Source organism: Engystomops pustulosus, chromosome 7, assembly GCF_040894005.1.
Source record: "Engystomops pustulosus chromosome 7, aEngPut4.maternal, whole genome shotgun sequence".
Classification (NCBI taxonomy): Eukaryota; Metazoa; Chordata; class Amphibia; order Anura; family Leptodactylidae; genus Engystomops; species Engystomops pustulosus.
Window position 1 is genome coordinate 27314926 of NC_092417.1, and position 72089 is coordinate 27387014.

Genomic DNA, 72089 nt, shown 5'->3' on the forward strand with positions numbered 1-72089 from the left:
TAAGTTGATTAAGAGAAAAATGTAAATTTGCCAGTAAGGAAACATGTGCAGGATTTGTTTTTCCAGATCTTCAAGACATTAGGGGACTTTTATCGGTGCTTCTGTACCAGTTTCTGGCATAGTACTGAATTTATCTAAATTTCTTGCACAATACAAGAAATTGTGATTATTTTTGCGGCTACACCACCTCCATGCCATGTGGGCATGTGGGGCCAAGGCTGCCGGGGGTAAGGACCGGCGAGGGACATTCCTGCCTCGCACCTGCGTACTTTATAAAAACCTGTGAACATTCATTTTTAGGTTTTTACGCAAAACTATGTCAGGTCGGACCTAGCATAGTTTTGCTGGTGGTGTGCCCAGCCAACAGATACTCTTGATGTATCAATAGCAATAGGGGACCAGGCCTTTATAGTATGTAGGCACTCGTAAATTCCCCACCATTATTTTTATACAATAATGGTTTATATTGATAATTTTGAAGGTCCTGAAAAACAACAAACACCATACAGCAGGACTAGAAAGCTAGGAACGTTTGCTCAGGCGCGGAGAACAGAGCATGCTGTTCGGCTGGGACAGCCTAGCTGGGAAACACCCTGCTCCTTTGAGAAGAAGAGAGAGACACCTAAACGTTCAAAGTGCAATGCTCTTCATGGCACAGGGCACTACAATAGATACAGTTGCCGGAGTGCCAGTGGGGACATGTATGTGATGCAAGTTAAAAGTGCAACATCCCCCACCGGGGCGTAGCCTTTTCTTGGGGCCTGGAGACAGCCGGGGCCCAGAATACCTGAGTGGCTGGCGGTTGCGGCCTAGGCACGCTAGTGTCACGGTGCTTGGTATGGGGAACCGGAGGGCTGTCTTACAGCCTGGCAGGTCTCCAGCAGGGTGGTGTTGGCAAGAAATAATAAGGGAGAGGCTGCTATAGCGGTTCTCCCTGGGGCAACCATTTGGTGTCAGGGGGATGAGTCTCTGTGTGGTGGATAGGGTGCCCGTGATGGTGACAGCCGTGATAGCAGGGACCAGACGGAGGCAGACGTTGAACAAAAATAACTTACAGTTCTTTATTGGAACCGACAGGAACAGTAGCAACGTGCCTTGACAAATGGTAGAATGCTGGGGCTGCAGTTGGAGAGGAACCACAGGAATGGATCATCAGCCTGGATGCGATGGCAGGCTGGGAGATGTGTCCTAGTAGGATGCTTCAGCTTGTCCTGGGTTGCTTCAGATATCAACCTTGAAGGTAGGATCATACCACTTTCACTCACTAACTAGCTCTGCAGAGCTGCTCAGGCAGTGAGCTGAGCTCTGGCTGCACTCTGACCAACTGGTCTGATCTGGTCTGTCTGACTGAACTTGTCTCAGCTAACTGAACTCTAGAACTTTCCTGACCAGGGGTTTTATTATTCCCACTAGTCAGGTGGTGGTTCCTCCTCCAATTGCATCCCAGCTTACAGATACAATAGGATAACACATGTGATTGGTTGACACATATTACATCACATTTAACACTTAACTCCTGCTTTTACCAGGCAGACTCTACCGCTGCAGTGTTCCCCTGTGTTATGTAGTGACCTGCTGTGGGGTTGATCAGACCCTACACAGGCTGCAAGCTACATGGTGGGAGGTATTCGCAACAACCCCTCTGCCTTGCATCGGCAGGGGTGTTGCTAAAGCACTTGCTCATTCATCATCGGCGGCATGTTCCTGGAGAAGGATCTCTTTCCCCTTCTCCAACATGTTCACAGTGCACAGTCTACACAGCCTGTGTATAAGGTATCTGTCTCCAGTCACTTGTACAGATTTTTAATACACAGATAGCACCCTGCCTGATTTGTGAGGACATGACTAAGCAGTGAGAACGAATATGGAAGGGTGAATTAGTTGCACTGACAGGACAATGGACAGACGTAAGATGTAAAACAGCAGGATATGTCTGCAGGTTCATGGGACAGTTAGAGGACAGGTTTGAAAATGAACATACTCTTGGGTAGACATTGAGAGATTCAACACAATTTACCAAACTAAATTAACTGTTATGTTATGAATGACCTATATTTGAAATTTATATAGGTTTTATTTGGTTTCAATAGGTTTTTTAAAAAAACATTTTGTTCAAAAATAAAATGTGAATATTTTGCCATATTCTGAGGCAAATAATGTTTCATACTTTGGCATATGGAGCTGTGTCATGTTTTGCAGGATATCAAGACATTTTCATTGCTATCATGTTGTGGACTGCACAACATTTTGATCACTTTTTATAAAAAATGTTATGTGTTGAAAATTACAAAAAAGTAGTGTTTCAACATTTGGGTGCTATTTTCCATTATGGGGTTCCTGCCAGGAATAACTGTTCTTATATGTTAATAGATATGGGACATGGTGATACCAAACATGTTTAGGCTACATTCACACGGACGTATGAAAACGGCCATATCCGTACCGTACCGTTTTTTTACGGATTACATACGGCCACATTCATTTCAATGGACAATACGTCTGACCATTTATATTGCTGTTATTAACTCCGTTCCGTACCGTTCCATACAGTAGCCGTATAAAAATATAGAGCATCTCCTATTATCTCCCGTATTTCAGTTCCGTATGCCCTAGAAGTCTATGGGGAAGTAAAAAATACGGGTTACATACGTGCTGCATACGGATGAAAAACGTCACGTATATACGGCCCGTAAATACGGGACTGGAGAAATCATACGTCCGTGTGAATGTAGCCTAAGGATTTTATATCAGTTCTAGGAAAAAAGAGGTGATCTGAGCTTTTAGGGGTTTTTTTTTGTTTTATTTTATTCCTAGACTCCCGAAAGAAGTTTAACCCTAGGGAGTCTGATCACTTATACAATGTACTGAAACACTACAGTATTACAGTATATTGAGAATTCACTGGATCTTTTTTTTTAAAATCAGATGGTCTTTATTAAAGCATATAAATTTACATCCATTTTGAAGAAAAGACATAAATATATTAGTACAGACTTCAATATACAAATTACAGCTCATGACCATAACCATAAACCAACCCCTCCCCTCCCTTCCTTAACCCCTTAAGGACGCAGGGTTTTTTCGCTCATTTCTCGCTCTCCACCTTCAAAAATCCATAACTTTTTCATTTTTATGTGTACAGACCTGTGTGAGGGCTTATTTTGTGCGTAACAAATTTTACTTTCCTGTAATGTTATTTATTTTAACATGCCGTGTACTGCGAAGCTGCAAAAAAATTCCAAATGTCGAAAAATTGAAAAAAAACCGTCACGTTCTTGTGGGCTCAGTTTTTTCGACTTTGACTGTGCACTCAAAATAACACCTCAGCTTTATTCTTTGGTTCGGTGCGATCGCGGTGATACCAAATTTATATATGTTTTATTGTGTTTTAATACATTTTCAAAAATTAAACGAATGTGTACAAAAAAGAAAGAAAAAATTTGCCATTTTCTGAAGCTAATAACTTTTTCATACTTTGGCGCACGGAACTGTATGAGGTGTCATTTTTTGCGAAATGAGCCGCCGTTTTCATTGCTACCATTTTGGGGTCTGTGCAACATATTTATCATTTTTTATTCCATTTTTTATGTGATGTAAAAAAGTGTAAAAGTCGCATTTCGGACATTTGGGCGCCATTTCTCGTCTCGGAGGTCACCGCCAGCCATAGCCGTTTTTATATTTTGATAGATCGGGCATTTTGGGACGCGGCGATACCTAATGTGTCTGTGATTTTTACTGTTTATTATGTTTTATATCAGTTCTAGGGAAAGGGGGGTGATTTGAATTTTTAATATTTTATAAATTTTTTTAATTTTTTAAACTTTTTTTTTTATTTTTTTTTCTCAACTTTTTAGACCATCTAGGGTACATTAACCCTAGATGGTCAGATCGTTCCTACCATATACTGCATTACTTCTGTATTGCAGTATATGGCATTTCTGCAGCACATTCATTACAATGAGCCTCAGGCTCATTGTAATGGATATGCAGAAGCCATGTATCCTCGGGTCAAACGAAGACCCGAGGTTACCATGGCAACCGATCGCCGGCCCCCGATGACGTTCAGGGGCGCGGCGATCGTAACAGAGATGGCGGCGCCGGTGCAAGCACCGACCGCTGTTATTAGCGGTGGGGGTTTTCTGCAATATGCAAAAACCCCCACCTTTGTATAAAGAGGACTCAGCCCGTGAGCCCTCTTCATACACTCCTTATACCTCTGCGCCGTAGCTCTACCCCCCCCCCCCCCCCCCCGCCCAGCGATCTGGTCCCTCCTAGTCTAAAATTAAAGTCCCTTTTTGCTGTACCACGCAACCCGCCCCTGCGTTATTCCAGTTCCTACCTGCCCCCTGGCAATCCCTCTGGGCACACCTGTCTCCACTTTCTGAGCAGCTCCTCTGACCCTAGTCTTGGGCAATCCAACCATTTACTCCACTGCTTTTCGAACTTCCCCAATGCGTTACGTTTGAGGTAAACCCCCATTTCCATACGAAGTGGGACATTTACCATTCTTTTAACTTCTGATATACCAGGAGGCGCAGCATCCAGCCAATGTATAGCTATTGTCTTCCGCACTTGATATAGGATTTTGGCTATCGCCTGCTGTTCTGCCCTGGTACCCTCCAGTTTCCCCACACAGCCCAGTACACACACCTTCGGGTCAGACCTTACTGTCACACCAAACACTCTTTCCAGCAGTTTACTAGCCCTGTCCCATAGGTCTATCAACGCCGGACATGACCAGAACATGTGCATGATGTCAGCCTCATCCATTAAACATCGCGGACACCTAGCCTGGACTGGAGTATGATAGGCTCTATGGATCAAGAATAACTGCGACAGCCTCTGCGCCACGTTCAGCGATAATTTACAGGGGGACTCTAGTGCCTCCTCCCACTCCTCCTCTTCCAACTCACTCACATCTCTTTCCCACCTTTGCCGCGTCCCATTCATCTGGTCCCCCAGCACCCTGTCCAATATTTCTCCATACAGCAAAGAAATTAGCCCTCTCATGGATTTAGCCTGAACCACCCCAGTCATCACTCCTAGTTCCCCTGACTCAAACAGCGACAAGCTGTGCCTTAATTGTAGATATTGGTAAAACATCTGTCTGGGAACCTCAAACTCCTCCTCCAGCTGCTGAAACGATTTCAATATGGAGTCCACATATAATTGGTGTAAGTATTTAACCCCTTTCTGCTCCCACCGTCTTGTGTTGTCTAACATGAATACCTCTCCCAAATACGGATTATTCCACAGAGGCGTATACTTGGTCCAGGGCCCCACCCCCACTAATTGTTTATACGTCCGCCACACCTTGTTCATTAATGAGTCGGATATTACCTCGCACTGTTCCCTAAGTTCCCTGTCTCCAGTAGCGACACCGGTGACAATTTCCCCCCAAAGTGTCTCACCACCAACGGGCACCCTGAATCTCTCCCCTCCAGCGCCCATCCCCAAAAGTGCTGACATTGGGCTGCTAAATAATATGACCATGCATCCGGCACAACTAATCCCCCTTTAAATTTAGGTAACTGCAGTTTTGTAAGTTTGATACAAGGAGCCCCTTGTTTCCAGATCAATTCCCTGAATTGCCCGTGAATTCTCTGGAACCAATATTTTGGTATCCATACTGGGGAATTGTGCAGTACGTATAGTAATTGTGGCATTAAAGTCATTTTGATAAGATTAGCCCGCTTTAACTGACACAATGGGGCAGATTTACTTACCCGGTCCGTTCGCGATCCAGCGGCGCGTTCTCTGCGGTGGATTCGGGTCCGGCCGGGATTCATCAAGGCAGTTCCTCCAACGTCCACCAGGTGGCGCTGCTGCGCTGAAGTTCCCTGAAATGCACTGAAGATTGCATAATTCAAATGAAAGGTATAGGGGCACATTAACTAAGGGCTTTGTGCCATTTTGAGACACACTTTTTTGGACTGTGCCCGTTCTTCAATGTTATAACGGCTTGTACAGGTGTTTAAGTAGTGGATGCATTGTGATTGTTTGGCACACAACCCTTTTTGAGGAGCAGCTGCGCTGTCTTTCATGCAAAACAATTTAGGGGGCATGCCATCGGATGATCCGACTGATTCAGACTCAGCGAGGGATTTAACTTTCAAATTGTGCCACAAGTACTAGCACTTAGATGCATCACTAAAAGGATGGTGAACGCGCACCTGAGCGCAGGCCTCATTCATGATATTGGGCGCACGGTCTTAGTGAATATAGTCGGACAATGCACTTTCTGTGAACTCCGGTGACCTGGTAAGTAAATGTGCCCCAGTGTGTATAAAGTTACTTATTATATGGAACATGGTTATATATTTACATATGTATAATGTTTAGTCAATTGGGATGCCATGATAGGACACACTTTTTTATAACCTGCAGCACAAGTCATTTATTGGGTTTTATAGGTGTAGCACCAGTAAGTGATTAGAATATTGGAAATCTTGATACAGTACACATAGATTCCTAATAGATCTAGAGAAATATGATGGTGCTGTCTTCCAAATTTTAAAAACATTACTGTCAAAATGGAGAGAGGAGTGAAGGTCCTAAGCTCATCCACAATCCCTGTCTCCCACCTTACAAGCCCTGCAAACCATCGTGGTCAAGGACTTCTGGTTGACAATCCCTGTGTCAGGATCGGAGATAGTGGACCCCCTGAACCACCTCGGACGATGACACAAGCCAACACCTGGGACAACAGTCTAAGTGCCTCCCAATCTTCACCAGAGCCCGACGCAAAGCAAGTTGGCATGGTGCCACCAAGTCGTTCCACAGGTGTGACTTGTCCGCGGTGGCAGCTAAGGTCGAGGTACAGCAATGGCAGGTAATATCGTAGTCGGGGACAGGCAGGAGGTCAGGGCGGGCAGCACGGCATCAGAGTCAGGTACATAGCAATAGGTCAAGGCAGGCAGCGGAGGAGCATAGTCAGGAATGGAACCAGGGTCACAACGGGAAATCACAATCATAGGGCAAGGCATCAGACAAAGGATGACTTGGACAAACTGAGTGTTTGGTCATCCGCTTGGCAAATGAGGTTCAATGGGGATAAATGTAAGGTTATGCACCTGGGGGTTAATAATCCAAAGGAAAAATATGTCCTTGGGGGAGTAAATCTGGGAGAGTCCCTTGTTGAGAAGGACCTGGGGGTACTAGTATATCATAAATTGAATAACAGCATGCCATGTCAATCAGCTGCCTCTAAAGCCAGTAGGATCTTGTCATGTATCAAAAGTGTTCTGGACTCTCGTGATAGGGATGTAATATTACCACTGTACAAGGCATTGGTTCGGCCTCACCTGGAATGTGCTGTCCAGTTCTGGGCACCGGTCCATAAAAAGGATGCCCTGGATATGGAGAGGGTTCAACGTAGAGCCACAAAAATGATAAGGGGTATGGAGGGTCTTAGTTATGAGGAAAGATTAAAACAACTAGATTTATTTAGTCAGGAAAAGAGACGACTATGAGGGGACAGGATTAATTTATATAAATATATGAATGGTCCATACAAAAAATATGGTGGTAAGTTGTTTCATATTAAATCAAAAGACGAGGGGACACTGTCTCCATTTGGAGAAATCAAGGTTTAATCACTGGAGGCGACAGGGCTTTTTTACTATGAGAACTGTCAATCTGTGGAATAGCCTGCCTCAGGCGCTGGTCACAGCAGGGACAGCAGAGAGCTTCAAGAAGGGTCTAGATGCCTTTTTACACCTAAATAACATTGATGGTTATGTTATACAGAATTGTTTTCCCTAAATCCCTTCCTCATCCAATCCCTTCCCTTCCTTGGTTGAACTTTATGGACAAGTGTCTTTTTTCAACTGTGTAAACTATGATACTATGAAAGCATGTAGATCCTGTGGGGAATGCTAAAATCAGTTTCCTGGGAATGGCCAGCACCAATTAATGGTCCTAGAGTGCGGGCGCGTGTGTGCGCCCTAGGAAGCGGGGATGCGCGGCTGGCTGCCAGAGTGGGAACGTGGACAGGTAATGTATTGCGGAGAGCTGGGGGCGTCCTTGGCACTTGAGTCAAAAATTGGCCTAGTTAGACACCTTATTCTGAACCAAAGAACAGGTGACTTCATCTAAGCTTCCAGAAATGCCTGGGCATCTAAATGACCTCCTCGATTATCACAGTAGAAGCACAGGGTGTTTCTCTTACGGTGATATGTGCTTTGCTGTGGTGACATGACTCCCTCTTCCTCTTGCATGGGTTCATATGACTCCTCTTTTCTCATAAGAGGAGTAGAAAGTGCGGAACAAGATAGAGGAGACTGAGGAGGAGTTGGATAAGAGTATACTCTTTTGCATTCCCTGCTAGTCAACTATGGCTAAGCAATTTGGGCTTGGGAAGCAAGCAGATTAACTATGAAGTACAGTAAACATAAGCAAAAGGTTTTTAAATTTTTCACGAACATCAGAGAAAAGATTAGGCAGCAGCATCTTTTACTGTTGATCGGCAAGAGGTGCTGTAAAAGCTTTTGCCTGATGTCGAGAGAGAGCATGGACATGGTTAGCTAAATCAGATAACACACCTGCTAGATCCCCCATGTGAGTCACAAGATCTGCAATGAAATCTATATAAAACAGGTTCAGGAAGTCCTAAGAGCAATAGTTTTTTTTCTAAGAGAGAAGAGTTTAGGACCTAAATTCACCTACAATCTCCTACCAGAACTGGGTCCAATCCAGGATGGCAGCAAGGCAGAGAATTGAATAGCAAGAGAATAGTCAAATAACATAGCAAGGGTTAAATATACAGAAGAGCAAAAGGAAAGAGGAGCAGACAACAAATGTCAGAGGACTGAATTATCCAGCAACCATTGAACAGAACTGGGCAGATATATAAAGGTGCTCCTGGATGCGGCCCCAGCAGCTGATTGGTTCCGCTCTTCATTACTCAGGTCACAGCTGAACCCAACTGAATTCAAAATGATACCCATCTTTCCCCAAGGAACAGATTCTGAAAGGCAACTGTCAATCAAAGCAGCACAGTGAGTGGTTTTCAATTAGAAAAGCCTGAAACATGATCTGATTAAGAGGGTTCTGACAGGTACTCGAGTGCAAAATGTTTTATTAGTATTACGATTAATTTTATTTTTTAATAAATGCAAATGCCAATATCTCTTGTAGGTGCACTGGGTCTTTCATGACTGGAATTTATATTTTGGGTTACTATTTAAAGAAATCAGCCAGTTGAAAAAACACAAAAACACCAAGAAATACTCACATCTGCTCTGCTTCATCTTGATCCCGGCGGTGTTCTTCACTAGTCTTAACATTCCTTGATCACCTAGAAAAGAAACTTATAATTAGCATGCCGGAGTGCGGGGACAAGATGTCCTGTGCTCCGGGCTGTTAATTATTCATGCCCTTATCAACCCCTTCTTCCATGCTGGCCAAAGAAGAAGAAGTTACACATGGGGCGTGAATTCACACCTCTCACGTGATGTTACCTCGCTCTTTAATGCTCCGGGCTGCTAATTAGGCATGATCCCGTACCTCCTTGGAGTCACATGAGAGGTGTGAATTCATGTCTCTTGTCTGAGGTACCCTGGCTCTCCTATGCTCACAGGGTGGTGCATAATTAGCATCTGGGAGCATCGGACATGTTGTCTCCATGCTCCATTCTGCTAATTATAAGGTTTTTTTAGGTGTTCCCGGTGTGTCCAGATGAGCGAAAAACACAGCCAGGATCAAGGTGAAGAGGAGGTGAGTATTTCTAGTTTTCGTGTTTTTGGTTGATTTCCTTTAATGCTACACCTTTAATAGTTGATGTTATGTATGTTTCTTGTGGGCATTTACTATCCATTTATTGGTTAGTGAGGGTTTCCCATGGGTGGAGTCACCAGTCTATTTTTTGAACTAATGTGTCATAAGTGTGTACTTTCACTGGGAAAAAGTTTCTATACACATTTTATTTTTTATTTTAAGTTTATTCCTCCTTATGAATGAATTTTTAAAAAAAAATTGTGAATGAAATTTAGCAAAAAAATAAAAATGTAAGAACTTAATTACTACAGGATACCGTACATCTTTTTTCTTCTGAATTCAGGCTGTTTTATAAATGTTCCTCTTACAGTACTTGATAATAATGTAAATTGGTGTGCCATGTCAAATGTGCTATGGGAACATGAGATATGAGACATGATACTTGTGCTTTGCAAGTATAAAGTGTCAGTGAATGGAAAATCTCCCTTAAATGAGTTCATGGCAAGTTGTTATCTCCATTTCATTACCCAACATATATTTACGTCTTTTGAACTTTGAAAGTGAAAACTAGATATTTTTAAAATATTGATATGTTTTAATATTCATACAAATATTGCCTCCCTTCTGGTAATGTGCAATTCTTTTTTTATGCACTTATTTATTTATTTTTTTTTGCAATATCTACATTTCATATTCTCAGTTAACTTTTTAAAGTACAAAAACAAGTTTATCAATTATTATGCAAAGTTATTTTGCTACTGACAACAATTAAGAAAACAATGTGAATCGCATACATAGTTATCATCTGTTCCAATACACAGGCTACGAAGAAAGGCCACCATGCGTTGTCATTGTCCATTTCCGATATACTGTACTATATATATATATATATATATATATATATATATATATATATATGTTCCATTGTCATCAGTTTGTTACCCTTATGTTATGACTGTTATTTTGGTGGAAATACAAGTATTGCAATGCTTAAAATTATTTTCTATTAGTTATGGAAATTTCAATAAATTCCCATAATGGCCTGAGCAAGGGTATAAGAACAGAATAAACTTACGTACTTTGTTCTGATATACTGTTCTTATGGTGGGGTCCTGTACACTTCTTTCTACAATCCCAGTTGAACTAATATTATTTGCAGTTACATAACCCCTGAGGCCAAGAGTGACTTCACTGTTCTGCATCCTGTAAACACAGAGGCCAAAGAAAACGGTGGTTATCTGGTCATAACAAAATTTATTCAGTTGTGCATCACATTTATTATTTTTGGAAATATATATTTCCAATAAAAGCATTTTACTTTATATCTGTTCTCCTATCTAAAATCTAAAAAGTCCTCATATAATTAAAATTGGCATATAAATAGAGATGAGCGAGCACTAAAATGCTTGGCCAAAAACCTGGAAACCTCAGAAAATTATGGAAACACCAAGGAAATGGACAGGAAACAGCAGGGGCAGCATGCATGGATGTCTCTGAGGCTGCCTAATCACACCATTATGCCAAAATTATGGGCAACAGCATGGCGGTTGTATGTGGCAGTCCAAAAAAGTTTTCAAAACAGAGGACCGGGTAGGTGGCCCGCCAGAAAAATTAAATAGATAGAGTACCTGTATGTGGCACTCCCAAAAATTTTTTAAAACAGAGGACTGGGTAGGTGGCCCTCCAGAATAATTAAATAGATAGAGCACCTGTATGCGGCACTCCCAAAAATTATATAAAACAGAGGACCGGGTAGGTGGCCCTCCAGAAAAATTAAATACAAAGAGTACCTGTATGTGGCACTCCCAAAAATTATTTAAAACAGAGGACCGAGTAGGTGGCCCTCCAGAAAAATTAAATACATAGAGCACCTGTATGTGGCACTCACAAAAATTATTTAAAATAGAGGACCGGGTGGGTGGCCCTCCAGAAAAATTTAATAGATAGGGTACTATAGCTGGAGCCTGTTGGCCCTGACAAAAAATATCCAGTTGCCTCTGCTTTAGTGTACAAAGAGGAGGAGAAGGAGGAGGAATGCATACATGAGAATTATTCAGGTTGAGCTGCTTTCACCTGGTGGAGAATGGAAATCCTGAGAAATCCAGGCTTGATTCATCTTGATAAGCGTCAGCTTGTCAGCGCTGTCAGTCGACAGGCGTGTACGCTTATCGGTGATTATACCACCAACTGCACTAAAAACCCGCTCAGACAACACGCTAGCGGCAGGGCAGGCAAGAACCTCCAAGGCGTACAGAGTTCGGGCCAGATGTCCAGCATTGAAACCCAGTAGTTGTAGGGAGCTATGTGATCATTTAAGACGATGGTATGGTCAGCTACGTACTCCCTCACCATCTTTCTGTAAAGATCACCCTACTCTACCGAGACTGAGGACAGGTGACAGTGTCTTGCTGGGGTTACAAAAAACTGGCAAAGGCCTTGTAAAGCGTACCCCTGCCAGTGCTGGACAAGCTGCCTGCTCGCCTACTCTCCCTCGCTACTTGTCCCGCAGAAGTATGCCCTCTGCCGCTAGCGCTGTCAGATAAGAAAGACTGTTTCAGCTTGTGCACCAGGACCTGCTGGTTTTCATGCACTCTCACACTCCTTTCCTCTACAGGGATGAGAGTGGAAAGATTTTGCTTGTACCGTGGGTCCAGGAGAGTGAATAGCCAGTAATTGGTGCTGGAATAAATTCTTTGAACGCGAGGGTCACGGGATAGGCAGCCCAGCATAAAATCTGCCATATGCGCCAGAGTCTCAACGCACAACAATTCACTCCCCTCACTGGACTGACTCTCCATTTCCTCCTCCTCCTCCAACTCCTCTTCTTCTGCCCATACACGCTGGACAGTTAAGGACTGAGCAAAGGTCCCCTCTCCTGTCTCGCTGACATTCTCCTCCTCTTCCTCCTCATCCTCCTCCACCTCCTCCGATACGTGCTGAGAAACAGACCGGAGGGTGCTCTGGCTATCAACAAGGGAATCTTCTTCCCCCGTCTCTTGTGGCGAGCGCAAAGCTTCCGACTTCATGCTGACCAGAGAGTTTTTCAACAGGCCAAGCAGCGGGATGGTGAGGCTGATGATGGCGGCATCGCCACTGACCATCTGTGTTGACTCCTAAAAGTTACTCAGCACCTGACAGATATCAGACATCCACGTCCACTCCTCATTGTAGACTTGAGGAAGCTGACTCACCTGACTACCAGTTCTGGTGGAAGTTCTGTCAGTCTACAATCGCTTTGCGCTGCTGCTATACTCTGGATAACATGGTTAATGTGGAATTCCACCTCATGGGCACGTCGCACAATAGTGGTTGAGCGGGCAGTTGCAGGCGGAGCTGCGCTGCCCTGAGAGTGGCAGCATCTGTGGTCGACTTTCTGAAATGCGCACAGATGCGGCGCACCTTCGTAAGCAAATCAGACAGATTGGGGTATGTCTTGAGGAACCGCTGAACTATGAGATTTAACACATGGGCCAGGCATGGCACATGTGTCAGTCTGCCGAGTTGCAGAGCCACCACCAGGTTAAGGCCATTGTCACACACAACCATGCCTGGCTTCAGGTTCAGCGGTGCCAGCCACAGATCGGTCTGTGCCGTGATGCCCTGTAATAGCTCTTGGGGAGCTACCGACTGATAGCACCATGCCCACGGATGGTAATTCGGAGGAGGAGGTGGAGGATGGGTGGGAGGAGGAGTTAGCATAGTAGGCCTGAGTAGGTGTTGGTCAGGGCACGGATGATGTTGTCTGACACGTGCTTGTGCAGGGCTGGGACGGCACATCGGGAAAAGTAGTGGCGGCTGGAGACCGAATTCCGAGGGGCGGCCGCTGCCATGAAGTTGAGAAAGGTCTCGGTTTCTACCAGCCTATAGTGCAGCATCTCCAGGCTGAGTAATTTGGAGATGTGGACGTTGAGGGCTTGGGCGTGTAGGTGGGTGGAACTGTATTTCCTCTTGCACTCCAGCGTCTGGGGTATAGACAGCTGAACGCTGCGCATGGAGACATTGGTGGACGCTTTGGAGGATCGTGAAGGCGAAGGTGTGGTTTTCGAGCGGGAGGTGTTTGTGCCGGGGTCCTGGGCAGGGGTATGACTAGCAGAGGCAGCAAATGACACAGGGGAAGGAGCAGTGGTGGACCCGGCCGGAGGTGAACGGCCTTGGTTCCATTGAGTGGGGTGTTTAGCACTCATATGCCGGCGCATACTGGTGGTTAAGCTAGTAGTGGTGGAACCCCTGCTGATCCTGGTGTGGCACAGGTTGCACACCACAGTCCGTCCGTCATCCACTGTTTCTTTAAAAAACCTCCAGACTTCAGAAAATCTAGCCCTCGCCACGGGAGCTTCACTACGTGAAACATTTGGCACTGATGCACCAGCTCTGGCCCTGCCTCTGCGTCTGGCCCCACTACTGCCTCTTCCAACCTGTTCTGGTCAAGGACTCGCCTCCATCTCACAAGCACTGTCTTCAACTAGCCTATCAACCCAGCTTGGGTCTGTCACCTCATCATCCTCCGATCCCTCAGTCTGCTCCCCCCTCGGACTTCCTGCCCTAACAACAACTTCACCACTGTCTGACAACCGGGTCTCCTCATCGTCCGACACCTCTTTACACACTTCTTCCACTACGTCAACAATGTCAACCTCCCCCACAGACTGCGACCGTTGGAAAACCAGGGCATCGGGTAAGAGCTCAGCAGCAACCTGACAAGTGGTTTGTGACTCTGGAAAATTCCAAATTTTCCTGGTAGGGTGCAGACGGGGGGAAGGAGGTTGAGTTGGAGGAGCTGGAGGAGTGCGCACTTGGGTAACATAGGTGGACTGCGTGGAAGACTGACTGGTGGACAAATGGCTAGAAGCATTGTCCGCAATCCATGACATCACCTGTTCGTACTGTTGTGGCCTCAACAGTGCTCTACCACGAGTCCCAGTAAGTTGAGACATGAAGCTAGGGAGTGTAGCTCTGCAGCGTTCCCCTGCTCCCTCATCAGCAGGTAGTGTCTAACCCCGCCCAGGACCACGGCCTCTGACCCCTGCAGTAATTGGATGGCCACGCCCATGCCTTCGTCCTCTACCCTTAGCCCTCTGGTTCAACATTTCCCAAATAAAGGTCTCTTTTATAGAGAAAAGAGAAATATAAACAAAATTTTGGGGTTCTTTTGGGGTTTTTTTTGGTTTTATAGAACAAAAAGTGCAGAAGAAATCAGACAGCAACCTCAGAAGATGATTGCTATGGCTAGTTTCTAACCAACACTGAAAGCACACAAAAGGATTTTGTGCTGTCACTTTAACTTTAGAAAAACGCTAATATAGCCCTAACAAGGGCTGTTGGGTTCTTGGAGAATCACTCCTGCCTAACAGTAAGGTTCTTGGAGAATCACTCCTGCCTACCAGTAATCTTCTAGAACACTCTAACGCTATCCCTGACCAGCAGCAGCTCTATCCCTAACGGCATCCAGACAAAGAATGATTCGAGTAGCGCGGGTAGGGGCTAGTATATTCCAGGGTTACCTGATCAGGCCAGCCAACCACTGCTTTCGACGTGTAAGGGTACCGCGTCATGCTGGGTGGAGTGCTCCTGGCTTGTGATTGGCTCTTTTTCTGGCCGCCAAAAATCAGAACCCGGGAGATGCTATTTTCTCGAGCTGGCGAAATACTCGTCCGAACAACGAGCTGTTGCGAGTACGCTAATGCTCGAACGAGCATCAAGCTCGGACGAGTATGCTCGCTCATCTTTACATATAAAGGAAAAAATGTTAAAAAAATTTATTGTTACATAACTTACATATTGTAACACCAATGCCATTTCAGGCTTCAGCATCATCCTCTACCTGTAAAGTATGTCAGACGATGCACTGCTGACTGTATCTTGTATCAAGTTTGCAATTCTGTTCTTGACTTGTTTGAATTCGGCCTTATTTTACCACACCTGTCTCCTGTTGACTATATTCTGAGCTGCAGACAGTTGACATACTGGGGGTCATTTACTAAGGGCCCAATTCGCATTTTCCCGACGTGTTACCCGAATATTTCCGATTTGCGCCGATTTCCCCTGAATTGCCCTGGCACGCGATCGGATTGTGGCGCATCGGCGCTGGCATGCATGCGGCGGAAATCGGGGGGCGAGGCCGAACGAAAACCCGACGGATTCGGAAAAAACGCCGCATTTTTTTAAAAAAAATGTGTCGCGGAGCTTGCACTTACCTTCACTCAGCCCGGCTCGGTGTATTCCAATGCGTTCCGGGGAACTTCAGCGCAGCAGCACCACCTGGTGGATGGCGGAGGAACTACCTTAATGAATCCCGGCCGGACCCGAGTCCACCGCAGAGAACGCGCCGCTGGATCGCGAATGGACCGGGTAAGTAAATCTGCCCCACTGTGATGTCAAATCACCTTCTAGAAGCTCTCGTATGAGGTTTGTCTGGCCTGTTGCCAGTGATGACACTAAGTCTTATTTGGAGCTTGCTAGTGTTTTTTGGACTTCTGTATTTTGGATTCATTGATCCCTGCCTGTTTTCTGTTTGTTTGCCTTTTGATTCTCTATTGCATTGTCCTGTTGGTTTTGACCTGTATCTGTAAGACTATTCTTCTGTAATTGTACTGTCCTGTCTGTGTCTCTGTGTTTTCACTTAGGTGCAGGAAGAGATTGTTGACCAGTTGCCATCTACCATTTAGGGTAGGATGGAGAAATAGTTAGGGACAGCTGGGAGGGAGGTCTAGCTTTAGGGATTACTGTTCTACCTTTCTACTTCCGTCTATTTCCTTATCATAACACACATGTTATAATATGGATGACAGTTGAACAATTGCACATGGACAAAGTTCTATATGAGAGGAGGTAAGATTCTCTTCCAATTCTCAATTTACTAAACTTTACTTCTGCCACTTTATGAGCAATTATATTTTATTGGGTGGAATGCAATTATGTCCTGTTCTTTTGATACATACAAGCCACCTCTCATTATTATTTCTATACTGAATCATCTTCTTTATGGCATTGTCATATATCTGTATATATATTCTAATGGTTGGTAATTGGCCCTATTATGTTTCACAAGTGGCCGGTTTAAATGCGACAATTCCAAAATATCCTGTTATGGATGAGTGGGTTAAATTCCTACCATGTTTTTAACCCTCATGGATTACCGACTTGAACTTACAATGGGGGAGAGGAGGCGAGAGATATCCCACTGTATGCATGTTGCATATTGTATACCAAACTTTATTTTTACAAGATCCATGCAAAATACAACTATTTATATTATACATATCAGAACCCTGTCCACCAACCGCACAACCACAACCAGGCTTGGTGCTAGTTGTCAGACTGGGTGAGTGTTGGCGATTTACCCTGTGATGGCCCTGCAGCTAAGGCCCTGCTTACAGCAGACAAACTGCCCTGACAAGGGTGAACCCGCTATTAGGAACATAACTGACGATCCTTGAGTGACCCTACAAGATGACAAGGAAGACTTGCTTCATCTGGCAGCTGCTGGATGGTGGAGTGGACATGTGACAGGAATACACACTGTTGCACAGAAATCTAACACAAGTCAGAGACAGGGAAAGCAGGATAACACTGGGAGAGACACAACACTGAGGGACAAACAACAAGTGGAGTCTGACGGTACCAGTTCAAACCAAGATGGCGGTAGAGGTACAGAATTGAATAGAAAAGCAAATAGAATCATCGGAAGGCAAAGCAGAAGTCAATACACAGAATAGCAAACAACAAGCAACAACACTAGATACAGAGATCAGACTGAATAACTAGCAAGGTCTGATGGAAGCAGGCAGGTTTATAAGGCAGTTCCTGGACACGCCTCCAGCACAAGACTGGGGGGAGTGTCCAATGTAACCTCAGCATGTGATCAAGCCTGAAGCCTTTGGAATGCATCAAAAACGCATCAAAAAACGTGACGCAACACATCGTGTGAATGCGCCCTGAGGGTGATGCCACCCATTAGCATTAGACTGATATTCTTCAAAAGGTAAAGGGATTGGACTGCTGAGGACCGGGGTAAAGTCATTGGGGGTCATTTACTAAGGGGCCGATTCGCGTTTTCCCGATGTGTTACCCGAATATTTCCGATTTGCGCCGATTTCCCCTGAATTGCCCTGGGATTTTGGCGCACGCGATCGGATTGTGGCGCATCAGCGCTGGCATGCATGCGATGGAAATCGGGGGGTATGGCCGAACGAAAACCCGACGGATTAAGAAAAACCGCCGAATTTAAAAAAAAAAATCTGTTGCGGAGCTTGCACTTACCTTCACTCAGCCCGGCTCGGTGAACTCCAGCGCGTTCCGATGCTCTTCAGCGCAGCAGCGCCACCTGGTGGACGGCGGAGGAACTACCTTAATGAATCCCGGCCGGACCCGAATCCAGCGGAGAGAACGCGCCGCTGGATCGCGAATGGACCGGGTAAGTAAATCTGCCCCATTTTCTCTGATGAATCCCCTTTCCGATTGTTTGGAACATCTGGAAAACAGCTTGTTGGGAGAAGACAAGGTGAGCGATACCCCCAGTCTTGTCTCATGCCAACTGTATAGCATCCTGCAACCATTCATGTGTGGGGCGGCTTCTCAGCCAAGGGAATCGGCTCTCTCACAGTCTTACCTAAAAACACATCCATTACTAAAGAATGGCACCAGAATGTCCTCCAAGAGCAACTTCTCCCAACAGTCCAAGAGCAGATGGTGATCAACAATGCCTTTTCCAGCATGATGGAGCACCTGCCATAAAGCAAAGGTGAGAACTAAATGGCTCAGGGAACAAAACATAAAGATTTTGGGTCCATGGCCTGGAAACACCTCAGATCTTAATCCCATTGAGAACTTGTGGTCAATCATCAAGAGACGGGTGGACAAACAGAAACCAACAAATTGTGACAAAATGCAAGCATTGATTGTGCAGGAATGGACGGCTATCAGTCAGGATTTGGTCCAGAAGGTGATTGAGAGCTGCCAGGGAGAATTGCAGAGGTCCTGAAGAAGAAGGGTCAACGCTGCAAATACTGACTCTCTGCATTAACTCCTTCTAACTGTCCATAAAAGCTTTTGTGACATAATATGATTGCACTTGTATTTCTGTATGTGAGAAAAACATCTGACAAACACACATAAAAACCAGAGGGCAACAGATCTAATTATAGAAAAAGTTCCAGAATTAACAGTCTATGCACAAGAATGACAGTAAAATAAATTACATTATTTAAATCAGATTTCACAATCAAATTAAATAAAACCACATTAAATAGAGAACATAAATTAAACATATTATACTTAAAAATATATATGTCGAACAGAATATTGGAAAATGCTGATTTACCTTTTTACGAGAATGTGGCATGAATTATAACTTACCTGGGATTTCATTTTCTGAAATCAATGATAGATGCAAACAAATGTGAGTTCAGAAAAACTTGAAAATTTAGTCCGAAATTTGCTTATTATTTTTAGTGCCAGTTTAACTCTTTAACCCCTTATCACTGACACTAGTTTTCAGCTCAATGACCAGACTCGATTTTTCAAATCTGACATGTCTCACGATAATTGGTTATAACTTCGGAACGCTTTAACATATCCGGGTGATTTTGAGAATGTTTTCTCGTGACACATTGTACCTCATGTTAGTTATAAAATTTTAGTGATAAGTTTTGCGATTCGTTCTGAAAAAAAGTGAAAATTTGGCAAAAGTTTGCAAAAATTCTTCATTTTCCAAGTTTGAAATGTTCTGCTTTCCAGACAGGAAGTAAAACTACCCAAAAAGCTTGATAATTAACATTTACGGAATGTCTGCTTTATGTTGAGATGATATTTTATGCATCCTCTCACTTTTCTAGTATGTTATGAGGTGCAGAACTTTAGGTGCGATTTTTCTCATTTTCATGAAAATTGCCAAAACTCACATTTTGAGGGACAACTCAGCTTCCAAGTGACTTTGTAAGGCCTAAATAATAGTAAAACCCCATAAATTACCCCACTATAGAAACTTCACCCCTCAATGTGTGTAAAACAACTTCTATTAAGTCCATTAACCCTTTAAGTGTTTCACATGGGTTAAAACAATATGGACCTGCGATTTAGAAACTATGGAATTTTTTTAGAAAATACATTCATTTAGGCCAAACTGACAGTTTCAGAATAAATTAAATGATGAAACGCACTGCAACATTTGATGCCCAATTCCTCCAGAGTGTACTGATACCACATATGTGGTGGTAAACTTTTGTACGGGCGCACGGCCAAGTATAGAATGAATGGAGGCGCCATTCACAGCAGATTTGTATTGTCACATTGTACAACCTATACATTTTAATTTTTTTGGTAATGCAAACATATGAGGGCTTATTATGTACGGGATGAGATACAATGTATAGATAATTCATTTTGGGGATCTATAGCTTATTCATGAGATTTTATTAACTATTTCAAGGGGGACACAAACAAAATCATCAATTTTTATTTTGGATTTTGAGAATTTTTTCCCCCGCTCACCGTAACATAAAAATAATATTTTATCTTTATTCTCTGGTTCACTACGATTGCGGTGATACCTCATTTATATAGTTTTTCTTATCTTTGCTCAATTTTCCTGAGCAAAACCAATATTGGAGAATATCGTATTGTTTTTACTATTGACAAATTTTTAGGGCCATAACTTCTGTATTTTTCTGTTGTCAGATCTGGTTGAGGGCTTATTTTTTGCGAAAAGAGTTGTTCTTTTCAGTAGTATCATATTAGGGAACGTAACTTTTTTTGATCAGTTTTTAGAACATTTTTTGTGATGGTGTTTGATGAAAAATTGTATATTACGGGAAGTTTTTCGAGTTTTTTTTTTACGTCGTTCACCGAGCGGGTTCAATAATGATTTAGATTTATTGTACAGATTGATACGGACGCGGTGATACCAAATATGTATGTGTTTTTGTGTTTTATATACTTTATTTGCATTTCATGTGTAACTGGGGAGATTATGGGACTTTTATTTTATTTATTTATTTAATTATATAATAAAATGATTTCACCTTTTTTTAAAAATGTTTTTTACATTTTCTACTTCTTGGCTTGAACAAGCGATCGTCCGATTGCTTGCTCAAGCCTTTACACTGCATACACTTGTATTGCAGTGTATAGACAAAGTAACTGAGCATGCTGCGCATGCTCAGTTACACACAGCCGGGTCCTGCCAGGAAGGCAGAACCCAGCGAGAAAAGGAGCAGGAAGCCCCGGGTCACTCGTTGGAACCCGGGGCTGCGGCAGGAGGAATCGGATCCCCCGGTAAGCACACCGGTGGGGTCCGATCTACGGGGGACACACTTGCACAGTAAGTGTAAGGGGTTAAACACCCGGGGTCAGAGTTTTTCCGATCCCGGGTGTTAGTGCCGGGTCTGGGCTGTAAGATCACAGCCCAACACCGGCACCAGCGAGACCCAGTGTCTTCTTCTGACGCGCCCCCGTAGAAAGGTGTACGCGTCAGAAGTACCCCTAATGACCGCCGTAAAAAGCCGATACGGCGGTCATTAAGGGATCAAGGACCAAGCTCATGTTCACCTTGAGGACCAAGCCAGTTTATTTTTTGCAAATCTGCCCGTATCATTATAAGGTGGTAATAACTTGGGTGCTCTAACTTTACCCAAGTAAATTTGAGATATTTATAACATGTTGTACTACATGTTAGTGGGAAATATTGGTTGATAAATTTTGCATTTATTTATGAAAATATTGGAAATTAGGTGAAATATTGGGAAAATTCCCCATTTGCAGAATTCGGAAATGTTATTCTTTTCAGCATCAGTAACTAAATCATTTACCATATGTCTGCTATATGTTGGTGTCATTTGTTCATGATATTTTATAAGGAAGTTAGAAGGCTTACAATTTGAACAGCAATTTTCAAGGAAAATTCAGAATGAAATGTTTAAGCAATTTATTTTTTATTATTAGGAATTTAGCAATTTATTTTATTATCTTTATTTTTAAAGTAGTTTTTTAAAGTTTTATTTATTGGAAACCCTGACAAAGCATCCTAATTCTAAATCCACACTCCATAAATGATTTAAAACAAAATGGAGGTTTTATTTGGAATGTTCAAAATTGGACATTAAAGCATTTATTTGGACTTAAAATTATCATGCCAGATTAAAAGGGAGAAAAAATCAAAACTTCCTGATCAGTTTCTCTCGAGTGTAGCAATAGCCCACCTGTGGGTGTTACCTATTGTATGGGTTTACAGCAGGGCATAGAAGGGAAGTAGCACCACTGATGTTTTGGACTGTAGATTTTGATGGAAATGTTTGTAGCTGCAATGACATATTTGAAAAATTACTGAGACAACAGAACAGTGGAAACCCCCTCAAATTACACCATTTTGGAAATTACACCCCTCGAATAATCTAAAAAGGGACACAGTGAGCATTTTAACATCACTGCTGTTTTATGGAACTTCATTGACATTGACTGTACGTGAAAAATTATTTTCAAAAGAATGTTGTAAGAAGAAGAAAATACACCCTGTATTTTATTACTTTATTCTTCCTAAATACGGAAATTCCTGATAATGTGGTCTTAACTGTTGTAGAGGCAGAGAATGGGGCTCGGAAGCAATGAACACCAATTGGCTTTTGGATTTTGCAGGAATGGATTTTGGGTGTTATGTCTCATTTGCGGAGACCCTGTGATACCAGAACAATAGAAACTCCCAAAGAGTGACATGTAAACCCTCCAGGAATTTATCAATTGTTATAGTGAACATTTTAGCCTAAAAATGTTCCATTCAGAGGAGGATAAGTAAAGAGACATTCTAAAAGCTGTGCAGAGTATTTTGGGTGCACCACATCCTGGATTTCTCTCTACTAACCTTTGGTTGGCAGGAGAGCAGCATAAATAACTTATAGTTTTTGTTTCTTTTTTGGTCCAGTGTGATGGAATCATCTAGAAACTCAACTTTGAAGTGAAATATTAATTGGTTGTATCAGGTCAAGGAGGCGGAGAGTTTTACACTGAAGTCAAGGGCTTTGAACACCTCCTTCTCTGTGACTGAGGTTTATTCAGGAGTTCTGGTTAGTGATATCTCTAGATGCAGAATCATCAATAAAAGTGAAGGGGACTTTCTGAGGAAGAGAGAGCTTGACTTCAGTGTTAAAGTCTCTGCCTCTTTCATTTTATACAAACAGTTTAAATCTCACTTTAAGTGATGCCATCACACTGGGTCATGAAAGAAACATGATCTGGAAGGTGTTAAGCTGCTTGACAACATACTGGTAGTGGTTTATTAGGTCAATTTCTGCTGACAGGTTCTCTTTAAGGAAGTTACAATTTCTGGGGGTTTTCATAGGTGCAACTACAAACAATAGCATTTTTATTATTTTGTGAATATTATCAAATAAGAGCATGAACATAAGAGTGATACCATTTTGGATGCTAATACCTTTTTAATGCAACTGACAGAGAAAGCCACATCAGTTTTTATTTTCATCCATACATCTTGGATTGGACTTGGATTGCTGTCTTACTATTCTTTAATACCTTTTTAATGAAAATGCACTAACCATTTTGTGGGGGGGGGGGGTGTAAAAAATGAATTCTGAAATAGATTTTTATTAGTCTGATTTTTGCTTTTCACTGTATAGCACAGATAACATCTTAAATATATTATTTGGCTTAGGACGATTATGATGATATCCATTAACTTAGCTTTTTTTATGTTTGAGTAATTTTGCAGAAAAAAAGCATTTGAGGAAAAAAAATCTATTGATTTTGTATCTCCATCTTCTAAGAGGTATACATTTTTAATTTTTTTTATACGCATGCTAGAAGCTCTATTTATTTTGTATATATATTATATGTTTTAGAATAGTATAAATATTGAATGGTATGATAAAATGAGAATAAAAATTAAAATTGAAGCAAAATGATGATCTGTGCAGGGCACATTTACTAAGGATCCGTCGGACGCATTTTCCATCGGGTTTCCCAAATTTTTCCATTTTGCACCGAATTGCCCTGGGTTTTTGGCGCACACGATCGGATTTTGGAGCATCCGGCTTTCATGCGACACAAATAGGGATGTGTGGCCATCGGACAACCCAACTGATTTGGACAAACCGCGGAATTTAAAAATCAAATTGTGTCGCAAGATCAGCACTCACACACACCGGGAAGAAAATGGTGCACTCCGATGAACATCAACGGGGAAGCGACACATGCAGGAAATTGGATGCATGATCTTAGTGATCGCGGCAGCTCCGAATCCTCGTCGGACATTCCGGATCGGCGGCGTCAACGGGACAGGTAAGTAAATGTGCCCCTGTGTGTCAATAAGGCAATAAATAGTATATGAACAAATATGCTTTTTATTAGAGTAAAAAAAATAATTCTGAGAAGATAAAGTGGACATGTTAAAACCATAATCAACAACACACCTCCTCTATTAATAAATATATGCTACACTACCCTTCCTGCTAGGAAGCATATAAACAAGTATCAAGATAAACGCCGATCATCTAAAGTAGGTATACAAGCCTTACAGGTCTCTTTAGAAGGCATAGTCATACATGTATATCCTAAGAACAGTCCGTCCAAACAATCCTAAAGTCACGCTTGGGAATGAAATAACCATCATACATTACTAGTTTGGACAAATCTGATGGCAGGAAAACAGATAAAAATCTGTGTATCAGGTCATTGGGGTAGAAGGTAGGTAAAGAGAAGGTGGAGGTCTGTCGGAGAGTTCCTCAGGGGTAAGAAAACATTTTTTCTATTTTTGGATTTTTTGCTTATCCCCACTCAGCACCAACAGTGGATAGGGCACCTTTAAAGTGAGAAAACCCCTTTAAAGGTGCACCACAAAAAAGATGGTGAACTCTCTCAGGCCAGTGCAGGGAGCTCCAGTAAAGTCAGGTCACAGAGGGGCTAGGGTATCTTAATGGGAGGCAAAACTGCAAAAAGGGTCAATTTGGTCAATTTGGTTGCTTTTCTTCCAGAAAAAAATCATTTTAATATTTTGATTATGGAACATTTTGAAATGTTGGGATATCTAACATGTTTTTTGTTTTATTTATTTTTATATGCATTTTAGGGAAAAGTGGGTGATTTTAATTTTGTTTAACTATTATTTAAAGTCCCCTAGGGTACTGAACATAAATAATAAAACTTCCTATGGATTACTATATCAGGCTCCCAACTGTCATGGCAACTGATCGACGCCCTCTGATGTTGATAATTTAAAGATGGTAGTGTCCATGAACAGCACTGTTAGGTGCCTGTGGTTTGGACGCAGCATGTTACAGATTAACTACCATGCTCGGTGCCAGTACCAAATATGGCAGTTACCAGTAGGTCAAAAAAAATCAATGACACCAAAACCACCTAAAAATAGTGAACGTTAAAATGTTTAGTATGCAAACTCATTAAGTAACTTATGATCTTAGAATATTTGTCCACATAAAAAACATGGTTAGAAAAAATTGCAAAAAGCTTTGTGAACATTCTAGAATCTGCTACCACTTCTGGAAGAAAAAAGTTGTTTGTTCCATGCTATCAAATTTCGTAATGTATAACTTTTACTGATTATTACCCCTAATCCAAGAAAACATGTTCAGGATTTCTGCCAGTGTTTTATCCAATTTTTTTGTTCCCTTAATTAAAAAGTAGGAACTTAATATATGACAGAAAGAAATCAAGATACCTAAAAGATATCTCCACGGCACAGCTGTTTTATCTAAAACCAATATTGATACAGAAATAAAAATCAGAATATTTGTAGCCAGTAAAGTGCCGATTGTCTTAATTGCTCGAATATGAGAATCCATGTTAGGAGATCTGGATCCCTCAGTATTCTGTTGGACTCTTCTCATATGTTTCAACAGGGAGGAGGCAATGGTCAACGCTGATACTGAGCAGAAGAAAGTGCACAAGACACAAGTTATTGTGAAGATGAATAAGGACCAAGAACATCTTGTAGACTCCTCAGCAGATAAATTTTGGGACGTTGTGTTTTGTAGACACTCCCGTTCTCTCCACAGTACAGAATAAAGCCCTAGGAAGAAGTATCCAATGGGTGATGCAATGATAACCCAAGGAAATAATGTAGGAAATCTTCTCTGGAGACCAACGTAGAACCTGTTGTTGATATTGACAATCTTCAGACAGAAATGTAAACTTAGGAGAGAAGGGAACCATAAGGTGCACGAGTTCACGTACATGAAGAAATGTTTCTCTATATTAAAATACTCACTACTATAAAATTGTGTTAGATCAATGATCAGTATATACCCTTCATTAAGACCATAGAGAAGACTGAAGACACTGAAGCCGAGAATGAGCTGATCACTTATTGGAAGTCTCCTGTTCTTATAGAAATCCAGAAGATTCACAGAAACAATAAAGATATTTCCTGAAAATGATATAATTATAGTCACAAAATGAATATATATAAGGATGAAAATGACAGCATCCATCGCTCTGCTTCTGCTTCTATGTTTTGGAAATGTTGCAGCTCTTATGACTGGTGTAAACTGGTGTCTGACATCACATATTTCACTGGGAACACGATACACTTGCAAATATACTTTGAAAGGTGAACTCCTCTTTTAACTAGTTCATGACTAGGCTTCTTTTTAATTTCCAGGGATACGGGCAGTGTTTTTGAACTTACTGCTTTAAACAGTTTTTAAATAGTTTTTCGCAGACCATTATGTATCATTTTCCATGGCTACTAAGAGAAGAATAAAAGGGGTTGTCCAATATCAGCAAATAAATGTTATTGCTTTTGAAATGAAAAGTTATAACATTTTCCAATATACTTTTTGTATCAATTCTCTACTCTCTCTTTCTATCATTCTATAGAAAGCTTCAATGTTTTCTTCCAATGGGTAGAAATCTGTCCCTGTTATGTGATGTTACACAGGTGCACAGCTCGTTGTATCCCTGGTCATGTGATGTCACACAGATGCACCGTTTGTATATCCCTGGTCATGTGATGTCACACAGGTGCACGGCTTGTTACACCCCTGTTCATGTGATGTTAGACAGTTGCACAGCCCGTTATATCCCTGATTATGTGATGTCACACAGGTACACGGCTCGTTATATCCCTGGTCATGTGATGTCATACAGTTGCACAGCTCTTTATATCCCTGATTATGTGATGTCACACAGGTACACGGCTCGTTATATCCCTGGTCATGTGATGTCACACAGGTACTCAGCTCATAACACCCCCGGTCATGTGATGTCACACAGTTGCACGGTTCCTTATGTCCCAGAGAGTAATCAGAGGTGTGTTATTTAACCCCTTTAGGATGCAGTCAGTTTGTACATTAAATCTCTGCCTTTTAAAAAAAAAAAAAATCTGACCTATGTCTCTTCCTTTGGTAATAACTTTTCAACACTTTACATATCTAAGTGATTTTGAGACTTTTTACATGTGACACATTGAAGTTAATGTTAGTAGTATGATGTTGCTGATTCATTATTTTTTGGGGGTACAAAAATGAAACAATTTAGTAAAATTTTGAAAAAATGTACAGTTATTAAAGTAAAAACATTTTTTTGACGAAAAGTCATACCACAATTTTTTTTGTAGAAGACATTTTTGCCATTTGTCTTCTTTTTCTTTGCATAATTTGTTTTATATTTGGTTAATTTTTTTACACATGTTAGAATGTTTAGTTTTAGCAGCAAATTCTCAGATTTTGAGAGATTTGCAAAAAGCTATATTTTTGGTGACAATATAGTTTTGAAGTTGAAAGTAAAACCATTTTATGAACTTAACACATCAAACTATTCAATCAACATTTGAGAAGTCTGTTAAACCTTTCTTTGTTTCTCAGGAATCAAATAAAAATAGTGTGGAAATTATAACATTACAATTTTTTATAAGAATATTCTCATTTAGCCCTAAAATATACACATTCAGAGGATGGTAGATGTAAAAGTACATCTCAAAATTGTTGGGCTATTTCTCCCGGGGACGGCAATACCGCTATTTTGGCGCACCGTGATGTGCAGAAGGGAATTAGTGCTATTGGGTTTTTGGTGGACCGATTTGGCTACAATTGTTTTCAGGTGCCACAATGCACTTGAGGGGCCAGTACAATAGAAACCTCCGAAGAGCCCCATTTTAGAAACTACACTCCTCAAAGAATTTATCTAAGGTTGCAGTGAACATATTAGTCTTTGAGTTACTGAGTTTTTTCTCAAATATGCCATTTTAGTCCATGATATATTTTGCCCAACTTATGTCACTGGAGACAAACATGCCAAAGATCACTATGCAGGTTCCCCTGGGTACAGCAATGTGCCATATGTGGCAATAATCTACAAGCTAGGCACACGGCAGGGCTCAGAAGGGAAGTACTGAAATGAAGCTGTTGGAGCACCGTTTTCACTAGACTTATTTTGGGGTGCTGTGTGGTGTTAGCAGAGCCCCTGAGGTGCCAATACAACAGAAACCACTGAGAAGTGCCCTTTTGAAACCCACACCCCCTCAAAGAATTTTATCTAGGTTTGTAGTGAGCATTTTAACCCCCAAGATAATGGCCCAAATGTAATACAAAGTGAATGGTATTTAATTAATTTCTTTTTTCAAATATGCAATTTTAGTGCCAAATATATTTTGTCCAACTCATGACATGGGGGACAAACCTGTCAAAAATAAATATGCAGATTCTCCTGGGTAAGGCAATATCCAATATGTAGCAAGAATCTACTGTCAAGGTGGGGCTCAGAAGGAAAGGTGTGGCATGTGGAATTATGTAAAAGCTGTGCAGAGTACATCTGGGTAAATCCTCCAGTAAATTTTAAAAAAATATTCAGGGAGGTGTGATAAAGCTTAAAACAGTTCTTTATGCAGGGGTGTTGCTAGGGTACCTGGCGAGATATGTATCAAATTTGCAATAGTATCCACTCCTGTACATAACACCCTTCACATGTGGTTGTGCCAATAAAAACTGTACCTAACGTATACAGCTACAGAAAACAAAGGGTGTTGTGTCCTGTGACATATAGTTGTTCTCTATCTTCTCCTTTAGGCCTGGCATCACCATGTCTCCTCTTCAGCCTCATATCCTCCCTGTGGAGTTCAGCACACAGACATCTTATGTTCTCCATTGTTCCTACATCTTGGTCACAGTGTTACCCAGCTGCTACCCCTAACTTTCTCTCCTTTACCGTAAGGCCCCATTCACACACAAATGTATGCTATGCCTGGCTAGACTGCTGGAGAAGGCTTCTCACTCCTCCCCTCTCCATCAGAAGCCATGCAGCCAAGCCATTCTTACTGGAAAGATATTTTTTCCACTGGCGACACGGTGACTCAAAAATGGGCAAGGATAGAGCATTTAATAGGGTCAGAATGGGATTGCCCTTGCAAGGGTGGAAGCATAAAATTTGGGGGTGCCAGGTCGCAATAGGGTATGTTTAGGTTCTACTTTCATCTGCGTGACCTGATCTTATCCGATTGCACGAGGGGGGACTCATACCCCTTGATCCACTGGAACTCGATCTAAATATCCTGGCACACAGACAGCAATGGTAAGCATCCCATACTGTTTTTGCTTGATTGATCAACCATTATTCTCTGTAACTTCTCCTGTGAGCAGGCAAACCATGTTTTCAGAGATATGTATTTATGTCATGATAATCTACATCAGGATTAAGGAATCCATAGAAAGTGTATGGAGTATTTGTCTGGCTAAATTCTGCAATTCCTTATGTCACCGACATGACAGGCTTTACAAGTGAGCTGTTACTAGTGTAATGAAATATTTGTGATATGTTTGTCTTTTGATGGAGCACAATTTCTTTTATAAATTGATCTTATAATAAAAGTTAAGTTTTATATATTAATTTCCCCGGTGCTGCAGTTGTGTTTTGCATCTTGAATTTTTCGATGTCCTTAAATAGGACGTAGAAGATTTTTTTCTGCATTGTGGTTATGCTCTCCTTCTGACCTGGCATGCAATCCTCTCACCTCCAAACACGGAAGGCCCTCCTCTCAACTCCTAACACGGAAGGCCCTCCTCTCACCTCCTAATACGGAAGGCCCTCCTCTCACCTCCTAAAATGGCAGGCCCTCCTCCCGCCTTCAAACACGGCAGGCACTTTCTCCTCCTAACACGAAGTGCCCTACTTCTACTCTCCTACTGCTCTTTCTATTACTACTCCTACAATCACAGAGTACTACGTATACGGTGCACTTAAAAGTGCGTTGTGCAAGATGGTACTAGAACAGCACACTTATAACTGTGATTTGGAGGAAGGGAAAACCAGATGATGGGGGGATAATACACAAGATGATGGGGGGATAATACACAAGATGATGGGTGCGATCACTCACATGAAGAGAGATCACACAATGTGGGAATACACAGTCATAGATTGCACTCTGAATTCACTGGCCAATGGCAGCGATCGCCAGGGCAGGACCAATCAGATTGGTCCTGTGATGTCAGAGATCCCCTCTCAATCCCAGCATCCACCTGGAGACTTGATGACATAATTAATGCGTGTTGTTAAGTCAGTTAACCAGACGTGCACCTGTGTAAAATCACATGACCATGGAGTGATTTTTAGCCAGTGGAAGTAAATATTGAAGTTTCATTTTGAATGACAGCAAGCAGTGATCTAGAATTCTGCGGATTGATACATTAATTTTTTGGGAAAATTGTTTAATTTTTCATTTTACAAACATTCACTTTTATTTGCTGAACTGGGACCCCTTTTTAAAAATCATTCAGAGCAAAAATAGCAGTAACTATAGTAACTACAAGCTATGGACGAAATAATGTATATGATAAGGGCACATCTATTGTTTTCTGTTGCTGAAACAGATTGGACCAGATGTTTCTTTTATATAATAAAAAAATAACATATTCCTGTATAAAAATAAGATACAAAGTGTAATGTAATTTGCAGACTTTTGATTATATTCCTGTTTATCTTTCTGACAGTGATACCAGACATTTGGCCTTTCCTTCTCCTCCTCAATCATAGGGGTTGATTATCTTGTCACGCCGATTTGGGACACTAATAGAGATGAGCGAACATACTCGTCCGAGCTTGATGCTCGTTCGAGCATTAGCGTACTCGAAACTGCTCGTTGCTCGGACGAATACTTCGCCCGCTCGAGAAAATGGCAGCTCCCGCCGTTTTGCTTTTTGGCGGCCAGAAACAGAGCCAATCACAAGCCAGGAGACTCTGCACTCCACCCAGCATGACGTGGTACCCTTACACGTCGATAGCAGTGGTTGGCTGGCCAGATCAGGTGACTCTGGGATAGACTAGCCGCTGCCCGCGCTGCTCGGATCATTCTGTGCCGCTAGGGAGAGAGTTGCTGCTGGTCAGGGAAAGCGTTAGGGTGTTCTATTAGAATAGTGTTAGGCAGGAGTGATTCAACAAGAACCCAACAGCCCTTCTTAGGGCTACAATAACGTTATACTTTTTTTTTTTTGTTTGCTTGTGGCTGGGCTTGCTGGCACTAGTAGTGCAGCTAGTACCATATTGTGAGGAATTTGCAGGGGGACTTGCTACCGTTGTGTTTAGCTCTTAGTGACACACATATCCACCTCAAACACCAAAGTGGGAAAATTTATTAGGGGTTTGATTTCAATTAGGCACAGTCTGCCATTTACTTTTTATTTTACGTTTATTTTTTTAATAACTCAGTGTCATCTCATCTGGCATAGCAGTGTGCTTTCATACTTGGCTAGAAAATAGCCATCGGAGAATCCAAACGGCTTACTTACGCCTACAGTAGCGTTATATATATTTGATTTCTGGTTGATCTGCTGGTGGCTGTACTTGCTGCAGTGCATCTACTAGCAAATTGTGAGCAATTTGTAGTAAGACTTGCGACCACTGTGTTTTGCGCTTAGTGACGCACATATCCATCGCAAAGACCGAAGTGGGAAAATTTATTAGGGGTTGGATTTCAATTAGGCACAGTCTGCCATTTCCTTTTTTATTTTACGTTTATTTTTTTAATAACTCAGCGTCATCTCATCTGGCATAGCAGTGTGCTTTCATACTTGGCTAGAAAATAGCCATCGGAGAATCCAAACGGCTTACTTACGCCTACAGTAGTGTTATATATATTTGATTTCTGGTTGATCTGCTGGTGGCTGTCCTTGCTGCAGTGCATCTACTAGCAAATTGTTGAGACACCACCTGCTTATGAGGGAGCAGGGGAACGCCGCAGAGCTACACTCCCTAGGTTCATGTCTGAAGTTACTGGGACTCGTGGTAGAGCACTGTTGAGGCCAGAACAGTGCGAACAGGTGATGTCGTGGATTGCCGACAATGCTTCGAGCAATTTGTCCACCAGTCAGTCTTCCACGCAGTCCACCCATGTCACCGAAATCGGCACTCCTCCAGCTCCTGCACCTCAGCCTCCTCCCCCCCAGTCTGCCCCCTCCCAGGAAAATTTGGCATTTGAACCGGCATACTCTGAGGAACTGTTTTCTGGACCCTTCCCACAGTCACAAACCACTTGTCCGGTTGCTGCTGAGCAATTTTCCGATGCCCAGGTTTTCCACCAGTCGCAGTCTGTGGGTGATGATGACCTTCTTGACATAGTGGAAGAAGTGTGTAAAGAGGTGTCCGACGATGAGGAGACACGGTTGTCAGACAGTGGTGAAGTTGTTGTCAGGGCAGGAAGTCCGAGGGGGGAGCAGACTGAGGGATCGGAGGATGATGAGGTGACAGACCCAAGCTGGGTTGATAGGCCGGGTGAACACAGTGCTTCTGAGACGGAGGAGAGTCCTCGACCAGAACAGGTTGGAAGAGGCAGTGGTGGGGCCAGACGGAGAGGCAGGGCCAGAGCTGGTGCATCAGCGCCACTGTCAACTAGTGAAGCTCCCGTGGCGAGGGCTCCTGCGGCGAGGGCTAGATTTTCAGAAGTCTGGAGGTTCTTTAAGGAAACACCGGATGACCGACGGACTGTGGTGTGCAACATTTGCCAAACCAGGATCAGCAGGGGTTCCACCACTAATAGCTTAACTACCACCAGTATGCGCAGGCATATGAATGCTAAACACCCCACTCAGTGGCAACAAGCCCGTTCACCTCCGGCCGTGCACACCACTGCTCCTTCCCCTGTGTCAGCTGATAGTCAGCCCCCTGCCCAGGACCCTGCCACAAAAACCCCATCGTCGCCTCCACGATCCTCCACAGCATCCACCAGCGTTCAGCTCTCCATACCCCAGACGCTGGAGCGGAAACGCAAGTATAGTGCAACCCACCCGCACGCCCAAGCCCTTAATGTCCACATCTCCAGATTGCTTAGCCTGGAGATGCTGCCCTATTGGCTAGTAGAGACCGAGGCCTTTCGCAACCTCATGGCGGCGGCCGCCCCTCGGTTTTCGGTCCCCAGCCGCCACTACTTTTCCCGATGTGCCGTCCCAGCCCTGCACCAGCACGTGTCAGACAACATCATCCGTGCCCTGACCAACGCCGTTTCTGACAAGGTCCACCTGACCACGGACACGTGGACGAGTGCTGCCGGGCAGGGCCACTATATATCGCTGACGGCACATTGGGTTAACTTGGTGGAGGCTGGGACCGAGTCTGACCCTGCGGCTGGTCATATACTGCCGACGCCGAGGATTGCGGGGCCTACCTCGGTCCAGGTGTTTCAGGCCTACTATGCCTCCTCCTCCTCCCACCCCTCCTCCACCTCCTCCTCCGAACTACCATCCGTGGGCATGGCGCCATCAGTCGGTAGCTCTAGGCACAGCAGCAGTGCCGTCGCTAAGCGACAGCAGGCGGTGCTCAAACTGCTGAGCCTAGGCGATAAAAGGCACACCGCCCAAGAACTATTACAGGGCATCACAGCGCAGACTGATCTGTGGCTGGCACCGCTGAACCTGAAGCCAGGCATGGTTGTGTGTGACAACGGCCGTAACCTGGTGGCGGCTCTGCAACTCGGCAGACTGACACATGTGCCATGCCTGGCCCATGTGTTAAATCTGATAGTTCAGCGTTTCCTCAAGACATACCCCAATCTGTCTGATTTGCTCACGAAGGTGCGCCGCATCTGTGCGCATTTCAGGAAGTCCAGCACAGATGCTGCCACTCTCAGGGCAGCGCAGCGCCGCCTCCAACTGCCCGCTCACCGACTGTTGTAAGACGTGCCCACGAGGTGGAATTCAACACTGACCATGTTATCCAGAGTTTACCAGCAGCGCAGAGCGATTGTAGACTGCCAGATGTCAACTTCCACCAGAACTGGTAGTCAGGTCAGTCAGCTTCCTCAAGTCTACAATGAGGAGTGGACGTGGATGTCTGATATCTGTCAGGTGCTGAGTAACTTTGAGGAGTCAACACAGTTGGTCAGTGGCGATGCCGCCATCATCAGCCTCACCATCCCGCTGCTTGGCCTGTTGAAAAACTCTCTGATCAGCATGAAGTCGGAAGCTTTGCGCTCATCACAAGAGACGGGGGAAGAAGATTCCCTTGTTGATAGCCAAAGCACCCTTAGGTCTGTTTCTCAGAGCATATCGGAGGAGGTGGAGGTGGAGGAGGATGAGGAGGAAGAGGAGGAGAATGTTGGCGAGACACAAGAGGGGACCATTGTTGAGTCCTTCACTGTTCAGCGTGTATGGGCAGAAGAAGAGGAGTTGGAGGAGTTGGAGGAGGAGGAAATGGACAGTCAGGCCAGTGAGGGGAGTGAATTCTTACGCGTTGGTACTCTGGCGCATATGGCAGATTTCATGCTAGGCTGCCTGTCCCGTGACCCTCGCGTTCAAAGAATTTATTCCAGCACCGATTACTGGGTGTTCACTCTCCTGGACCCACGGTACAAGCAAAATCTTTCCACTCTCATCCCTGGAGAGGAAAGGAGTGTGAGAATGCATGAATACCAGCAGGCCCTGGTGCACAAGCTGAAACACTATTTCCCTTCTGACAGCGCTAGCGGCAGAGTGCGTAGTTCTGCGGGACAAGTAGCGAGGGACAGTAGGCGAGCAGGCAGCTTGTCCAGCACTGGCAAGGGTACGCTTTACAAGGCTTTTGCCAGCTTTATGTCACCCCAGCAAGACACTGTCACCTGTCCCCAGTCTCGGCAGAGTAGGGCTGATCTTTACAGAAAGATGGTGAGGGAGTACGTAGCTGACCATACCATCGTCCTAAATGATCACACAGCTCCCTACAACTACTGGGTTTCAAAGCTGGACATGTGGCACGAACTGGCGCTGTACGCCTTGGAGGTTCTTGCCTGCCCTGCCGCTAGCGTCTTGTCCGAGCGGGTTTTCAGTGCAGCTGGTGGCATCATCACCGATAAGCGTACACGCCTGTCGACTGACAGCGCTGACAGGCTGACGCTTATTAAGATGAATAAAGCCTGGATTTCTCTTAATTTCCAATCTCCACCAGGTGAAGGAAGCTCAACCTGAATAATTTATCCACTCCTCCTCCTCATTTTCCTCCTTCTCCTCCTCTTTGTACAGTAAAGCAGAGGAAACTGGCTATTTTTTGACAGGGCCCACTGGCTCTAGCTATAGTACTTTATGCATTTAATTTTACTGGAGGGCCACCGACCCGGTCCTCTGTTTTAAACAATTTTTGGGAGTGCCACATACAGGCACTCAATCTATTCAATTTTTCTGGAGGGCCACCGACCTGCTCCTCTGGTTTGAAAACATTTTTGGACTGCCACATACAGGCACTCAATCTATTCCATTTTTCTGGAGGGCCACCTACCTGCTCCTCTGGTTTGAAAACTTTTTTGGACTGCCACATACAGGCACTCAATCTATTCCATTTTTTTGGAGGGCCACCTACCTGCTCCTCTGGTTTGAAAACTTTTTTGGACTGCCACATACAGGCACTCAATCTATTCCATTTTTCTGGAGGGCCACCTACCTGCTCCTCTGGTTTGAAAACTTTTTTGGACTGCCACATACAGGCACTCAATCTATTCCATTTTTCTGGAGGGCCACCTACCTGCTCCTCTGGTTTGAAAACTTTTTTGGACTGCCACATACAGGCACTCAATCTATTTCATTTTTCTGGAGGGCCACCTACCTGCTCCTCTGGTTTGAAAACTTTTTTGGACTGCCACATACAGGCACTATCCAAATTAAATTGTCTCCATAGCAGCCTCCACACGTTGTCTCCATTGCTACCTCCAAAAGTCGTCCATATAGCTGCCTCCATACATCGTCCCTTTATCAAACTAAGTGTGTCAGGCAGAAATTTGGGTTGTTTTCATGGATTCCACATCAAAGTTGTTAACTTTGTCGCCACCCAGCTGTGTTATCCACAAAATATACTGGCAAACTTTTATCATTTACCAATATTATTTCAGCGCTTCTTGCGCTTCTGTTTACATTCCCCTCACCCGCCATATCCTAAACTTATAAAAACGCTACTACACTTGATCTTATACAAAAGATTCTTAGAAGTGCTGTTTGGGGAGTAGCCTAGAGACACGGGCTTGGATAGGCGAAAGCTCGCCTGGCAGCGGAGCGCCAGCTCCATGCCAAGATCCAACTAACATAGTTTTAACTGCAGCACTACTAGTTCACTGCCTCCATACATGGTCCCCTTATCAAACGAGCTGTGTCAGGCAGAATTTTGGGTTGTTTTCATGGCTTCCATGTTAACTTTGTCGCCACCCTGCTGTGTAATCCACAAAATATACTGGCAAACTTTTATCATGTACCGATATTATTTGAGCGCTTCTTGCTCACCTCCTTTGGTTCCTCTCTGCCACCCATTGGTTTGAAGCCTGAGTCCATTTAGGGTATGTCGCCATGCCACTCTCTAGCCTGCCGCTGCTGCCGCTGCCTCTGCATGCCGTCCCCTATAGTGTCAGGGTCAATTATTGGATGTTTTAGATGCTATCTAGCTTCATTCTGTCACTCTGTCATGGCCATGCTGTTGCCCATAGTTTTGGCATAATGGTGCGATTAAGCAGCCTCAGAGGCATCCATGCATGCTGCCCCTGCTGTTTCCTGTCCATTTCCGTGGTGTTTCCATCCTTTTCTGAGGTTCCCAGGTGTTTGGCCAAGCTTCCCTGTGCAGAGCCTTGGTCCCCTTGAAAAATGCTCGAGTCTCCCATTGACTTCAATGGGGCTCGTTATTCGAGACGAGCACTCGAGCATCGGGAAAAGTTCGTCTCGAATAACGAGTACCCGAGCATTTTAGTGCTCGCTCATCTCTAGACACTAACCCACTACAGTTCTTTATGGACAATCGGTTTAGTGTCCAAAATCACCCTCTAGCAAGTCCCTATGTGCCGCTCCCCGGACAGGTGCTCTCCACGCCTGTAGTAGCATAGTATAGGGAGCGTAATACACCCCGGCCTCACTGCATATGCGGCCTTGTTACAGACGCATCTTTAGGCAAAGATTAGGTTTTTTTTATTGCTCCCAGATAGGGACGGGGTAAAGGGCGATTTGGGACACTAAACCCTCGATTTTTAGGTATATGGGTGATTTAGTGTCCCAAATTGTCTGCGTCAGCGCCATCATCAAGTCAGACCTTACATTTGCATAGGTGTTGATTTTATCTCTGTCTTGCTTGGTATCTGTATTGTGAACATGGCTTTACTTGTTGTGCTGCTTTGATTGATTCAGCACCTCACCTGTTTGTGTCCTGCAGATTGACTGTTCCAGCAACAGTTAACCTTTTGTGATTGACATCTTCACACTCCTCAGTGTTCTTTGAAGCTGTTGCCCAATCACCTTGGGTGTCAGGACACCCTGATCACATATCACTCTTGCTCATCTGGCACCATTTTTCTGGTTAAATTGGTTTCTTGTCACCTATTTGATTTGTTAGTAGTTGCATCTTAATTTTTGGTAACTTGAGATTGGCTTTTTTTCTTGGTTCTCCTTCATATATTGATAAAGTTCTGCCATTCCCTCTACTTTGTGACCTGGCTTTGGCGACCTCTCATATTTGTTGTTTGTTTGTTCTGTTTCCTGTTCCCATTTTGGTGTTAGGAGGGATTATCTTGGGGGTTGCCACATATCCAGATAGAACCAGAACCAGAACCAGATTAGGTTGATGTAAGTAGTGCTGTCTGGTGGACACGGTCTAACATGGACACATGGTTCATTCTGATTAGAAAAAGATGCTACCAGTATGGACAGGTAACCCATAACCAGTCAGGCACATTATGGGATGCCTACTGTGTTATGTAGTGTACCACTTCTACATCTTTATGCCTTAGAAGATCTAATCTGCCGATACCTGCTGAAACTCCACCCCTATTACCCGAAACTGTGGTTGAAAGCTGCTGCATATACCAGACACTATTTACAAGATTAATTTTACCTGTATATGAAATATATAATCATTTTTCTACAATAAACTCATAGACACATTTAAATGTTGCACTAAGTTTTATTCTTAGAAATATACAAGTTCATGCAAAGAAAAACGTATTCTACACAAATATATCAAATTTAGAATTGAAAATAATAAAAATTGAAATAATTCTTTAAATAATTAACAACCACCAAATGCGTCTAACAGAAAAAAAATTAGAATCAGCATGTACATTAGAATAACTGCTACACTACAAAATACCCACGTAACATGAAATAATATAAAAATTATGTCTGTAATCTTCTTCTTGATGAAAAATGTGAATAACGCATGTAACATGCAAAAGAAATAGTCATGTACACATACATTTACCCATGGGCGGATTATATGGGGGCACTAGCAGTTCACCACATGGTGGTGGAGGGGCCTCCACCACTCCTTCTGCCAAACCTGAGAAAAACTGCAGAAATGATCTCAGTGTATTTGCTTATCAAGTGCAGCAAGTTTTATATCCATAATTTTGCATTTTTTTGCTCCAAAACTTGTGCAATATTAGACATGAGACGTCACAAACATTGGCTTTGTGATACAACCTCATTGTATTTCTTCTACATTGAGGACTGGCTGCTAGAGATCAGCAGACCCATCAGAACTCTGGGACAGGCTGGTACTAATATGGTAGCATTCATTTTGGAGATGGTTGATGTTTCCCATGACGTCATCATGGAGCAACATTACACTCCAAAATTACGGCGAAGGGCTTGCTTCTACCTCATTTTAACATCATGGGCAAGCCGATCACATGCATTAAAAAACAGGGTGTCTAGCAAAAAACAGATCCGGACCTGAACTTCAAATGAAGTTCAGAGTCGGGTCTGTGGGGACCTGAACCCACAAAATTTGGTACCAACTTTGTGGTTTGGGTCTGCTCAACTCTACTGGTTGGTCGCCTGAAGTCCAAATCAGGTGAGTTGCTTCTATTTAGGTGTGCAACTGACAAGAAGGTTATCTGGAAGGTCACCTGTTGTCAGGCCATGTCTGCCTTCACCCACTAAAGTTTGACCACACCCCCTAGTCAACCTAACGCTTGGCCAACCCCGATGCCAACCCACGCTCCCCATAGTTGTACTACACTGTGGAATAACTGCTGGCAGAGATTACTCTAGGCTGACAACTGAATGTAAGCTGTATTTTCCTGGGAGGAAGGTGGCCTGAAACCCACCAGATACTTAGATACAAATGGGGGTCCCCACCATATATTTTGCCTAGGAGTCTCCACCAATTTTAATCTGTCTCTGCATTTACCAAAGTGTACCTATAACCTATGACCAGCAGATCAATATCTCTACCAGCGCATTGTGCAGTTTTTTTGTTCCCTTAATGAAAAAGTAGGAACTCAATATATTGCAAAGAAATATTAGAATATCTAAAATGAGATCCCATTGTAAATTCAATTCATGTAAAGCTAATGTGGACACAAAAGTAAATCTAAGAATATTTGCAATGAGTAAAAGGGTGACCGTTTTTACAGCTTGAATATGAGCGCCAGTGTTGGGAGATCTGCATCCCTCAGTATTCGCTTGGATTCTTCTCACGTGTCCAAGTAGGGAGACAGCGATGGTCAATGTCGATATCAAGCAGATGAAAGCGCATAATACACAAAATATCATGAAAATCAATAATGGCCAAGAACATCTTGGAGACATATTGATGGATATACCTTCTTGTTGTGTTGTGTTTAGCAGACACTTTGGATTTATTCCCAGTGAAGAATAAAGACACATGAAAAAGTATCCAAGGGAAAAGGCAATAATAATCCAAGGAAAAAACATAGGGAATCTTCTCTGGAGATCAATGTAGAATCTCTGGGTAATATTAACAATCTTCAGACAGAAGTGTAAGCTGAGGAGGGCAGAGAGCCATAAGGTGCACAAGTTCATGTACATAAAGAAATATAAATATTTTATAGAATAGTCATTACTTGGACCTGGAAGTAGATCGAAGTAAAGAAAATACCCATCACTGAGTTCATGTAGAAGACCGAAGACACTTAGACTGAGTAGGAGCTGATCACTTAGTGGAAGTCTTCTGTTCTTGCAAAAATCTTGAACATTCACGACAATAATAAAGGTGTCCAATATAAATGATATTATCAAAGTCACATAATCGACAGATATTAGGGCAGTCTTGACTGTATCCATCTCTTTCTACATCTAAGCAGTTATAGCAGCGTTCACCATATGATACTTCATGAAAATGTAAATCAGTGTTCCACAACCAATGTTTGATGGAAACGTGAGACACTAACTTCTCTCTGCTTTGCAAGTATACAGGAACAGTGAGCGGAAAATCTACCTTTAACTGGTTCAAGACTGGACACAATGGGGCACATTTACTTACCCGGTCCTGTCACGATCCCCATTGTCTGACGAAAATGAACTGTGCCATGATTCACAAAGATCGTGCTCCCAATTTCCTGCATCTGTCGCTTTGATGCTGAGGTCCACCGGAGTTCTTCCCGGTGTATGTAAGTGCAGGTCTTGCGACACAATCTTAAAGTTAAATCCCGCGCTCAGTCCGACGCCACACCCCCCTCTGCGCGATTGTGCCAAAATCCGATCGTGTGCAACACAATCCCCTTCTAAACAGCTGTTAGAGCGGTACAAATGCCGAAAATTTCTAAAAGCCAACGAAAGTGCGATCCACAGACCCTTAGTAAATAAGCCCTAGCATGTGGTGTATAAGCACATGCAGACACATGTATTGGTAAATATTACAGATGAGCAAAGTGATTCGGAATTGAATTCAATAGAAACTTCAGGAAAAATTACCTTTGTCACACATGAAAAATACCTTGTGTTTTTGTAAACAAAGTTTTCCTAAAATGATGACAAAAGACTGAAGGTGGAAATGAAAATACTGCAAACATTACATCACAGGTGACTGATCCACACTTTAGGCAGGGTTAGCACAACCTGTGGGGACAGTAGAAGGATTGGAATGAGTAGTCTTGTGGTCTTGTAGAGTGTGCATTGGCGGGGATGTGATCAGTCACAGACTATTCACACTGCTTCTGCCTGCTGAAGAAGCGGATACTGCTGCTGCTAGAAGCTGTTGGCCATGATGTTTACATCCGGCTGCCTTTTTCTGGATTATCTGCCCTTTGCCTTGGTGCAGTACTGTAATCTGGCACCTCATGTTTTACCATCATCTCAGTCTGTAACGTCTGCGCCTGCTGTCTCCTCTTTCCGTGCTGGTAGGATTAGGAGATGCTGAGTTTTTCATCATCTTGCAGTCTGAACTAGGTTCTATGGCTGTCTGACCTGATGTCTGCCACTCCCCTCAGTGAGTCTGTCTTGGAAGAGTTAACACTGTGGATCTGTAAAATCCTCATTCCACCTGTGGCAGGGCTGAGTTCCCTATAAGTGTCCAGTGTTGCTTTGACTCCTTGCCGGTCAAGCTGCTATCTTGCTGTGTTCTCTAGCTCTCTTGTATTTCTGACTTCTGGTTTCTGAATTCTTGCCTGTTTATTGACTTGTCTAATTGGATTGTGATTTGGTTATTGATATTCCCCGGTGTTGCCGACTCGGATTGTATACCTCGCCTTATTGTGTTTGTTTGTTACGTGCTCACACCTTACCCAGGGGGAACCCAATAAGTAGGTAGGGACAGATTGGGGGTCTCAGTGTCAGGGCTCACTGTCCTTGTTTGTGTCCTGCCATTACACAGTCATTGCAAAACACATTGGACATTCTACCTGAATGTTGATGAAAGTACAGTATATTGGAGGTCATCCTAACCTCGGGTACTCTGACAGTTTCTAAATGCTCATGGAAATACATTTTATTGGTGCTCATCTACGTGGTCAGAAATTGCAAAATACACTGGGGCATATTTACTTACCCGGTCAATTCGCGATCCAGCGGCGGGTTCCCCGACGCTGATTCGGGTCTTCCGGCGATTCGCTAAGGTAGTGCGCCAGATGTCCACTAGGTGTCGCTGCTGCGCTGAAGTCCGTCGGAGTTCACTGAAGTTCACCAAGCTATCCAGGGAGCAGGTAAGTGCATGTCGAGCGACACATTTTTTTAAAAATATACAACAGTTTTTCCGATCGCGTGCGCCAAAAACCTGTGGCAATTCGCCGCAAATCGGTCATTTTCAGGAAACCCGACGAAGAAACGCGATTCGGGCCCTTAGTAAATGACCCCCACTGTATTCTTCATGTCTATTTCTAATGTGGTAGCGGTAACGGTAGCTGTAGCGGTAAATTTTATGATCCTCTACATACTTGATAAAACAAGCAGACTGATCCTTCTGCCGAGGAACATCACTTATCTTCCCCAAATGGGAAAGTTTTACAGATCTGGCCACCTACTTTAAAGATAATGTTGACTGTATTCACCAGGAAATAATTTCTCAATCCACTTACTTCTTTAATCCCCTTCCCACTGGTACCTCACCCTGTTCACTCTCTTCCTTTGAGCCAGTCACAGAGGAAGAAGTGTCCGCGCTCCTTTGCTTTGCTCGACCCACTACCTGCATCAGTGACCCCATCCCCTCACATCTGGTACAGTCTCTCTCCCCAGCAGTCACTTCTCACCTCACTAAAATCTTCAAACTCTCTCTCTCTTCTGGTGTATTTCCCATTTTTTTAAGCATGTGATTGTTACCCCATTACTAAAGAAACTTTCCCTGGATTATTACAGTGCTACTAACTTCCAACCTGTCTCCCTTTGATCTCCAAATTCCTAGAAAGCCTGGTCTTGACTTACCCGTTATCTCTTGGATAACTCCCTCCTTTTTCTGGTTTCTGCTCTATGCTCTCCACTAAAACTGCTTTTTTAAGGTCTACAATGTTCTCCCCACTGCTAAACCCAAAGGAGATTATTCTCTCCTCATTTTTCTGGATCTTTCAGTAGCGTTTGATAATGGACACTGTACTCTCTTAGTCTTCTTCCCATCTCAGCAGATTTGGTTTCCATTATCATCTTTACGCTGATGACCCAACTATATACTTCTGCACGTAACATGGCCCCTGCTTTACTTCAGAACACCAGTGATTGCCTCCCTGATGTCTCTAACATCATGTCCTGTTCTGTTCTTAAAACTTAAAGGGGTATTCTTTTCTGGGCATTCACTTTCAATTTAATTAATCTGCCATTTATAGACATTTCTTCAATTAGATGTTATTAAAAAAATGTTCCTCCGTGAAGATAATTTATCATAAATGTAGTCATACAACCACCTCTGCTGGAGAAACAAAAAGTTTTTGTAAATGAAATGTCCAGAAGTTACTGCATCACCCACAGCTGTCCTCTAGTAATGATCGATGAACCCAGGTGGTCAGGCAGGGCTCAATAGCGCAAATCTGGCCACTGCTGCCAGAATGCAGGGTGGTCGTAGCAGAAGAAGTTATCTTGCTTCTAAGAGACAACATGTCTACATTTATGATTGGGGGTCATTTACTAAGGGCCCGAATCGCTCTTTTTCGTCAGGTTTCCCGAAAATTACCAGTTTGCGGCAAATTGCCCCGGGTTTTGGCGCACGCGATCGGATTGGATCGGATCGGCGCCGGCATGCATGCGACAGACATTCGTGGGGGGGTGGCCATCGGAAAACCCGACGGATTTGGAAAAAACGCGGGTGTCACTTGACACGCGCTTACCTGCACCCAGGATAGGATGGTGAACTCCGGCAAACTCCGGCGGACTTCAGCGCAGCAGCGACACCTGGTGGACATCGGGCTTACTACCTTAGTGAATCGCCAGAAGACCCGAATCCTCGACGGAGAACGCACGGCTGGATCGCGACAGGACCGGGTAAGTAAATGTGCCCATTTTCTTCACACAGGAACATTTTTTTTAATAACATTCAATTGAAGAAATGTTTACATATAGCAGATGAATTAAATGCCCAGATAGGAATACCCCTTTAATTTTTCTAAGACTGATCTTCTTTTCTTTCCACCATCCACTAGCTAGTCTTTCCTGACCTCTCCTGACCTCTCCATCTCTTTTTGTGGGATCATGTTAATCCCAAGGCAGCAGGCTCGCTGTCTTTGGTTGTGCAGGACTCCAACCTCTCTTTTGCACCATATATCAAATCTCTTGCTCGCTCTAGCCGCATCCATCTCAGAAAGATCTCCAGAATCCACCCATTTCTTACAATTGAAACGTCTAAAATTCTTATTGTTGCGCTGATTCCCTCTTGACTAGACTACTGTAACTCCCTTCTAATCGGTCTTCCATTCACAAAATTCTCTCCTCTTCAATTTATTCTTCATGCAGCAGCCAGGCTTGTCTTTTAGACCAAACCCTACACGGATGCCTCCAGTCTATGCTAATCACTGTACTGTTTGCCCGTCTCCTTCCAAATACAGTTTAAAATAATCATTCTCAACCACAAACCTCTTTGTTAACCCATTTTGTTTCCTCCTCCCGTCTGCTATCCAGCAAACACCAGATACCAAGCTCCAGGCTTCTCTTCAGCCCTTTGACCTTGGACTTTGTATATAAGATGGTGTCTGATGGCCGATTCAAGCAGCAGCACCTTTATTTATTAAATTATTTCTATTCCATTCCATTATAAATAATGGTTGGATTATTATAGAATCTCTTGTACCTCCTGTGTCACCACCTCATCCTCATAGACTGTAAGCTCTTGTGTCACTCCCTCATCATCATAAACCCAAAGAAATAAGAATACTTGTGCCAAAAAGGCACCAGACAAGTTCAAGTATTCGCAAAAGCGTCTACTTGTCCATCTCCTCCACAGTTTCTTGGGTTGCTGAAGCACACTGGGACAAATTTAGGAAAAATGTCCTAAGGTTAGACAGTGCCAAGTTAGACTAGACAGTCTTATTCCGCACCAGATTCATATAAGTGTCCGGTACTATAAGTGTCCGGTGCCAGGTGATAAATGTCTAGTAGTTTAATGACTGTCTAGCTGTACTTTGTACCTGGTATTAGTTGGATTACTTTACTCAAAAAAACTAGGATAAAATTCTATGGGTCAGCAGTATTTTTGGTGCGTGAACTTTTCACAGGCAATGCCCCTTTTTGTCAAGATAGTCGTAGAAGTGCCAGAAACTAAAACCCTTTACAAATGTGGTGCAGACAGTTTTTCAGAGCAAATTACAACAGAATTAAGTCACAAACAAATTAAGAAATCTCCCACTCTGTTGTGTGTCAAATTCCTGGATGTTCAAGTCCTCCTCTTTGCCTTCAATCTCTTGTGCCAGTTGAGTCTTCAAAAGTACCATGTCCTGTTCCCTCTGGTGAGCCTAGTTTATCAGCATCAGAAAGGAATGATAGCATTCTTACCATAGTCTTAAAAAGTATAAAATAAAGTTAAAGTAGAAAGAGCATTCTTAAAGCAAATCTACCACCCAGGTGTGTAACGAGGAGAGGCAGAATCCCATAGCATAATTCTGAATGGTGCCCCACTACCCCCTCTGAAAATATTTGTATATTCAATTATGTGCACACATTTATGCATTTATATATTTATACACTTATACGTCAGTTTTGGGAGGCAGGCAGGTATCATCGTCAAGAGGAAGCCGGTGGTTATTACACAGTAGAAGTCATTAGCAGTACAATAGGAGACAAGCTAGATTACAGGCTGGAAGCATAATAATCTTGCAAGTAAGTATAAGCAAGTCTGGGTTTAAATAGGAAGTTCAATCAAGGAAGGGGTGGAGCAAGGCCAGGAAAACAGGAAGTAGGAACTGGAAGATTAAGAACTAGGGCAAAGATGATCACTGGAGCTGTCCAGAGAGCTGCATAGCAAAGTTGGTAGAGCTGCAGCCTGACAGGAGGGCTCTGCCATTGATAGATAGTCTATCAAACCTATATTTTACTTACTGCTTCTGCAATCCTGGTCTATCTGCATGATGCTACCCATGCCCCCTGATGACAGTGATGAGGCCATGTCTTGCAGAGATGGACATGCTACTTGATTTTCTTTAGACAAGGAGTATCTGTCTGTGTATACTGACTTTTACAGTTTTACAACTTTTCACAGGAGGAGTTATGTCAAGATATCCTTATGCCAGTCTAATTAATACATCACAAAAAGAATATCAAATTGTTAATAAATAATAAACTTTTAATTTGAAGAATAATCTGCATACTCTTCATGATAATGAAACATACAAACATATGCACATAAAACATTAGATTTAAAAATCAGAATAAAGTTTATGTCAGAAATTGGCAGAGATTATAAAAGAAATCTGCCTGGACAGGCATCTGGACAGGCAGTAAATGGCGCAAGAAAAATATATAAAATTTGACACTTCAGGACAGTTTATACTCAAACAGACATGCATAATATAGTACATTCTGTACATTCTAATATTTTAGATCATATTTAAATCATCCCACAAAATAACAATCATCTCTTGTGGAATCTGGTTTAACCTTAATGACCACCGTTTGTTGGTTTGTACAGTGGTCATTAAGGGCACTTCTTCTGATGTTACCATTTCTACATCAGTAGAAGGATTGTAACATTGTAAAATTGTGGCAGATCGCACTTTTGTCGGACTGTTTGCCATTTTCGGGATTTGCGCAGCTTTGACAGGTTTATCAGAGTTTTGAACTGAGATTGTGTCGCACGTGATCAGGTTTGGCCGCTGGCTTCCATGCAGCATAAATTGAGGGGCGTGCTTTGGATGATCCGACTGATTCAGACTGAGTGCGGGATGTGTCGCAAAATAATGCACTTACAAGCACCAGGAAGAAGAAGGTGACCTCCGACGGAGCTGAGTGGGGAAGCGACACATGCAGGATATTGGGCACACGATCATAGTGAATCGCTGGACTGGGAAAGTAAATGTACCCCATTGTGTCCTGCTGCTGCCGGGGCTGGGATGTGTTAAATAAGTCCAGGAATGGAAAATCTCTGATGGGTGTTTAAAGGAGCAGGGATTGTAAACCAAGCACAAAACCAAGTCCCTATTCCATGATTCACTATACTTTTATAACTTATTATTCCAATGGTTTTCCAAAAAATAGGCTTCAAAAATTTTATAAATGTACCTGAGGAGCTCTGGGTTAAATTTTCAGCAATGGCGTTTGAAGCCACACTTTAACATCCTTAAACACTGCAATCAAACATAAACAGCATTGTCCAAGCAGGTACAGATGAAGTGAACTCCCTCTGCACACATCGGCACTCCACAGCAGCAATCAAAGGACGCCATTGATATCACATGCAGCCCCCTGGCTAAGGGCCCCCTGGGCTGCCTGTAGTAGCTTTGCATTAGGCCATGCCAGAGGTATAAATTCATATAATTACTTCTTACCACTGACCCGTGGCCACCGGCCAAGTATCTCTGTCAGTGCCTTATACAATTTTTTTGTTCCTTTGATTAAAAAATAGGAACTAAATATATGACAGATAGAAATCAGAATACCTAAAAAGGTTCCCCACGGCAAAGATGTTTTCAATAAAACCAATATTAGTACAGAAGTAAAAATCTGAATATTTGCAGCCAGTAGAGTGGTGATCATCTTAATTGCCCGAATATGAGCGTCCATGTTAGGAGATCTGGATCCCTCGGTATTCTCTTGGATTCTTTTCATGTGTTTAAACAGGGAGGAGGCAATGGTCAACGCCGATGCTGAGCAGAAGAAAGTGCACAAGACACAAGTTATCATGAAGATGAATAAATACCAAGAACATCTTGTAGACTCCTCAGCAGATACATTTTGGGACGTTGTGTTTTGTAGACACTCCCATTCTCTCCACAGTACAGAATAAAGCCCTAGGAAGAAGTATCCAATGGGTGACGCAATGATAACCCAAGGAAATAATGTAGGAAATCTTCTCTGGAGACCAATGTAGAACCGGTGGTTGATATTGACAATCTTCAGACAGAAATGTAAACTGAGGAGAGCAGAGAACCACAAGGTGCACGAGTTCACGTACATGAAGAAATGTTTCTCTATAGTAATATACCTATAACTGTACAATCGTGTTAGATCAGTATACAGTATATACCCTTCATTAAGACCATAGAGAAGACTGAAAACACTGAAGCCGAGAATGAGCTGATCACTTATTGGAAGTCTACGGTTCTTATAGAAATCCAGAAGATTCACAACAACAATAAAGATATTTCCTGGAAGGGATATAATTATAGTCACAAAATTAATATAAATAAAGGTAATAATTACAGCATCCATCGCTCTCCTTCTGTATCTAAGCAGTTTTAGACATTTTCTTCTTGCAGCTCTACTGGCTATGGAAATTGGTGAGCAGTTTCAAGTATATCATGGGAACATGACACACTGCTTTCTTTATGTTTTGCAAGTATAACGTGACGGTGAAACGCCCTTTTAACCCCTTAAGGACGCAGGGTTTTGACAACTGTATACTTGATCATAAACTCAAGAGCATCAGAGCGTCTCTGTACACTTTCGAGGACCCTGGCTGGCGTGATGACTTCACGCCACCTGGGTATCTGCTGCACAGAAAACGCTGTGCTGAAGCTTATAGCAGAAGAGGTGAAAAGGATAACGGGAGCCCTGGGCCTGCATGAGGTGAGGTCACTTTTATTATTTGTTTGTTTACTGGCCACATTCATTCATAAAAAGGAGGGACTGTATTTATATATTCACTGCAAAGGGGCCCACTGAGGTGCTATTGCCCAGGGGCCTCCTGAAACTTGGAGCCGGCCCTGTGCATAGGGGAAGTGAAGAAAGACATGGCAACAGTGACAAAATTTTGTAGCCAGACAAGGAGAGACCAAAAAGCGCTCATAGAGTAGTAAGGTCGTAGGCTGTGGTGCTGTTTAGGAGAGGTGGAGAGAGGCTCACCGGATTTGGTTGTGCTGTATTAGGCACAACTCTAATGAAGGTGAAAAGGTTGATATTTCCTGGTGCTGCCTGTGGACAAGGGTCGTCGAGACACGGTTGCCAAACCGGTCTGAAAGCGTAGTCAGTAGAACAGGAAGGGTACTTGTCTTAAGTCGGCGCACACAGATACGTCAAATGCAAAAGATGGATCCAATAAAGGGGGTATTTTTATTCGGTATCTTAGGAACACAACGCGTTTCGGAGTCTAATATGACTCCTTTATCAAGTGGGTAGATACTGCAGCGCGGGTGAAGATAGGATTCCCCGGAGCTCTGGGGAATCCTATCTTCACCCGCGCTGCAGTATCTACCCACTTGATAAAGGAGTCATATTAGACTCCGAAACGCGTTGGGTTCCTAAGGGCTCATTTACACTGCCGTCTGCGGGGCCGTACATGCGGCCGCAAATTTGCCCCATAGACGGCAATAGCGGCACGGCGGGGATCCGGTGCCACACATGTGTGGCACCGATCCGGGCCGCACACCGCAAAAAGATAGAGCAAGCTCTATCTTTCCGCGGATGTGCGGCCGTGTGCCGCTATTTCCTATGGAGGGAGGAGGGGTCACCTCCTCCTCACCTCCAGCACACGGCGGTATGCCCGCACGGCGGGTATACCGCGTGTGAATGTACCCTAAGATACCGAATAAAAATACCCCCTTTATTGGATCCATCTTGTGCATTTGACGTATCTGTGTGCGCCGACTTAAGACAAGTACCCTTCCTGTTCTACCAAAATTTTTTAACCGGCATATGAAGAAACTCTTCAAAATTAAAGCTTCCCTCTACCAACTTCAGAATTATTATTAGAAGTAGTGCTGTTTTCTGGACAAGATCTAACATTTTTTCTTCCCCAGTAAAAACTGATCACAAATAGACAAAACAAGGGCTGGCCCCAGCACTGGACTTCCCGGGTAAGGGGTTGGGCCCCATAGCTGCTGAAATGGCCCACCTAAGGCTGTACATAAGGAATCCTTGGGGGTGTGGGGGACTTTTTAGAAAATAACTTTGAGGGGGCTGTCTAGGATAATAAACTCTGGAATATTTATGGTAACAGGATATTGGTAGTTTTTGAATTTTTAATCTGCCATGTGAGTTCACTGCAAAGGGGCCTACTGCGGCTGGGTCGCCCAGGGGCCTACTGAAACCTGGAATCGGGCCTGGACAACCTGTATGGACAGCTAGTCCTGCTGACGCCACTACCCAGCTAAACACCTTATAGGATGCCAATAGTGTTAACATCCAATTCCAGTGCTGTAATCTGTCGATACCTGCTGAGACTCCACCTCCATCACAGTGAAAGCTACTGTATAAATGTTATTTAACCAGCCTAGTTTTACCTCTATAAAAAATATACATTTATTTCTACAATAAACTCGTAAACACATGAAAATGTTGCACTAAGCTTTATTCGTACAGATATACAGGTTCATGCAAACAAAAAAAATTCTACACAAATATATTGAATTTAAAATTCAAAATAATAAAAAGAATTCTCTAGTGAAACAAAAAAACTGCAAATTGTTTAACATAAAAGAACGAGAATCAGTATAATGTACATGACAATAACAGCTACACCACGAAATATCAACTTAACATGAAATATTATAAAATTCATATAATTTTCAGAATGCCAGAATGTTACAATACAAAAGTAAAAACATGGGTGAAGATTTATCAATCTGTTTACAACAGGTCCGCACATAAGACACCAGGTTGGGTTTATAATTAAGGAGACTGCTTATGCCAGTTTTTTTTGAGTGTTTCATTAGCATTTTGCACATCAGATTTACCATAGTGGCTTAGACAGCAGAAAAATATTGCATAATGGGGCTCATTTACTAAGGGTCCAAAACGCGTTTTTCACCGGGTTTTCCAAATTTTTCCGATTTGCGCCGAATTGCCCCGGGATTTTGGTGCACGCGAACGGATTGTGGCACATTGACGCTGGCTTTCACGCTACAGAAATCGGGGGCGTGGATTCGGAAAAACCGAGGAATTAAAAAAAAATTTTGAGTCGCAAAATTAGCACTCACATACACCGAGACGGAGGAGGTGAATTCCGGCAGACTTCAGCGCAGCAGCGACACCTAGTGGACATCGGGCGCACGACCTTAGTGAATCCCAGCAGAACCCGAATCGCGACTGGACCAGGTAAGTAAATGTGCCCCATTAGGTTGAAATATGTACATTGTATTTACAGCTTTTTGGAGAAAAGTCTCACAGTAATAAATTTGAAGTATTTCCTAAACCAACAGGGGACTGGAATAGATTTGCTAGTAATTTACTTTAGTAAATGTGCCCGATTGGGTTTTGATAAAGATAAACGTTTCACATAAGTTTGTCTTTAATTGTGCAAACAATTTTGGACATCAGATACATTGGGGATTATTTGTAATTGGTTTTCTGGGGCTTTTTTGCGTAAAAAATTATCAAACTAGACACATTGGGGGTCATTTACTAAGGGCCCGAATCGCGTTTTAACGACGGGTTACCCAAATTTTTCCGTTTTGCGCCGACTTTCCCTGAATTGCCCCGGGTTTTTGGCGCCCGTGATCGGATTGTGGTGCATCGGCGTCGGCGTGCACACAACGGAAATCTGGGGGCGTGGCCCAGCGAAAACCCGTCGGATTCGGAGAAACCGCCGCATTTTTTTTAACAAAAGTGTCGCTGGATACACGCTTACCTACACTCGGCCAGGCTTGGTGAAGTTCAGTGCATTCCGATGAACTTCAGCGCAGCAGCGACACCTGGTGGACGTCGGAGGAACTGCCTTAGTGAATCGCCGGAAGACCCGAAACCTCCACACAGAACGCGGATCGCGAATGGACCAGGTAAGTAAATCTGCCCCATTGGGGCACATTTACTTACTATTTGGTGCGTTGTCTGACGAGGTTTCGGGTCTGCTGCGATTCACTAAGATCATGCGCCCTATGTCCTGCATGTGTTGCATTCCCCGCTGAGGTCTGCCGGAGTTCACCTTCTTCTACCCGGTGCATGTGAGTGTTGATCTTGCGACACAATTTGCCTTTTAAATTCCGTGGTTTGTCAGAATAAGTTGAGTTTTCCAACGTCCACGCCCCCCGATTTGTGTCACATGCAAGCCGGCGCCCATACGACACAATCTGATTGCATGCACCAAAAGCATCGGTGTCGGCTTTCATGCGACAGAAATGGGTGGGCGGCCCGTTGGACAATCCGACTGATTTGGAATGAGGGTAGGATTTAACTTTCAATTTGTGTTGCAAGATCAAGCACTTACATGCACCAGGAAAAAGAAGGTGAACATACACGGCAGATGTGCATTCTGGTTGGACAATGCACTTTCGGGGATCACGCAGGACAGGTAAGTAAATGTGCCCCATTGAGTTTTTTGGAGAATTTTCACAGTCTACTTTCTGCAAAAGTCCCAATCATGAATCTGGCTTTGCACGGTTTTTCACTAGCAGTACTTATATGTTTATGAAGATTAATGAAGATGTGAAATAGATATATGTGATATAGCAGTGAAAATTCCCCAAAACCTCAATGCGACTTTTTAAAGACTTTTTTTACACAAAAAAAAAAAAAAACCAGGAAAGCCAATGACAAATAACCACCATACAACCGTCCCAAGGAGCTGCACAATGATCAATAAACCAACATTGGCTTTATGTTAATAATCCGATGTTGTCTCTGCTACATGGAGTGGCTGCTAGTGATAAGCAGACCCATCAGAAATCAAGTTTGTGGGTGTTAACTGTTTAAATGCCCATGGAAAAGTTGCCATGATGTCGTTGAAGAGTGACAATCCTCTCCAAAATGGCAGCGCTCGGTGCCGCCATTATTCTGGTGCCACAGCCATTTAATGCCACTGACGGCTTTTCCTGCAGTATATAAAGAGTTAATGAAGATCGTAGGCTTTGTCTGTGGGTGTTTAAGCCAAAAGCGGACCTGAACACAAACTTCTTTGCGTTTCAGTTCCGCTGAATACTGCTTGCTGCTCCCCTATAATCCAAATCATGTTAGTAGACTGACCGTAAGGTTATAGAGTTCCACTAACTTCGTAGAACATGCACCTATTGTCTGGCCACTACCCACAGCTCAATTAATGTCTGACCACATCAGCCTAGCAAACCTAATGTTCACCCACACCCCCATAAGCAACCCTAATGCTTGCCCAGACTCCCCATGTCAAACCCTAATGACTGCTTATACCCCCAGACAACCTAATTTCTGATGACACCCCATAGCCCACCTTATGTCTATCTACAACTACCATAGCCCATTTAATGTCTGAACACATTCCCCATAGCCCACCTAAGGTTTGCTCACACTCTTTGTAGCCCACCATATGTTTGCCCTAATGGCCCAAGTCAACAGACTTGTTTGCCCCCCAACTCGCTTGCTGTCTCTACACTACTCCTTGCCCATCCACCAACAATTTACCAAATTATGTTATACTCTTGACTGATTGGTGGCAGGAACCCAACCAGATATTTGCCTAGGGGTTTCCACCGATCTTTATCGGGCTCTGCATTTATCAAACTTTACCTATAACTTATGACCAGCAGCTCAGAAACTCTGTCAGCGCATTGTGCAACTTTTTTGTTCCCTTAATGAAAAAGTAGGAACTCAATATGTGGGAGAAAAATATAAGAATACCTAAAATGAATTCCCCCTGTAATTTTAATTCACTTAAAGCTAACATGGACACAAAAGTAACTCTGAGAATATTTGCAATGAGTAAACCGGTGACCGTTTTTACAGCTTGAATATGAGCGTCAATGTTGGGAGATCGAGATCCCTCAGTATTCGCTTGGATTCTTCTCACGTGTCCAAGTAGGGAGACAGCGATGGTCAATGTCGATACCAAGCTGATGAAAGCGCATAATACACAAATTATCATGAAAATCAATAAAGGCCAAAAACATCTTGGAGACATATTGATGGATATACCTTCTTGTTGTGTTGTGTTTAGCAGACACTTCGGATTTATTTCCAGTGAAGAATAAAGACACATAAAGAAGTATCCAAGTGGAAAAGCAATAATAATCCAAGGAAATAACATAGGGAATCTTCTCTGGAGATCAATGTAGAATCGCTGGGTAATATTAACAATCTTCAGACAGAAGTGTAAACTAAGGAGGGCAGAGAGCCATAAAGTGCACGAGTTTACGTACGTAAAGAAATGTAAAGTTTGTACAGAATAGACATTATAGGGACCAAGAAGTAGATTGATGTACAATAAATACCCTTCATTGAGTTCATGTAGAAGACCGAAGACACTTAGGCTGAGTAGGAGCTGATCACTTAGTGGAAGTCTTCTGTTCACACAAAAATCTTGAACATTCACGACAATAATAAAGATGTCCAATATAAATGATATTATCAAAGTCACATAATCGACAGATATTAGGGCAGTCTTGACTGTATCCATCTCTTTCTACATCTAAGAAGATATAGCAGGGTCACCATACGGTACTTCATGATGATTTAAATTATTGCTCCATATCAAATGTCTGATGGAAACGTGAGAGACTCATTTCTTTCTGCTTTGCAAATATACAGGAACAGTGAGACGAAAATCTACTTTTAACTGGTTCCTGACTAGACGCAATATCAGGTGTATAAGCCCATGTATTCGTAAATACTTGCCAGTTGCTAGATTATGTGTCCTGGTGAAGTATTGTAATCTAGCGAGATTGAAAAATTGCACCAATTTTTTGTTGGATTTACAGCTCCCTTCAAGTTCCTAACTAGATTGGGGTGCACCGTTCTCAGTTATTTCAAAATATAGTGCATAGTGCGTCAGTATCTGTTTGTGGAAATACAGTATGCTGGGGTTCACATTAGCCACACCTAATGCAAAATGCAGTGCATGCTGGGACAGTTGCTAATCATTGGTGGGAACACACTTTATTGGGTTCACCCTCCACAGTTATTGCAAAATACACTGGATACTCTGCCATTATCTGATTGCTTGTGGAAGTAGGGTACTTTGGGGTTCACCTCAGCTATAGTTAGTGCAAAATAAAGTGCATACTCTGTCAGATGCAATTTTGTTGTAGATGTACAGTATATTAGGGCTCACACCAGCCGCACTTAGTGCAAAACACAAGTCATACAGTGACAGTTCTTAATAGCTTGTGAAACACATTTTATTAAGGGAACACCTTAGCCTCACTTAGTGCAAAATACAGTGCATAATCTGCCAGTTGCTAATTGGTTCTGGAAATATAGTATATTGGGGATTATTTTCCTCCGCAGAGTGTCAGCATTCCCCAAGTCAGCAGTCCCCAAGTCAGCTGAAAGCATGTGTTTTCTTTTCATGGTCTGTGAAATGAATCATAGGACTTAGGCCATGTCTGAGGTGGTGTCGGGAATATGGTTTTGAAGTATCCTGAGTGTGGGGCTATGTTTATTGTTCTACTGTATGTAGATTATGTTTTTTTATGGTCACTATGTTGGTTTTATATTTCTTGCTTACTGTTATTTTCAATTGTATCTTCATCTACATACATTCTGCTGAGGAACATCGCTTATCTTCCCCAAATGGGAAAGTTTAAAGAGGTGGCCATTCTGTGTAAAAGTCAGAGCCGCTTTGGCACCCTAAAATATCAGATGTCTTTGGAGATTTTAACACAAAGAAATAAGGATTCTTGTTCCAAAATGGCACCAGACAGGTTCAAGTATGCGCAGAGGTGTCGACCTGTCCATCATCTCCACCGATGCTTGGGTTGCTTAAACACACCATTTTGTGTCAAATTCCTGGGTGTTCAAGTCCTCTGCTTTGTTTTCATCCTCTTCATGTGGCAGTTCAGCTTTCAAATGTGCAATGTCTTGTTGCCTCAGACCAGCCAGGATTAGGAGGGAAATGTTATCATCCTTCCAGTAATCCAGCTGTGACAAACCTATCCAGCACACAACAAGACATGGCGCTAGCTTTCAGACTGGGTAAAAGGTGGCGAGCTAGCCCTGTGATGTCCCTTCAGGCTATGACCCTGCCTACAGCAGATAAAACCACCCTCCCTGAAAAGGGTGAACTTGCTCTTTGGAACCTAACTAACGGAGCATAAGTGAGCCTTCAAGGTGACAGCCGCTGGATGTTGGAGCGGACAGGTAACAGGAAATCAGAGTTAGACCAGTGTTCACACTAGAACACCGAAAAGTGACAAGCCAAAAACAAACAAGTCTGAGACAGGGAAAGCAGGGTAATATCGGGAGATACACAACACTGATGGACAAACAGAAAAAGACAGACAAGCGGAGTCAGAACCACGTCAAAACCAAGATGGCAGAAGGGTACAGAATCGAAAAGTGATATAATACATAGCAGAAATCAGATACACAGAATAGCAAAGGTCGTAAAAGCACAAGCAAAGGAAAGGACTGTATAACCAGCAAACTCTGATGAACTGGGCAGAACATAAAGGGAGTAATGGACATTGCCCCCAGCACTTACTGGTTCATCACTCAAGCCATAGCAGCATACAAAATGAGCTCAAACTCACACACAACTTTCCCTAAGGTCCTGAAACGGGGCTGGCAATCACAGGCAGCTCTCGGTGTGGTTTTCAAGCTTAGAAGGCTGAACCTGATCCCATTCAGAGCAATTTGTGAGTACTGACACCAGTAGAGTAAAAAAATAAAGTATAAAGAGGAAGATGACAATTCCATACTCAAAGGCGTCCCATTATCAATTAGGAAAAAAAAGTTCCCATAAAAGAAGTCATTACTGCCAATTTAAAATATAAACAACCAACTTTATTGTACACTAAATAAAAATCAAATATAACTTATAGCAGCCTAAAATGTCCCAACATATCCCACAATGCCACATCTTATAATATGTCATATACAGGCGGTTCCCTACTTAAGGACACCCGGCTTACAGACAACTAGAGATGAGCGAGCACTAAAATGCTCGGGTACTCGTTATTCGAGACGAACTTTTCCTGATGCTCGAGTGCTCGTCTCGAATAACGAGCCCCATTGAAGTCAATGGGAGACCCGAGCATTTTTCAAAGGGACCATGGTTCGGGAATAAAATGTGTTATTTAATTGAAAAAGAATGTTCCGTGCGTATATTATCTCCCGACAAGTTAGCAGATGTGAAGAACAGTGAGGAATAGAATAAAAACAGTGAACACAGGATCATTTAAGTGAAAAAAACAGTGAAGAATAGATTGCAGATGTTCGGCACATCTGCTTACTTGTCGGGAGATACGCTGTCCCGGGATCCGCTGCTCTTCTTCCACTGAAGTCTCCCCGATGTCCCCGTGCTGCTCTGCCCACGATGTCTCCGTGCTGCTGTGCCCACGATGTCTCCGTGCTGCTGTGCCCACGATGTCTCCGTGCTGCTGTGCCCACGATGTCTCCGTGCTGCTGTGCCCACGATGTCTCCGTGCTGCTGTGCCCCCGGTGTCTCCGTGCTGCTGTGCCCCCGGTGTCTCCGTGCTGCTGTGCCCTCGGTGTCTCCGTGCTGCTGTGCCCCCGGTGTCTCTGCGCTGCTGTGCCCCCGGTGTCTCCGCGCTGCTGCTGTTCCCCCCATGTCTCTGTGCTGCTCCCCGGTGTCTCTGTGCTGCTCCCTGGTGTCTCTGTGCTGCTCCCCGTGTTCTTCAATGTGTTCTTCACATACTATTTTGTTCCGCGCGTATCTCCCGACAAGTAAGCAGATGTGCCGAACATCTGTAATCTATTCTTCACTGTGTTTTTCACTGTGTTTTTCACTTAAATGATCCTGTGTTCACTGTGTTCACTGTTTTTATTCTATTCTTCACTGTTCTTCAATGTGTATTTTTAATTAAATGCTCGATCTTGAGCAGGGGAAATACTCGTCCGAGCAACGAGCCGTTTCGAGTACCTTAATACTCGAACGAGCATCAAGCTCGGACGAGTATACTCGCTCATCTCTACAGACAACCCATAGTTACAGATGGACCCCTCTGCTCACTGTGACCTCTGGTGACGCTCTCTGGATGCTTTACTATAGTCCCAGACAGCAATGATCAGCTATAAGGTGTCTGTAATGAAGCTTTATTGATGATTTTTGGTCCAATTACACCAACAATTTTGAAACTCCAATTGTCACTGGGGCAAAAGAAAAAGATTTGTCTAGAACTTCAATTATAAAATATACAGTTTCGACTTGCATACAAATTCAACTTAAGAACAAACCTCCGGACCCTATCTTTTATGTAACCTGGGGACTGCCTGTACTACAGATGGTTCTAGATAATAATGATAGCCCAAATTCAGAACTTGCAAGGTTCAAATTATAACAGAGATTCATCATTTGCTTTTATTTTGCCTGGGTGGTAAATGCAGCAAGCAAACAAATTAACCCTCCAGGACAGCTTATACTAAGAAATCTATGTTTTAGTAAATTCTAATATTTTTATAGCATATTTAAATCTTGGTAGAAAATAACAATTTTTTTGTGCCATTTTATTTAACCACTGCATCAAGTTTTTATGGTGGCCGTTAAAACTTTGCCACACCATGACCTTCCCCATGGTGCAGCAGCAGTGGTATGTAGAAGGCTCACGTATTGGCATCGATTGTGGGTGTTAACCATTTAAATTCACCGGCAAGCCACCAGAATCATTTATATGCTAGCGATTCAAGGACGCTGCTATCTTGGGCCTGATCCTGACCCCCTCAGGACCTCATTACTGTGTACCGATTCTTTACTGTGACAACTGGGTGTCTATGTAAGACTCATAGGCTTGTCATTTTGCATGATATACAATAGTGGGCCAATAGGAAAATCACCCAAAAACTGCAATAGAGAGTAGCATTGCAGTATATGTGAGGATCCATTAGAACACCAACTGTTCAAGTACCTTAGGGGGTATTTAAAAATACAGTGGAATTTTTTTTTTTTTTTAAAGTAAAAAAAATTAAAACCTAAAAGCTCAAATCACCTTCTATCCCTTATCATAGTATCCAGGGCCGACGCCAGCAAAGGGCATACCTGGGCCCAGAACTGTTGGGGGGGCTCCCATAAGGCTGTACATAAGGAATCCATGGGGGTAAGGGGCGCTATATCTAATAAATCTATAGGAAGTGAGGGGGGCTGTATATAAAATAACCATTTGGAATAATGAACTAGGGAATATTTTAGGGAACTATATTGGTTTCTGAATTTTCAATGCCACAATGTGACTTCAGTGCAAAGGGGCCTACTGAGGCTCTGTCCCCTACTGAAACCTGGAGCAGACCCAGATAGCATCATAGTTAGAGATGAGCGAGCACTAAAATGCTCGAGTGCTTGTTACTCGAGTCAAACTTTTCATGATGGGTTTCAAATAACAAACCCCATTGAAGTCAATGGGAGACTCGAGCATTTTTCAAGGGGACCAAGGCTGTGCACAGGAAAGCTTGTCCAAAAACCTGGAAACCTCAGAAAATGATGGAAACACCACCGAAATGGACAGGAAACAGCAGGGACAGCATGCATGGATGCCTCTGAGGCTGCCTAATCACACCATTATGCCAAAATTATGGGCAACAGCATGGCCATGACAGAGTGACAGAGTGAGGCGAGATGGCATCTAAAACACCCAATAATTGACCCTGACACTATAGGGGACGGCATGCAGAGGCAGCGGCAGCAGCGGCAGGCTAGAGAGTGGCATGGCGACATACCCAAAATGGACTCAGGCTTCAAACTAATTTAAAAAATATCTTTTGGCGAGGATAACATGTAGCACTGTACGTATGATATTTGGCCTTGTTATGGCGGCAGAGAGGAACCAAAGGAGGTGAGCAAGAAGCGCTGAAATGATTTCCTATGTGAACAAAAGGTTGACGGTATATTTCGTTGATAACACAGCATGGCGACGACATAGTGACCAAGTTCCATAACGTATCTGGTGAAACACCCGAAAAATGAGCCTGACACAGCTCGTTTGCCTAGGGGACGACATGTGGAGGCAGCTATGGAGACGACTTTTGGAGGCAGCTATGGAGACGACATGTGGAGGCTGCTATGGAGACAATGTGTGGAGGCAGCTATGGAGACAACGTGTGGAGGCAGCTATGGAGACGACATGTAGAGGCTGCTATGGAGACAACGTGTGGAGGCAGCTATCGAGACGACGTGTGGAGGCTGTTATGGCGACGACGTGTGGAGGCATGTGGGGGGGGACGCTTTGCATCCATTGTCAAAATGAGTGACCCATGTAAAACACCAGAAAATCACAGACGGTAAAACACGAAAATATAGCCTGACACAGCTCGTTTTTAAGGGGACTACGTGTGGAGGCAGCTATCCAGACGACGTGTGATGGCAGATATTGAGACGACGTGTGGAGGCTGCTACGTAGACGACATGTAGAGGCAGTGGGGATGGGTATGGCACCCGTGGTGAACGTAAGGAGGTAAGATAAGAGGAGTGAAAAGATAGATTTTAGAGGTAAAAGGTTATAGTAGTAGATTAAAACTGCTGCAGATAAAATGGTGTTAGTTGCATCTTGAAATGGAGCCGGTGGTCCACTGCCTTGCGAGCTTTCATCTGTCCAAGCCCCTGCCTGAGACACTACTGGACGCTGTGGAGGATGGTGGAGGCGAAATGGACAGGAAACAGCAGGGGCAGTATGCATGGATGCCTCTGAGGCTGCCTAATCTTGGGATGGAGCTGGTGGTCCGCTGCCAGGCGAGCTTTTGCCTGTCCAAGCCCCTGTCTCTCGGCTCCTCCCCACCCAAAATGGGCCTGGGGGCCCGAGGCGTTTACTTTGAAAAAATTATCATTTTCAAAGCAGACGGGGTCGTTTGAATACTTCATCTACGAATAATGGAATAGCATTGCGGTTCTATTTTTTTTTTCGGAAATGGTTCCATGATTAAGAGCGATGGTATGGGGCATCCATACTGCGCCGCTATGATTGAAACTTCAGCATAGCGGCGACAGATGGGCTGAGTTCCATTACGTATATGGTGAAACAACCGAAAATTCTGCCTGACACAGCTAGTTTGCTAAGGGCATGATGTATGGAGGCAGCTATGTGGACAATGTGTGGAGGCAGCTATCGAGACGACGTGTGGAGGCTGCTATGGCGACGACGTGTGGAGTCATGTGGGGGGGGAGACGCTTTGCATCCATTGTCAAAATGAGTGATCCATATAAAACACCAGAAAATCACAGACGGTAAAACACGAAAATATAGCCTGACACAGCTCATTTTTAAGGGGAGTACGTGTGGAGGCAATTATCCAGACGACGTGTGATGGCAGCTATTGAGACGACGTGTGGAGGCTGCTACGTAGACGACATGTAGAGGCAGTGGGGATGGTTATGGCACCCGAGGTGAACGTAAGGAGGTAAGATAAGAGGAGTGAAAAGATAGATTTTAGAGGTAAAAGACTATAGTAGTAGATTAAAATTGCTGCAGATAAAATGGTGTTAGTTGCATCTTGGAATGGAGCCGGTGGTCCACTGCCTTGCGAGCTTTCGTCTGTCCAAGCCCCTGCCTGAGACATTGTTGGACGCTGTGGAGGATGGTGGAGGCGAAATGGACAGGAAACAGCAGGGGCAGTATGCATGGATGCCTCTGAGGCTGCCTAATCTTGGGATGGAGCTGGTGGTCCGCTGCCAGGCGAGCTTTTGCCTGTCCAAGCCCCTGTCTCTCGGCTCCTCCCCACCCAAAATGGACCTGGGGGCCCGAGGCGTTTACTTTGAAAAAAATATCATTTTCAAAGCAGGCGGGTCGTTTGAATACTTCATCTACAAATAATGGATTAGCATTGCGGTTCTATTTTTTTTTCGGAAATGGTTCCATGATTAAGAGCGATGGTATGGGGCATCCATATTGCGCCGCTATGATTGAAACTTCAACATGGCGGCGACAGATGGGCCGAGTTCCATTACGTATATGGTGAAACACCCGAAAATTCTGCCTGACACAGCTAGTTTGCTAAGGGCATGATGTATGGAGGCAGCTATGTGGACGATGTGTGGAGGCAGCGGCCACAGCCTCAGGCTGGCGATTGTCCAGGCGACATAACCAGAGTGTACTCAGGCTATAAACAGCATTTATAAAAACCTTTTGTGTACGATCAAGTGTAGAACTGTTCTTATAAGTATTTGGCCTGGTTATGGCGGGGGAAGGGAACGTAAAGAGATGCGCAAGTAGCGCTGAAATAATATCCTTCATAGATAAAAGTTTGGCGGTATATTTTGTGGATAACACAGCAGGGTGGCGACAAAGTTAACAAGTTTGATGTGGAAGCCGTTAAAAAAAAAAAAAATTTTGCCGGACACAGCTCGCTTGCTAAGGGGATGACGTGTGGAGGCAGCTATGGGGATGATGTGTGGAGGCATATGGAGGGGGAGACGCCCTTCAGTCATCCAGCTTTGCATGCATTGTGAAAATGAGTGACCCATATAAAATGCCAGAAAATTACAGCCGATAAAACACCCAAAAATGTAGCCTGACACAGCTCATTTGCTAAGGGGATTATGTGTGGAGGCAGCTATGGTGACGACTTTTGGAGGCAGCTATGGAGACGACGTGTGGAGGCATCAATGGAGACAACATGTGGAGGCAGCAATGGAGACAAAGTGTGGAGGGAGCTAAAAAGACGACATGTGGAGGCAGCTATAAAGACAATGAGTGGAGGTAGCTATAAAGAAGACGTGTGGAGGTAGCAATGGAGACAACGTCTGGAGGCAGCTATAAAGACAACGTGTGAAGGCTGCTATAAAGACGACATGTGGAGGCTGCTATGGAGACAATATTTAATTTGGATAGTGCCTGTATGTGGCAGTCCAAAAAAGTTTTCAAAACAGAGGACTGGGTAGGTGGCCCTCCAGAAAAATTAAATACATAGAGTAAATGTATGGGGCACTCCCAAATTTTTTTATAACAGAGGACTGGGTAGGTGGCCCTCCAGAAAAATTAAATACACAGAGTACCTGTATGTGGCACTCCCAAAACATTTGCAATACTGAGGACCGCGAATGTGGCCCTTCATAAAAATATAATACATACACTATTATAGCTAGAGCCAGTTGGCCCTGGCAAAAAATCAACCAGTTGCCTCTACTTTAGTGTACAAAGAGGAGGAGAAGGAGGAGAATGAGGAGGAGGAGTGCATACATGAGAATTATTCAGGTTGAGCTGCTTTCACGTGGTGGAGAATGGAAATCGTGAAAAATCCATGCTTGATTCATCTTGATAAGCGTCAGCCTGTCAGCGCTGTAGTTGTAGTGAGCTGTGTGATCATTTAGGACGATGGTATGGTCAGCTACGTACTCACCATCATTCTGTAAAGATCAACCCTACTCTGCCGAGACTAAGGGCAGGTGACAGTGTCTTGCTGGAGTGACATAAAACTGGCAAAGGCCTTGTAAAGCGTACCCCTGCCAGTGCTGCACAAGCTGCCTGCTCGCCTACTCTCCCTCGCTACTTGTCCCGCAGAAGTACGCCCTCTGCCGTTAGTGCTGTCAGATGGGAAAGACTGTTTCAGCTTGTGCACCAGGGCCTGCTGGTATTCATGCACTCTCACACTCCTTTCCTCTACAGGGATGAGAGTGGAAAGATTTTGCTTGTACCGTTGGTCAAGGAGAGTGAAGACCCAGTAATCAGTGCTGGAAAAAATTCTTTGAACGCGAGGGTCACGGGATAGGCAGCCTAGCATGAAATCTGCCATATGAGCCAGAGTCCCAATGTGCAAGAATTCACTCCCCTCGCTGGCCTGACTCTCCATTTCCTCCTCCAACTCCTCTTCTTCTGCTCATACACGCCGAACAGTTAATAAGGACTGAGCAATGGTCCCCTCTTCTGTCTCGCCGACATTCTCCTCCTCTTCCTCCTCATCCTCTTCCACCTCCTCCGATACACGCTGACCAGAGAGTTTTTAAACAGGCCAAGCAGTGGGATGGTGAGGCTGATGATGGCGGCATCGGCACTGACCATCTGTGTTGACTCCTCAAAGTTACTCAGCACCTGACAGATATCAGACATCCAAGTCCACTCCTCATTGTAGACTTGAGGAAGCTGACTGACCTGACTACCAGTTATGGTGGAAGTTGACATCTGGCAGTCTACAATCGCTCTGCGCTGCCGGTAAACTCTGAATAACATGGTTAATGTGGAATTCCACCTCGTGGGCACGTCGCACAACAGTCGGTGAGCAGGCAGTTGAGAGTAGCAGCATCTGTGGTCGACTTTTTGAAATGCGCACAGATGCGGTGCACCTTCTTGAGCAAATCAGACAGATTGGGGTATGTCTTGAGGAACCGCTGAACTATCAGATTTAACACATGGGCCAGACATGGCACATGTGTCAGTCTGCCGAGTTGCAGAGCTGCCACCAGGTTACGGCCGTTGTCACACACAACCATGCCTGGCTTCAGGTTCAGCGGTGCCAGCCACAGATCGGTCTGCAGCGTGATGCCCTGTAATAGCTCTTGGGCGGTGTGCCTTTTATCGCCTAGGCTCAGCAGTTTGAGCTCTGCCTGCTGTTGCTTAGCAACGGCACTGGTGCTGCGCCTAGAGCTACCGTCTGATGGCGCCATGCCCACGGATGGTAATTCAGAGAAGGAGGTGGAAGAGGGGTGGTAGGAGGAGGAGGCATAATAGGCCTGAGAGACCGTGACCGAGGTAGGCCCCGCAATCCTCGGCGTCGGCAGTTTATATAGGTCAGGCTCAGTCCCAGAAACGGCGTTGGTCAGGGCATGGATGATGTTGTCTGACACGTGCTGGTGCAGGGCTGGGACGGCACATCGGGAAAAGTAGTGGCGACTGAGGAGCGAATACCGAGGGGTGGCCGCCGCCAAGGGGTTGCGAAAGGTCTCGGTCTCTACCAGCCTATAGGGCAGCATCTCAAGGCTCAGTAATTTGGAGATGTGGCTTGGGCGTGTGGGTGGATGGAACTGTATTTCCTCTTGAGCTCCAGCGTCTGGGGTATAGACAGCTGAACGCTGCGCATAGAGACATTGGTGGATGCTGTAGAGGATCGTGGAGGCGAAGGTGTGGTTTTTTGAGGGGGAGGTGTTTGTGCCGGGGTTCTGGGCAGGGGGCTGACTAGCAGAGGCAGCAAATGACACAGGGGAAGGAGCAGTGGTGGGCCTGGCCGGAGGTGAACGGCCTTGGTTCCATTGAGTGGGGTGTGCATATTGGTGGTGGTTAAGCTCATAGTGGTGGAACCCCTGCTGATCCTGGTGTGGCACAGGTTGGACACCACAGTCCCTCAGTCATCCGGTGTTTCTTTAAAGAACCTCCAGACTTGAGAAAATCTAGCCCTCGCCACGGGAGGTTCACTACGTGAAACATTTGGTGCTGATGCACCAGCCTGTCTCTCCGTCTGGCCCCACCACTGCCTCTTCCAACCTGTGCTGGTATAAGACTCAGCTCCGTCTCAGAAGCACTGTCTTCACCCGGCCTATCAACCCAGCTAGGGTGTGTCACCTCATCATCCTCCAATCTCTCAGTCTGCTCCCCCCTCGGACTTCCTGCCCTGACAATAACTTCACCACTGTCTGACAACAATGTCTCCTCATCGTTCGACACCTCTTTACACACTTCTTCCACTACGTCAACAATGTCATCATCACCCACAGACTGCGACCGTTGGAAAACCTGGGCATCTGGAAAGAGCTCAGCAGCAACCTGAGAAGTGGTTTGTGACTCTGGGAAGGGTCCAGAAAACAGTTTCTCAGAGCATGCCGGATCAAATTCCAAATTTTCTTGGGAGGGGGCAGACTGGGGGGAAGGAGGCTGAGGTGGAGGAGCTGGAGGAATTCTCACTTGGGAAACATGGCTGGACTGCCTGGAAGACTGACTAGTGGACAAATGGTTTGAAGCATTGTCCGCAATCCACAACATCACCTGTTTGCATGGTTGTGGCCACAACAGTGCTCTACCACGAGTCCCAGTAAGTTGAGACATGAAGCTAGGGAGTGTAGCTCTGCGGCTTTCCCCTGCTCCCTCATCAGCAGGTGGTGTCTCACCCCGCCCAGGACCACGGCCTCTGACCCCTGCAGTAATTGGATGCCCACACCCTCGTCCTCTACCCTTAGCCCTCGGGTTCAACATTTTCCATATAAAAGTCTATTTTATAGACAAAAGAGAAATATAAACTGTAAATTGTTTTTGGTAATTTTTTTTTTTATAGATCAAAACGTGCAGAAGAAATCAGACAGCAACCTCAGAAGTAGATTGCTAGATGATGGCTAGTTTCTAACCAACACTGACAGCACACAAAAGGATTTTGTGCTGTGACTGTCACTTTAACTTTTGAAAAACGCTAATGTAGCCGTAACAAGGGCTGTTGGGTTCTTGGAGAATCACTCCTGCCTAACAGTAATCTACTAGAACACCCTAACGCTATCCCTGACCAGCAGCAGCTCTATCCCTAACGGCATCCAGACAGAAAATGATCCGAGCAGCGCGGCCTGATCAGGCCAGCCAACCACTGCTATCAACATTTAAGTGTACCACGTGATGCTGGGTGCACTGCAGAGTCTCCTGGCTTGTGATTGTCTCTGTTTCTGGCCGCCAAAAATCTAAATGCAGCGAGATGCCATTTTCTCGAGCGGGCGAAATACTCATCCGAGAAACGAGCAGTTGCGATTCATGAAGATCGTGTGCCAGAGTTCCTGCATGTGCTGCTTCCCCGATCAGGTCCGCCGGCGTTCATCTTCTTCCTCCTGGTGCATCTAAGTGCGTGGCTTGCGACACGAATTGCATTGTTAAATCTGCCGCGATTCATGAAGATCGTGTGCCCGAGTTCCTGCATGTGCTGCTTCCCCGATCAGGTCCACCGGCGTTCATCTTCTTCCTCCTAGTGCATCTAAGTGCGTGGCTTGCGACACGAATTGCATTGTTAAATCCCGGGGCGTTGTCTGAATCTTTCGGATCGTCGATGGCCCGCCCCCCAATTTGTGTCGTTTGAAAGTCGGTGCCATTGTGCCAAAATCCGATCGCTTGTGCCTAAAACCCTTTCTAAATAAAGCACACATCAGAAATCGTCGGGTATTCTAACGATAGTGTGGACCACGGACCCTTAGTAAATGAGCCCCTATGTGTTTAGTTGATAATGCCGCATTGTAAATAAAGTAAACTTTCACAATAGATTAATGTTACAATTCAAATGATGTAGACGCTGAGAAAATCTTTCATGGCCAAGAACTCTGACATCGTCATACCAGAATTAGAACTTTCGGTTCGGCATCCTCCATTCGGCAGCTCTTCCTAAATCAGACATGTTGCTACGTTGCTTGATGGGCACAGCCTGACTGTGGCCCCATCTGGCCCAAACTAATCAATTACATATAGAAATTTAAAAAAGGGATGTCTCATGTAGCATAAGTCTTTATTGTATCAAATTAGACAACACTCAAGCAAAGAGTACAATATCTAACAAAAGCCATGCAATATTTTGAGAAATGTGAAAAACATTTGAAAAAAACATCACTCTAGCAAAAAACAAATGCACCAGAAAAGCAGCTTAAAAAATTCCTGTGATGATATATCGGGTTGTCTGATGTGGACATGTGGTCCGACTGCTAAAAACAGCTTCCAATAATCGTTTGCAGATTTAGTAGTATGACAGCAATTCCGCTATCCTATCAATCTATGGTACTAAAAGCTGATCTTCACATTAAAAACAAATGTGCTGATCTTCATTTACTAAGGGTCCGCGGACCGCATTTTTGTTGGGTTTCTCGACGATTTCCGTGTTGCGCTGCATTTAACAGTGTTTTTTGGCAAACCCGATCAGATTTTGGCGCAATCGTGCTGACTTTCATGCGACGCAAATTGGGGCGTGGCCGATTTGCGTTGCATGCAAATCAGCGTGGCCGACAGATTCAAACTACATGTGGGATTTAAAATTCAAATTGTGTCACAAGACACGCACTTACAAGCACCGGGAAGAGGAAGGTGAACTCGGGCGGACTACAGCGGGGACGCGACGGATGCAGGAAATTGGGCGCACAAGCTACCTGAATCGCGCCAGACTTCATCTTCGTCGTACTGTGCGGATCAGGGATCGCGACAGGACTGGGTATGTAAATGTGCCCCTGTGTCTTCGTAGTTTGCTTAAACATTCAAGGCCTCTTGCTCATGAGCATTTTTCTTGTGCAAGTCCAATGCAAATCCTCATTACACTGGACTCACACTAAACTTGCACTAATGAAATTCGGGGTGGGATCTGGAGGAGCCGAATCCACAAAATTAGGTATGTACCAAAAATTAGCGGTTCATGTCTCCATTTTGAGGAGGGTCGACGATCCTTGATGATGTCGTATGGGAGATAAGATCCCTCGTAAAATGGTGATGCCTTGTACTGCCAACACAAAGATCTTGAGTGTTGCATTAATGACGAGTAAGTTAATAAAAACCCAAACCCCACCCTGAACTTTTTATGAAATTCAGGGTGGGATCTGGAGGAGCCAAACCTGCAAAGTTCAGTAAGCTGTCAGAATTTTGCGGTTCTTCTCAATCCTACCATTCTCCCTTACTCATCTGACTTTAAAATTAAACTATGATCACCATGATATGTTATGCATTCATTTGTGAAAATGTTTTTGTTGAGGGCGTCCGCAGTGCTTGATGCTAAATCTCCTGACATGAAAGATTTCCGCAAAGCGCTGCAGATATTTCACCACTTTTTCCTGCACAGCAACTCTACGATCAACCTTGTAGATGTAGATACATGTAGATACAACAATACAGCTTTACACTCTGCATTATGAGTAACAGGAGAATACAGCAAAACAGCAAATGGGAACTTAGCTGAGCTGGAACTTGAAATCATAATTTCAGTGATCTTGCAGCCAAAGTTAGTACCAGCTTTGTGTTGCTGTAAAATTTCCAGAGAAAGTAAAGGGAGCACCATTGGAGCTCGGAGGCGGTTTACAAGTGTATGTGAGCCTCATATACATAAAGTTGCATTTTATAAGTACATTGCAGAAGCAATGCTGCTAAACATATCTATAGCTACCCAGTGTTAATGGCTAAAAAGCATAAGTGCAATTACTAGAGATTAGTCCCCAAGTAGGTAATGGCATATCGTAACACCCATCGTGGTTCTCCTCTGTTCATGGTAGATGGTTGAGGAGGCTCTCATTGTGACTTTTTTCTCTCTCTAATACATTGACAGGGTGAACACTGCTGCTCAAACCATCTGGGGCAAATACTCTGGTTTCACATAAATATCCTGTTCACATTTAGTTGAGAGCTGGTTATATTTATTCTTGACTAGTCTCCTGTTGGAGACTTTATTATTGTGTTCCTGGTTACCTGTCTTTTGCATTCTTTTTAGACCTTTTTATTGATTCAGTACTTCATTGCTCTCTCTGTTGTGACCCGGCTTGGTGACCATTTTTTACCTGTTTGCATTGTTTTCACCCTTGCCTATATGTTTTGCACACAAAGGGGCTCGTTTATTAAGGGTCCGAATGATGCACTTTCGCCGGGTTTTCCGAATATTTCCGATTTGCACCGAATTGCCCCGGGATTTTAGTGCACATGATGGGATTGTGTCGCATCAGCGACGACTTTCACGCGACAGAAATCGGGGGCGTGGCCTTCAGACAACCTGGCAGATTCTGAAAAAACGCGGAATTTAAAAAATAATTTGTGTTGCATGATCAGCACTTAAATGCAACGGGACGAAGAAGGTGAACTCCGGTGGACCTCAGCGCAGCAGCAACACCTGGTGGATATCGGGCGCATGGACCTTAGTGAATCCTGGCAGACCCGAATCAGCGTCGGGCAACACGGTGCGGGATCACAACTGGACCAGGTAAGTAAATGAGCCCCATAGTGTAGGGAAGAACCAATGCCCAGTTACTGGCCACTATTTAGGATTGATATTAAGTAGGTAGGGCTGTTTGGGAGGTTCAGAATCGGGGACCCACTGTTAATCAACAAACTATAAAATTATATGAAACAGAATTGAACTAAAATATTTTAGATTCAAAAGATTGTAGAAGCCTTTTTTCGCAAATAGTCAATTATATCATTTAGTATTTTGTCAAAGTTGCTGTTTCCTTTTATCATCCACCAGAAACCAAATGGTCCACATAGATTATCAGACATCAATATAATTCGCTTTCCTATAGGATCTCTAATTTTAAAATGTAGCGCTATAACATTAACAAAAAATGTTAGACTTATGAAGAAAAGAGAGACCATAAGCCAGGCAGCACGGACGTGAGTCTCAGAATTTTTTTGTTTTGTAGTTTTAACATGTCTATAGAGAGTATACGCAATGGTGAAACATGAGCAGGTATTTATGATAATAGCAAGTGAGGATACTATAAAATAGGTTGAAAGGCTAATATAAGCCCAGAAAAAGATTTTTTTGAATGTAACAGAACTATTGGTTACAGAGGACAATGAGATTTCATTTGATGTAACAAATGCAACAGGAAGACTCAACATCGTTGCTCCGAGAACGGATAACAGAAGGAAACAGGTTAAAGTCTTATGAAAAGTCCTCTGAAGATAGATGTAAAATCTTTGGTTGACCTTGACAATCTTCAGGCAGAAATGAACAGCGAGCCAGGAGGAGAGAAAAATATTACAAAAGGTCATGATAAACATAACTGTTCGATACGGTAGATATCTCTCAAAAATATTGTTTCTCTTGCGTATACACCAATCGATTTTAAAAATCCCTTTGATGAGGTTGCACACAATGATGGCAGCTATGGCAATCTCACTTTTAGAGAGGTTTCGGTTCTTCTTACAGTTCAGAACACATACAGTAATAATAAAGATGGAGATTGGAAAAAGAAAGAATGCATTTATAGCAACAGTCACAAAAAAAAATGTATCCCACAGCAACATCTTCTGCCGGTGCGAGAGGCACATTCACTGGAAAGAACTCATCGGACATCACTCCTTATATTAGATATAGAGCTGACTTCAAAGAAGATTTGCATGAAACAAGATAGTAGCTACTTCACCTGACCTGAGAGCAATGGAAAAATCAATGCAGAATGAAAATAAAAACAAAAAAAAAATTCTGAAGACAATTTAAATGACTTACTTTCGCTCGCAGCAACACAACTAAAGCCTTGGCTAAAAGATGGCTGTCCAACTTTGTATTTTTCACACAATGTTTCACAAAGAGGTTTTTGAGATATTGGGGCAGATTTACTTACCCGGTCCATTCGCGATCCAGCGGCACATTCTCTGCGGTGGATTTGGGTCTTCCGGCGATTTACTAAGGCAGTTCCTCCAATGTTCACCAGGTGTCGCTGCTGCACTGAAGTCCGCCGAGGTCCGCCGGAGTTCACGATCCTATTCCTGGTGCAGGTAAGTGCGTGTCCAGCTACACTTTTTTTTAAAAAATGCGGCGGTTTCTCCGAATCCGTCGGGTTTTCGTTCGGCCATGCCCCCGATTTCCGTCGCGTGCACGCGGGGGCCGATGTGCCACAATCTGTTTGCGTGTGCCAAAAACCAGGGGCAATTCAGGAAAAATCAGCGCAAATCGAAAATATTCGGGTAACACGTCGGGAAAACTAATCGGGCCCTTAGTAAATGACCCCCATTCTGTTTAATGCAGGAGATGTGGAATTATTGTGTTAGTCAACATAAGAGATGAGCAAATCTATTTGTTGTTTCATAGATTTGGCATGGGTCTGGTATTTTTAAAACACAAATCTTGATTTGAATGAATCTAGTAAAATATGACTTTCATTCACAGGGAATAAAGAGGTAAATGTCAAACTTAGAGGACAATTTCAGGTTAATTAGAAACATAGTTTGAGATGGGATAGATTTGCATGCAAACAGAATATTTTGAAAAAAATTGTTAAGCTTCTATGAATGTCTGATGATTCACCCAGTCTAGTCAATATGCAGGCAATCCCCGACTTACAGATAACACCTAGTCAAAAACAGACCCTGGGTCAGCCCACTGGTAAGCCCCAATGTATTTTAGATCCGCCACCATCACCACTGACTACGACAGTTCAATTCCATGTAAGGACTTCAACTCCATATGTGTCCATAGAGAACACAGATAGGGCTGAATAACAGGATTGTGCAGGGAGCTATTAGCTCTCTGCGTTATCACCGTTGCCCTGCCTAGGCTTTGATGTTGACAGGCATGGAGTGATGATTTCATCATATGCGGGCGTCACAGCCACAGAGGAAAATGAGAAGAGGAGAGCTGCTGGGGGCAGATGAGTATGTGCTGTTTATTTTATTTTTTTTACAAATAAAAAGAGTTAAACAGGGCTATGCAATAGGTATCTGCTCCTACAGCATGGATCAAAGCTACAAGTCAAGGTCG